Source organism: Brassica napus, chromosome C2 (genome assembly GCF_020379485.1).
Source record: "Brassica napus cultivar Da-Ae chromosome C2, Da-Ae, whole genome shotgun sequence".
Classification (NCBI taxonomy): domain Eukaryota; kingdom Viridiplantae; phylum Streptophyta; class Magnoliopsida; order Brassicales; family Brassicaceae; genus Brassica; species Brassica napus.
In genome coordinates, this window is record NC_063445.1 from 20,385,725 (window position 1) to 20,457,813 (window position 72,089).

The 72,089-nt window shown below is 33.0% G+C and overlaps 5 protein-coding genes and 2 non-coding genes across 7 annotated transcripts; 2 read left to right on the plus strand and 5 right to left on the minus strand.

The window, feature by feature from the left end:
• The first annotated feature begins 10,685 nt into the window (after positions 1-10,685).
• On the plus strand, positions 10,686-16,293 carry LOC106396464 (protein NRT1/ PTR FAMILY 2.13). Its single transcript, XM_013836861.3, has 4 exons — positions 10,686-11,028; positions 11,549-11,766; positions 14,005-14,570; positions 15,091-16,293. The coding sequence occupies exons 1-4, from the start codon at positions 10,920-10,922 to the stop codon at positions 15,980-15,982; spliced, it is 1,785 nt and encodes a 594-aa protein (XP_013692315.2). The 5' UTR covers positions 10,686-10,919; the 3' UTR covers positions 15,983-16,293.
• A 19,456-nt stretch (positions 16,294-35,749) lies between these two features.
• LOC111211919 lies at positions 35,750-37,308 on the minus strand. The gene is made up of 2 exons (XM_022713264.2): positions 36,544-37,308; positions 35,750-36,292 (listed from the first exon to the last, which is right to left on the minus strand). Exons 1-2 carry the CDS (start codon positions 37,087-37,089, stop codon positions 36,014-36,016), a joined length of 825 nt encoding a protein of 274 aa, XP_022568985.1. The 5' UTR covers positions 37,090-37,308; the 3' UTR covers positions 35,750-36,013.
• Positions 37,309-40,413: 3,105 nt separating this feature from the next.
• Positions 40,414-42,313, minus strand: LOC125581854. Its single transcript, XM_048747964.1, has 2 exons — positions 41,500-42,313; positions 40,414-41,095 (listed from the first exon to the last, which is right to left on the minus strand). The coding sequence occupies exons 1-2, from the start codon at positions 42,163-42,165 to the stop codon at positions 40,583-40,585; spliced, it is 1,179 nt and encodes a 392-aa protein (XP_048603921.1). The 5' UTR covers positions 42,166-42,313; the 3' UTR covers positions 40,414-40,582.
• A 5,743-nt stretch (positions 42,314-48,056) lies between these two features.
• Positions 48,057-49,081, minus strand: LOC106394933 (glutathione S-transferase U12-like). Its single transcript, XM_013835473.3, has 2 exons — positions 48,671-49,081; positions 48,057-48,589 (listed from the first exon to the last, which is right to left on the minus strand). Exons 1-2 carry the CDS (start codon positions 49,004-49,006, stop codon positions 48,236-48,238), a joined length of 690 nt encoding a protein of 229 aa, XP_013690927.1. The 5' UTR covers positions 49,007-49,081; the 3' UTR covers positions 48,057-48,235.
• Positions 49,082-54,843: 5,762 nt separating this feature from the next.
• LOC106394871 (glutathione S-transferase U11-like) lies at positions 54,844-56,333 on the minus strand. The gene is made up of 2 exons (XM_022714825.2): positions 55,872-56,333; positions 54,844-55,505 (listed from the first exon to the last, which is right to left on the minus strand). Exons 1-2 carry the CDS (start codon positions 56,196-56,198, stop codon positions 55,140-55,142), a joined length of 693 nt encoding a protein of 230 aa, XP_022570546.1. The 5' UTR covers positions 56,199-56,333; the 3' UTR covers positions 54,844-55,139.
• Positions 56,334-65,011: 8,678 nt separating this feature from the next.
• On the minus strand, positions 65,012-65,118 carry LOC125582673. The gene has a single exon (XR_007320129.1). It is a non-coding gene; the product is annotated as a small nucleolar RNA R71 (small nucleolar RNA).
• A 6,832-nt stretch (positions 65,119-71,950) lies between these two features.
• On the plus strand, positions 71,951-72,056 carry LOC125582684. Its single transcript, XR_007320140.1, has one exon. It is a non-coding gene; the product is annotated as a small nucleolar RNA R71 (small nucleolar RNA).
• The last annotated feature ends 33 nt before the right edge of the window (positions 72,057-72,089 follow it).

A 72,089-nucleotide genomic window follows, 5' to 3' on the forward strand; every position in this document is an offset into this window, starting at 1 on the left:
GATGGGAAGTGATGTTCATATGAACAATGGACTGGAGTGTTCACAAAAAAAAATTTGTAATGTTATGCATGTGTACACATACTTTTCTTTATCCATGTGTACAAAATAAAAGTATCTATTTGCACGTATAATTATTGATCCACATGTATACAAAGAAGCCATATAAGAATGATTAGGCATTCATATATACTTGTCGACATTGTTATTCAGATTTGCATACGTATAAGTATGATTATAAACATCCTCATTTATCAAGATTAAAAACATATATTTACAGGAGAAACACAAGTCAATCATTGAATATATGGATCATGAGAATTCCAGGCGGTGCAATACTCCATGGAATTTATAGGCAGTGCAATTATAAGCATAGGCGGTGTAATAGTAAACATAGACGGCTTCCGCCATGTCGGGAGTACCTAACCAAACTCTTATTATGTTTTGTGGGGATTTTATCTCAGCAACCAATTTATTTAATGTCTCTGCCTCACTCTTTTGTAAAGTTTTTTTATCCGTGATCCTCTCAGATGCTAACGAAGCAGCAAAAGATGCGGCTGGCGCAATCATTAAGTCGGAAGCTTTACGAGGAGGAAAACAGAGGCATGGAGCTTCCCTTTGTTGAAACATGAAAGTAAAAAAACACACCTTTAGCTTTCTTCTTCGCCCCTCACTTCTTTATCGACGTCATGGTATATTTCCTCGATCTCCACCGTCAAATCGTCCTTCGTAGGCAGGCTCCTCTGTCGTCTTCTCTTCCCGAGCCGTAGCTTTGCTTTTTTTATTGTTAAAAAATTACCAAAAGAAATCACCTTTACGGGCCCTAGGTAATATAATAAACCAAAATAAAATTTATTTCAAGTCCACCAAAAATTCCCTAACCAACCTAACCAGTAAAAATGTTGTTTTACCTAAATACCCATTTTTAGTTTCACTTTTGAAAAGAGAAATGAGTCTTCAACCCCTTGAAAGTGTGTTGGTAGCACTTTTTGTTCTAGGATGTAATAAAAACACATAAAGTGACCTATTGTGTTAATATCTCTATAAATGACTGAGTTAACGGGTTCGACCCTTGGATGCAAACACATTCCAGATTTGATCTTTCTGCTATAGAAACTAAGTCATATGATTCTGCTCACCAAGACTGCAGATACGTCCGTATGAATATCCGGGAGAGGGCCTATCATGGGTTGTACCTTCCATCCGGGAGTTAGGTCTGTGTTTTTAATAGATTCGAATTTAACCATTTTCTTTAACAAAAAAATAAAGGGAAATTTGTAAATATAAAAAAAAACAACTACATTGTCTCTATGCCATAAATTGAACTATTCATTGTCCATGCAGTATAATCTTTTGTGTTAATACAATTAAGCCCTCTTAATTTATAATCCAATAATTGATATTATATTATATAAAAATCAACAATTTATAAAATGAAACAAAGGTAAAAACTCGGAGGCGGCGACAACCCTAAGGCGATGGGCGAGATGTGCTTCTTGTACGGCGATATATGTCTTCTTCTTTGATCTGAATGCTCTTTGGCGTCAGATCGGGATAAAATGTGTTATCGACGGCTTTCATATAATCTTCCACGGATATCGAGATCAAGGCAATTTGACGGCGGCAATTTACATTCACGAGGGCAGAGAGCAAGATTCCTCTTTGAATGAAGAAGTGCGACCGAAACTTCTCTGATCGTGATGTCTCTTACATGATCTGACTGTCCTTTGGCCTTAGATCAGTTCAGATATTTAATCCCAGCAGTTTCACTTCAGAGTTTTGATTTGGTTGAGTGAAGATCAGTCACTACTTCTATCGTATATAGGTTGTAGTTTGATGTGTTTCAACGATCTCCACCACTGAACTAATCGTTTAAAGACGTTGTTGATTCAGATGTAAGCTGTTGGTTAAAATTTTCTTTGAGATTTTGTTTTGTTCCAATGATACCACTCTTCGGTGGAAGATTCGGTATGAATTATGAACATGAGAATGTTGGGTCTGGTTTTCAATAACAAATAAAGAGCGTAGTGACATAGGCAGATTTTGTTATTCAGTCTTGGTAGATATATTAGGAAATAGGAGTTCATAAAATCTACCATAGTTCAGATCTCAAGGAAAATTGCAGCCGGTTTATTCTGCGGTAGTAGAATGATTACCATTAGGTAGATTTTATGGTCTACGAGCTGCATATATCTACGTAGTTAACCGAAATTACAGTCTACATGCACTAGATTGTGTTTTCTGCTATTGCACTAGATTGTGTTTTCTGCTATTCGTAGATCAAAAAATGAATTTGTGTTCCACTAATATTTAGTCAACAAAAATATTTTTCATATGATTGTTTATTGTTTATGTACATTTTGTATAATTTTCCGTATTTTTCTGACTTTTAAAATAATTGACATGAATTTTTCTGACTTTTAAAATAATTGACATGAATTTTTAAAGTTGGCCAGAAATATCTGAGTCCAAAATAGACTAAAAAGAGATTTATGGCAAAGAGATAATATAGTTGATTTTCTGTTCCGTTTTGGCAATTTTTTCGAAAATAAATCACTGAGTTAACAAATAAATTGTGAGTATTGGAAAGTAACACTACTAACTACTAGGAAATAGTATTGGGAAGTAGGCCTGAGACTTTTATCCGAGATCCGGATTCGATCCGAGATTCGATCCGGATCCGATCCGAAAATCCGGATATCCGGAGGGGCCGAATCCGGATATCCGGAAGGGCCGAATCCGGATCCGGATAGTAAAATGTTGGATCCGTCAAAGCCGGATCCGGATCCGGATACCTTAATTTTTTAATCTGGATATTTGGATCCGTAAGTTTTATTAATAACTATTTCGAAATAGTAATATCTATATATAAAAATTAATTAATTTAATATATTTTTATTTTTATAATAGTATATATAAATTTTATGTAAATTTTGTAATATTATACATAGAAATAATTAAAAACATTATATATTTTTTATTTTAAAATTATTTTTAATGTTTTTTATATATTAATATTATTTTTTATTTATTTTAAAGATCCAAATCCGGATCCGGATATCCGCCAGATATTACAATTTTTAGAAGGATATCCGAGGAGAACCCCGGATCCGGATAAGGATAGTAAAATTATGGATCCGCTGGATAAAGATCCGGATCTGGATACCTTAAAATTGCCTGGATATCCGATCCGTCTCACGGTATGAGAGAGAAGTCAAATTATAATTTTCCCAAATGTCCACATGTTCTTGCCAGCTCTTTTGATATATATCAGCATGAAAAGACCCACTCTTATAATTAAGGCGTTTGAAATTACATAAAGAATTACAATTCAAAAACAGAGGAAAATGCCATTTTGAAATTAATGTGATGTGATCAGTTTATTTTATGTATAATTTGAAAATAATAAGAGTGCAAATGGGAATGCAGATACGGGGCTCCGCCGATCCTTGTCATGGTCTTGTACACACTTGAAAACAGAAGACAAGTCAATGAAGGTGTCTTCCTCATTGCTTACTCTTCCTTTTAGGGTTATATTAGACCATCTGCATTAGTGAATTCCCCGTGGAATTCACACCGTTTTCGAAAAAAAAAAATATTAAAATAAACAAAAGCAATGAACTTGCCTCTTGGAAGTTCATTGCACTGAACCCGGATCATCACTGTAGCGCGGACCTCACGACACGTGGCGATCCGCGATTGGTCCGATTAATAATTTTTTTTTTTTTTAAAACAAAAATCAAACAGAAAAAAAATAATAATAAAAAAATACTTTGTGAACCCCTTTGATGAGGTTCACTAATTACAGCTCTGCTTCCGAAATTTTTACAGAATATTCTCCCTTTCATAGAATCTTCAACTCTCAATATTTCATAATTTTGTTTATTCAAAAAAAAAAATATCTTAATTTTGTTTTCCTAACGTGTCCTAGGACTAAATTAATTATTAATAAACTTGAAAGATATATAGTCTTCTGATAAAACCCTATATGTAGATTTGCTTAGGACTCCGATCAAATCTTGAGGTCTGACTTCCAACTCGAACAAATATCTATTTGATTACAATAAAAACAAGTTATCTACATATTACCACCGAGTTATCCAAAAAGTTACTTTATCCCCAAGCACCAGCTAAATCTAATCGCATGCTTTCCAAGATTAATTAAGATGGCTTATCCATAAAAAGTAACACTTTCCAGATTAACAATAACAACTAGGTTAAGATCTGCATCTTGCTTGGAATGAACATTAAATATATAAATTATTTTATGTATTATATGTTTTTACATATTATGAAATGATAAAAATATATTGATTAATTTAAAGTCAGTAACTATTACATATATAATTAAATTGGTGCAAACATATAAATCAATTTTATTAATCCAAACAATAATTTTTTTTTCTATTTGATAGGATATGTAATTGAATTTATATGATATTAACATACATAGTATATTTTTAATATTAATGTCTATTAAATGATGCTTTCTACTCATATGTTTTTTTGATCATTTGTATTTTTTATAGCAAAAACTTTAAATTACTGATAACAAAATTTTTATTGTGGTATTAATAGTTTTAATAATTTTTAATTTTTAAAAAATTAAGTTGTCAATGTTCGTTCAAAGCCTTTATCAAAAAAAATGTTCAAATTAAATTTTGAAACTAAAATATTTATGTATTTTATATGGTTTATAGTTTAATTTAAAATGATATATATATATATATATATATATATATATTAATCTAGATAATTAATTAAATTATATTTTTTACTTATATGATTTTGTTATCATATATATTTTGTCATAATAAGAAAACTAATCCATGGATCACAAAATTTGAATGTGATACTTTTAACAGTTTTAGTAATTTATAGTCGTTTTAAAAATTTTAAATATAACATATACAGAAAAATCTAAATTTTTGTTATATGGTTATTGTGTTTGTTTAATTTATTTTAATAGTTTTAAATTAAACAAATATGATAGAAGATACACTAATTTTTATCAAATCTTTATTATTCAAAATCATTAATTACCATATATAATTTAGCTACATTAGGCAATTCCGTAAATTTTATTGAATGAAATAATGGGTGTGATTGGTAGTGGCTGTGAGTGCTCTCTATAGCCTCATTTCTTTCTAGAGCACTAAATCTACACCAATCTTGATTTCTATTTTTTTTAAGTTCACAGTTTTTTTTATAAAATCCACAGCACTTCTTTGAAATTATGTCTTTACAATTTCTCTGCAGAGACAAAAACCTACAGCTCATATTTAAAGACTTTTAAAAATAAAAAATCTAAAGCCAAAGCAATAAAAACCACAGTAATATTTCTACAGTCAAAAAATGAAATCACAGCAGTTACCAATCAACCCCAATAAAGAACATTAATAATGAATTTATGGTTAGTTTAATAAAAAACTTATTATATAATTAGATGGACCAACATATTTTTTCAATGATTCTAACAATTATTCTAGTAATAACACGTGACTACAAAAAGAAGTTGTAATGTTTCTCAATTAATATATAAGGGATATAATTTCTAAAGGTCAAAACTTTAAAAAAATTATCAACCATAACTCTCCTAAAAAGTAGAAGAATGAATCAAAGACACAAATGCTAGGTGATAACATTTGTTATTTTCTGAACATTTTTTAATTGATGACTTTTAAGAATGTAGCCAAATGTAACCATATATATCATATTTTTCTATTTTCTCTAAAATAGAGAATTTCTATAATAATTTAGTGCACCCCCTATTGTCACAGGTTCAAATCCCCTTTATTTCAATTATGAGTTTTTTGCATCCATTAAAAAATTACTCTACCTTTTTTTTAATCAACAAAAATTACTCTACCTTCGCCCCATGTCTATACCCAAATTGACCGGCCCGTTTCTTGACCTAGCATATATATATATTTCTAAGATAAATAAAACCCTATAAAGTATCAATCCAATAACCAGAAAATAAAATATGAATTAAGCTTAACAGCATCAGTACTATAAATGAAAATATATATTTGTAAGTACATATATTTTCCTATAATTTTCTCCATGTACTAGAAATGATAACAGTTGTGTTTCTCCCAAAAGGGTCTGAATTATATTCCCATATTTAACATGCTTTTTTCTTAATTATGGTTTACTCTACAAGAAAATATCATATCAAATATCTCTCCTTCTAACAAAATAAAATCGGTAAATGTGATCGTATCAAATACAGAATAGAAAAGCATGCTTTCGAGAAGTTGGAGTTATCTATCGAGCTCCATATACATTTTTAGTTATTCGATTGTGACTAGACATGTCAATTAGGGCCGAAGCCCGTAGCCCGAGCTCGCCCAGCCCTAAAAATTACCGGGCTTGGGCTTAGCTTTATAAGCCCAAAAAAAATTGGGCCTTTCGGGCTAAGTCCATTTGGGCTTTGGGTATTTTGGGCTTAAGTCCGTTTGGGCTAGGGCCGGCCCGAAAACCCGAAATTTATATTTTAGCGTAAATATTATCCTTCTTTCTTGTAATCGAAACTATTATTAGTATTGATATATTATTTTAATATTTTTATCTAAACTCTAATAAAGCAAATATAAAAGTTTTTAATGCACTTTATTGTTTCATCATTACAAGTGTTACATTTTAAATTTTACAAAAGTTCATTCTTCTTTCATGTACAACATGTTTTTATTTTCAAAATATAAAGTATAAAACGTTTGACCATGTTTATCATAAATTTTGTTCTCTTATATTTTTTGCTTTAATTGATATTTGATTATTTAAATCTTATTAAATTTGGTTTGTGTATAAAATGTTTTTAAAACATACGAAAAAATAAAAAATTTGTGATAGACAAGAAAATTTTAAACTCACTTTATACTTTTTTTATTTTTTTAAAATGAAATTCTTTTTTTAATGAAAATTCACATGTATTAAAACGATGGAAGTGACAATGACAAATTATTTTTCGAAAAGCCCACAAAAGCCCGAAAAGCCCTGTAGTCCTATAAGGGCCGGGCCGGGCTTTGAATTCTAGGCCCAAATTATTTTCGGGCCGGGCCGGGCCGGGCTCAAATATTTACGGGCTTAGCGGGTTTGGGCCGGACCGGGCCGGGCCAGCCCGAATTGACACCCCTAATTGTGACCCGCAACACACCGCTGGTCTTTGGATCATCTGGCCTATTGAGACAGATAATTAAAAGCGGTCCAAACCAGTGGCGGAGCCAATGTATTGGCAAGTGGGTCAACTGATCTAGGTGGATTTCTAAATTAATTTTTTTTTTACTTGTATAATTCTTTAAAATCTAGATAATAATTGTAAATTTTAGGTAAATGACCTCTATAATTTATGTTAACTTCAAAATTGACCCTCCTAAAACGTTTTTCTTGCTCTGCCACTGGTCCAAACGTTACGTGGTTAAATTCATATGACCATGTAGAACGGTGAAAATCGTAAGGTGTAGAATATCTAGCCATAAAATCGAACGGTGATAATGGTATGGACACACTTGGTCGAAAACAAAAAATTGATAAAGAAGAAACGACAAAACGGGTTTGCCTAGAAATCGTATGGCTCTCGCGTGCGACAGTGTTAGGCACTTGCATTTGCCTAAAAGGCAAAAAGTCAACCTCATCTTTTCGAACTACTCTATCAGTTTCTGTCTGGACTCACCGACTTATGTTTGTGTCCAATTTGAGTTTTACAAGTTTAGTCTAATTCTTGTATAGCTCTAAAATAAAGTTCACAGATCGAAATTATAACTTCCATAATATGTATATGTTTTATGTTTTTAATCGGTCAGATTTCTTCAAAAAAAAAATATGTTTTATAGTACTGATTTTTTTTTTCTTTAACAATGCAAACCCGTGAGGCCGTGAGTTAATATTTGAGATTTTGCATATATTGTCTAATGTTCAATAACTTGAATTTGGATGATCCGTTCTGAATTAAAGGAACTGAGTTTATTAATTTTTTTAGGTAGTGTTATGAAAAGTTAGTCATGGTAAGTGTTCCAATGTTTAAATCGGATATATCTTAGAGATTACGGAGAATAAAACTTTAAAGAAAATGTAGACGACTACTCTCCGAGAGAAGATAGATACTTCTCTTCCACTGGTTGTGGTATTGTGGCCTCAAAATGCCATATCGATGGATGGTTCTTAGAAACACAACGATGTGTTCACTGTATTGTTTGGATTTATTCCAGAATTGTGAGATGATATCTTTTGTGGAGGTTAAGGGTTTGCGAAATAGTTTTTTTTTTCATCTTTACTAGGAGGTGGAAGCTTTAGTTTGACTATGGCATGCATATAGCTAAACTTTTATGCTCTTTCAAAACATTGTAAAATTTTAGCGAATTTAGATTACCAGTATCCAATCAAATATTTATTGAAGGAAGTGAACAAAAAAGAACCTGTAATAATATTATCTACCACATTCATATTACTTTTAAGAAAAAAATATATTATCCGGTCGGCGAACGTAAAATGTAACGTAAAAAAGTTTCAGTAAAATAAAATTGTAACTTTATGAGTGTGATTGGAAACATTAATGGAGTAGAACAGAGTAAAGAGGAGGAAAAATTAAGTTTCTGACTGTTTAGTATCAATAGCAAAAATTTATTGGCGAGAAAAAGTTTCTACGCAGTTCAGCTTATATTTTATCAATCAGGTAAAAACAGTTTTAATCTTATTTTATTTATATCGCGCTCGTTACTGTACAACTAAAGGTATATTGTTTACTTTCTTCCTTCCTAGCTTTGGAAGAGGTACATACTGTTTTTCATTTTTTCTTATTTTTTATTATATACTACTCTATTTTTTTCCTTTTAATTACTCTATACTTTTTCTCCTATTTACTCTATCTAAATTCCTCTTAGTTACTATGAGCTAACCAATTACACGCTAAGTGCGAAGAATAAGTTATTTATTAGGTTACTGTAGTTTACTCCACGTATCTATAGAGTAACAAAAAGTTGAAAAAATAAAGTAAATGTCTTGTTTTCTAGCGTAACTGAGAGGAAAAACTATTTAATATTTTCTCTCCTGATTGGATGCAATTAGGTGGAACTCAGAGTAAAAAAGTTTTACTCCACTTTGTGTTACTCTATTAATACCATCCAATCATACTCTATATTGCACCGTAACAAATGTATGAAACATGAAAGGTTCGCAATACGTGGACAATATTATTACGTACTATGAAGAAAGAAAAATGAAAAATGATTAGCACTAAAATAACTTTCTTTTTTAGCTTCCAGCTTCTCACGTGGGGGCTACTAGTGGCGAACGTCATTCAAATTCACCCACACCCACCATATAATATCTAGTAATAATTTGCGTCTTGCGCAGAATGTGATTATTAGTTTCGATATTTTTTTAATAAAAAGATATTAATTTGGATATCGGTTCAGTTTTAGGTTGTTTTTTTGGTTTTTAATCTCCTAAAATATAACTATCATTTTAAATCAATATTTATTTGGTTTTTTCGGTTAAAATGTTTGATGTTTTTGTTTTTTTTTTTGTGATAATCAAAAATTACTATTATTTATTTGTTTTCATGTTATGAATCTTAGATAGTCGCGATGTCGAACCAATGGTTTCATATTATAGTTTCTAAATGGATAATAGTTAAAAAAAAAAGAAAAGAAAATTATTAAAAAAAATCATTTTACTACAATTTGGTCGATAGTGAAACAAACATTAAGAAAAAGAATATTTTAACTTCAAAAAAAAATAGATATTTCAGTTGTGGTAAATACATAGTTATAAGGTGCCCACGTCAATGTGCACATATATGTGTATGTAAAAGTATATAAAGATGGTTGATAAATATATAAAGATACTGTTATAATTAATATTAAATGACATTTTTTTCAAAATAATACATGAAAATAATATTCTTAAAATGCAATTATTTAAAAACAAAAATATTGTAAAATTTATATAAACTATAATATATAACTTATATATAATTCTTTAAATATATGTATATATATATATATGCATATAACGGATCAAATTGGATATTCTTTCTTTTTTTTTTTGTTCAAGGATATTCTTTCCTATAAATATTGATATTTGTGATTTTTTTTTTTTTACGGATATTGCATTTTAGTATTTGATTTGCTTCGTAGAGTAACGGATATCCGGATTTTTTGGTTCGAATAAAAACGGATAACGAATCGAATCAAAATTTATGAATAATTTGTCCAGCTCTATTCGTAAACAGTAAAAATAACGTAAAGAAGAACCATGCATGTGAGTTTTATATTAAAAAAATGTAAAGAACATAGTGTGAACATATTTATGTAGAATTTGGCTGAGAAACTCTCTATATGTGACTTGTGTCTATTTTAGTGTGATCGCATTTATTACAATGCTTTTACACGTGACATGTGTCCAGTTTAGTGTGAACGCATTTATTACAATGCTTCTCCTTTAATATATAAGGGATTCCCTTAGAGCATGTTTATTGGAGGGTTCTTAGGTTGAAGTTGTTATCTGAATATAAGAAACCGTCTCTTAACTTTTAACTAAAAAAATTAAGAACCGGTTCTTAAATAACTTTTTTAGTTAAAAGTTAAGAGACGGTTTCTTATATTCCGCTAAGAAACATAACCTAAGAACTCCAACCTAAGATAACCCTCCATAAACATGCTCTTATATATACATAGGCACAGACACTTCCCCATTACACCCTAAAAAGATTCTAACAGAGAGAAAGTGTACGCGTGACGTGCCCACTCGCTACATTTATCAATCATTCCATGTGTTTACCTTGATTTATCTATGTAAATTGCATAAAAGTAAGGATCCAATCTCACAACATCAATTGCCCTAAGTTCAAAGTGCGAAGAGAAGGACACTTCTTCTTCCCACCATCTAGTAATTTCTCCAAATCGCTACTGCCGGCGGAGATGGATGTTTCTGATTCTCACAGTCAGAAAAGTTCGCCGCATTCTATCTTGGATGCTGAGAAGGTTGAGAAAAAGCCTGGAGGATGGAGAGCCGTCACGTTCATTTTAGGTATGTGTTTTTCTTTGGTTCGTGAACGTAATTTATTTGTAGATAACCTATTCCTTGATCCTTCCTCAATTTACATGAAATTAGTTTCCATATTTGGACATAAAACTTCTAGAAACCACTGAATACATTATTACACTTATTATCCTTGACAGATGTTTCAAACCCACTTTTTGCCTAGATCTTTGAACGTAATAGACACTAGACAGAAAAGAAAGTGGCGTATGATCTTTTCAACCGGTCAAGAATAATTTAAATTTTAGTTTCAGGTTTTTTTCCGAAGGATCATATTTATAATATATTCTTGTAACCGTCGGTTCATCATGTTTGACACTCGTCCATCTGACTACTTATTTATAAGTATAACTAAAACAGAAAGAAAACTGTTAACATATTCGTTCGTTTATGTGTTGACATTTTTTGAATGGATGTAAAAATGTATTCACTCAAAAAAAAATTACAATGACTGCTTTTGTTTAAACCCGAGATAAAACTATCGGAAGCTTTGAAATTTGAAAAACAGGAAATGAGACGTTGGAGAGACTGGGAACAATTGGGTTGTTGTCAAACTTCATGGTGTATCTAACCAGAGTGTTCCACTTAGAACAAGTCGACGCTTCAAATGTCATCAACATTTGGTCTGGCTTCAGCAATCTCACTCCTCTAGTGGGTGCGTTTATCTCGGACGCTTACGTCGGCCGTTTCAAGACCATCGCTTTCGCCTCATTCGCCACCCTCCTCGTACGTATTAGTACTCTTCTCTTCCTTTTATTGAAATGCTAATCTTAATGTGTCACATATGCACACTTAATATATAGTAATACTAATTCATAACATACTAACGTCCGGTAGAAAGTTATATTGTTGCTCTATATATTGTGTGGAGATGATACATGGTACGTGCCACATAATTTCATCATGCAAGTGGACATGACGAGGTAAATACGTTATAGACAAACTTTATTCATATTCAACAAAAACTATAATACTAAAACTTTAAGTTATATTTTCTTACCTATTTATTGCGTTTGTATCGTATGAAAACGCATGAAATTATAGAGGGACCACGCTTTCTATAGGACGATAAGGTCGATCTATCATGTGAATCATTCGAACGAAAAGCATTCGGTAGACTCAAATTGTTGCCGGTGCTTAACTTGGGCTCACTTTAATTATACATCCCCGAAATTCTTTATCAGAGAACTATTTTCATCTCACAGAAAAAAAACAACTTTGATAAATTGCTAGTACATTTTCCATTAAAGAATTTCAGTAATCAAACAACACAGAGGGTCCGTAATCAAACGGATTATAACTTTCAAGATAAGAGAAGTGCGTAGAAAATAAAGAAAATACACAAGTGGTCTATAAAGATTATCGGTAACAAGTGCGTCCAATAATTGAAATTCCAGATTATATTGCCAACTGAAAGAGTTGTAGATTTGGTCAATCACAGTGACGTAACGTAACGTAACTTAACGTATGTGGATACAGTTTCGTTTCTAAATGTCTCTTTCATTCATTATTATAGCATTATTATAATCAAAGTGGGGTATTTATATTTGTCGCATCCCTCTAAATTCACGTGTTTACATCTCTTACATTTTTGCATTTTTCATAGTTATTAACTAGGGGTTTACTGAACAGAAATGCAACTTTTTAAAAATATTTTTATTTAAAATATTTTTTAAATTTATTAATATTTAAATTTGTGATTCATAAATTATAAAATAAAATATTTGTTTCCGTTTGACTTATGATATTTCTAACAAACAGATTTTCAATTTATTGTATCACAATTAAATTCAAATAACTTGATTAAATTCTATTTATGCTGATATGGATATAGTAATATTTTTGAATATTTACCACAATTTTGAATTCTAATTAAATTTATCTTAGTTTTTTATTTATTAAGGTACATGATTTACATTTAATGTGGTAAAATATAAATATTTATAAGAAATTAGCTAACTTTTTCAAATTTACCAACTTTTTATATTAGGTTAGTTTATAAAATTTCTTATACTTGTATTTATATTATTTTAAATTTTAACAATAACAATATTGATCACTTACATATATATATGGTATGTACCCAGTAGCGGCCCTGACTTTTACAGGACCAGAAGCTATTTGGCAAAAAAGGCTGCAATTACCGTAGGCATGGGTCGAACTTATGACCTTAGGAAATATAGCTTTAGTTTTTTACTAGTAGACTAAAGAGATATTCAAGAAATTGAGGCCGAAAATAAGCTATATTGTTTAAAGGCCGGAAGTCCATGCTTCCATAGCTTCCTATCAGAGCTGGGCCTGTATGTACCGAATGATTATTATGTTATTTAGGAATTTTCTCAGAAGACAAAAGTGTTATCATTAAGAATATACATGTCATAATAAGAGACTTTTTTACTAAACCATATCATATTGTTGTGAAAATAAATATGGTAATGACATATAAAACTTAAAAAAAAATTAATTTTCAAATAAGGGGATCGACCTAAATTGTTACCATAAACTACTCATTTTACTATATTAGGGTTACAACAACAAAATTAATATTCGGTACTACGTCATGATCAGTTTATACTAACTGGTATCTAATGAAGGTGATAACACATTTTAATCATATGAAGTCGTCAAACCTAATTATAAGACCAATGTTAACTTAATTAATTGTTGTCTGTAGTTGAGGTCATAACTTTAACCTCTCTTTTTTTGTCACTGAATCATAACTCCATTCTATCCCACAGTAATATATGCCTTTCCAAGTACCTAACTAAGTAATATCACCTTTTAATCACATGCAGTCCAAGATAACTAAATTAGTCCACTAGTCCACTTTATTGTTTGCCTTTCCAGTAGTAACTAACAACTATATCCAACTGAATTTCAAGGTAAGATCATCATAACTATTGTAGAATCGGTTTGAAAACGAATGATGGGGTAATATTTTACTAAATCAGCTAAAATCTGCAGGGACTAGTGACATTGACACTCACGGCATCGCTTCCTCAACTCCACCCAGAAACATGCAACAGCAAAGATCCCGTTAGTTGCGGCGGTCCGAACAAACTCCAGTTCGGGATTTTGCTATTAGGTCTAGGTTTCCTCTCCATAGGGAGTGGAGGAATACGACCATGTAGCATCCCTTTTGGTGTTGACCAATTCGACCAACGAACCGAGGAAGGGATTAAAGGAGTGGCAAGTTTCTTCAACTGGTATTACATGACTTTCACTGTGGTTCTGATTATTACACAGACCGTTGTTGTGTATATCCAAGACCAAGTCAGCTGGATCATCGGCTTTAGCGTACCCACTGGACTCATGGCTTGTGCCGTGGTTATGTTTTTCGCCGGAATGAAGCTTTACGTCTATGTTAAACCTGAAGGAAGTATATTCTCTGGTATCGCTCAAGTTGTCGTGGCAGCTCGCAAGAAGCGAAAGATGAAGCTCCCGGCGGAAGATGACGGCACTGTGACCTACTATGACCCGCCTGTTAAAGATAGCGTATTATCCAAATTACACCATAGTAACCAATACAGGTACTTTATATATTCATTTTTTTACGTATAACTGCATGGTGTTTAGTTGAATATATGCACTAGATAACTAAATTTACAAAAAGAAATACAGACAAATGGATGGTAAAATCGTTTATAAAGATGTTCAACTATTGCATGTCAAATTTTAATAAATATATAGTATCATATTTTACAATTTTGGTCAAATATTTTCTTGTCTAGCAAATTATAAGCATATTTTAACTTATACTATTTCCGTTCCAAAAATATAAAAATTTGAGTATTTCATAAATATTAAAAACACATTAATTTTTTACTATAAATGTATTTTCCTAGTAATTTTCAATAAAATTACATCAATATTAGTTAAAAAAAATCAATTAAGTTTCTTAAATTTTAAAATTTGCTATTATTCAATAATAAAAAAAAAATTAAAAAAAATTTAAAGCTAATTTTATTATACTCCATAATTTTTTTATAAAAACTTTGATAATTGTGAAGCTGAGGTAGTACATATTTTAACTGGAATGGCGTAAAATAGGTTTCTAGACAAAGCGGCGGTGATAATAGAAGGCGATCTAACATCCGAGGGAGTTCCGGCGAACAAGTGGCGATTATGCAGCATTCAAGAAGTGGAAGAAGTGAAGTGTTTGATTCGAATCGTTCCTGTTTGGTCGGCCGGAATAATATCACTCGCGGCGATGACACAACAAGGAACTTTCACTGTCTCTCAAGCTTTAAAAATGGACCGACATATAGGCCCCAACTTCGAGATTCCGGCCGGTTCTCTCTCAGTCATCTCTCTCCTCACCATCGGCGTTTTTCTTCCCTTATACGACCGCGTTTTAGTCCCATTCTTCCGTCGGATCACCAGCCATAAATCCGGTATCACACTCCTCCAACGTATCGGGACAGGGATCGTTTTCGCTATCCTCTCCATGATCGTTGCCGGGTTAGTGGAGCGCATGAGACGAATGCGCTCCATTAACGCAGGAGATCCGACCGGGATGACCCCCATGTCGGTGTTTTGGCTCTCGCCGCAGCTTATTCTGATGGGACTATGCGAAGCATTCAATATCATTGGACAGATTGAGTTCTTCAACAGTCAGTTTCCTGAACACATGAGAAGCATCGCTAACTCTCTCTTCTCTTTATCCTTCGCCGGTTCGAACTACCTTAGTAGTTTGATTGTGACGACGGTTCATAAATTCTCCGGTGGCCATGACCGTCCTGATTGGCTTAACAAGAATCTCAACGCGGGAAAATTGGATTACTTCTATTATCTGATAGCGGTTCTGGGTGTGTTCAATCTGGTTTACTTTTGGTACTGTGCTCAGGGATACCGGTACAAGGTTGGTTTACAGATGGGAGGTTTCGAGGAGGACAAGAGTTTCTCTGATGTTGAGATGAGTTCCAAAAAACAGCTGAAATGATTTAAAGCAACAAGAAGATGATCGATGTTGTTTTAATGATTACGATGACAATGTATCTAAGTATAATATATAATTCAGAACTATATCGTGTAATAAATATAGGAACTAGATCGTATTAGATATTTTACAGTCTACTTTAATTTTATGGCTTTGTATACGCTATAGCTGGTATTCTACAATAGAATTCTTACAAGTAAATCGCAGTTTAAGTCATGAATGTAATTTAATCGGTGGATTGCACTATAGCATAGTCATATACACTGTGCTATGATATGAATATATGTATATATATATGAATACTTTGGTGTTCCTATGTTTGGGGAATGGACTACTCACAGTAATGCTTTCCTCTAACTTAATTATAAGTCCTATAGAATTTTTGATTTTTTTGTTTTAATTGGACTTTATCATGGAACTCGAGCAATCGACCAAAGAAAGCTTTTACACCTTTTAAATTAGACATGGTTGACGAATTCTGCCGAAAAAAGCAATGAACATGTATATGGATTCGGTGACCATTTCTGGATTAGTTGTATGGTTCCTGACAAAATTGAACAAGTGTATGGATTCGGCTTGCTTATTCTATGAAGTATGAACATGATGGAAATACATCCTCACATGAATACATGATGAAAAAAGATTGTGATGAGAACTCCGTCACTCCTATATTTGTTTCGGTATCTACAAGTCCTGTGACACGATGCAGATTCTATAACGTTTAGTTTTGTATTATTGGAATCGACCAAACCATTTGCCTACAACCCCATTAATGAGTATGGATCTTGTAAAATCTACCTTTTCATGGGAAGGGGAGATTGTTAGTTTTTTGCATTGGTAATGATTAGGTAAACAAGTTTTTCAACAAGAATACTTTAGTAGGATAAGTTGGTGAGGACTTGCAAAATGCTTGGACAGTTCAGAATCTATCTATCTATTATTATAAAAAAGAGTTTGCTCACTCCTGAAGGCTACACGTCAGATTCCAAGTCAGAAAGTCGAAACTTCGGGTGTCGACACGTGTCCCGTCCGCACAAAACGCAGCATTTCATTTAATCTCATATCTGTTGGGCTTCTAACGTTAAGCTTGTATATTCAATGTTTTTGGGCTGATAAATTTGCTTTGGCCCAGTAAAAAGTGGCCTTTTAGTCGTCTTATCTTCTTCACGAGTAGCAGCCGTCCTTCTCTACGATTTATCGTACCCTTGAAGCTCTGTCTGATTAGTTCCGCCAATAATAGAGTTTCAGAATATCGAGTGGGGCAAATCGTCGTGAAGAAACTTTGTGTCATGCTTCGACTGCGTCGTTTCATCTTTAGTTCTTATCCTCGAAGCCGTTACGACATGTCTTCGTTCAATGATCATCATTAAAGCCACCTTCCCACTCCTTACATGATGTCTCATTCAATACCCTCTTTCTTTCTTCCATGGTATGAATCTACAATCTATAAATATGTGAGATTCTTGATGTGAATTTCATCAGTTCCTCTCCCTCAATCATTATAAACAATCTCTCTTTCAATGGTTTAGTTTCCCCTCTACTTTGCTAACGTGATTCATATTTTCCTCACTGATATTTCTCCATGGTTGAGGCTGATGATCTGAAAATTGCTGTGAAGAGCACTAAGAAACTTTTTTTGTATGTTTCTTCTGTTTGGATCATTGATTTGATGTTTTTGCATATGCGTGGTTATGCTTGATAACGTGGGATCTGAGTTGCAAGTTATCAAACAATTCTGAGAAAGCTATTACTCTTTAAGTTGCTAGACTTGTGGCTTTGACACTTAATCAAAGCCTCTTCTATAGTCTTTCCCATTATTTAGTGGTCTTTCCACTGTTCGTTTACTATGAGAATGAGATGATAGCATATGTCTAATTAATCGTTTAGTAATTTTCTTTGTTGATGTTTTCCACTCTTCATATTTGGTGTTTTCAGGTAGTGAAGAAAGGAGACGCTATCTTTGTTGGGCAATACCTATTCACTGGTACTGAAACAACTTCAGTTTGGCTTGAGGTAAAATAAGATAGAAGCTTATAAATGGTCTCTATGTTGAAGTCTCAGACAGTTCAATTTGTATTTTTTTTAAAACAAAAAAGAGTCGATAGGATTTTTCAAAGATGCTCTTCTTCCTCTGCTCTTCTTATTCTTCGCTAGGTTTGTTTTCTTGATTATAAATAAAATATTGGTTCTTCATTTTAATGGTCGAAGAAATTCCATGACCACAATCATGGAGATGGAGGATGAAGAAATTTCTTAGATCACAAATCTTAAGCTGCAACTTCTTCATCCTTTGAAAAAGGACCAGGGGTTGATGCGCTCTTCATATTTTGTTCAATGTTTAGATCATGATTCTGGAGGGTGATGAAGCTGCGGCTCAGGAGGATGAGATGGTTGGGAAGGAGCCTGAGGTAGAGAGGAAAAGAGAACCGTAGCCGGAGTTTGAAAAACAGAAGGGGAAGAATGAGGAGAATCAGAAAGATTTGAAGGAGAAATAGATGATTAATAGTGTTGCGTACAAGAAGAGAGAGATACAGAAACATGAAGAGGTGAAATGTTTAAATAGGGAGGCTGCTCGATTGAGAATAAGAAGAAGAGGCCCGAGATAGCGTAGTGTCAAGCTTCAGAAGAGAAGCTGCTCGATTGAGAATGAGCCAAGAGAGAGCACTTCCTCTTGGCGGAACTGAGAAAGGACCTGATGCTACACATGCTACAAGAGTCAGCCGAAGTTATTTGATTCTTTGTCGATGCCATATGAATTCTTTGATAAGTTCTTTGAATCAGCATAAAGATATATGCATTACATTTATATATAGATGAATTAGAAAACCTGTTTTACCAAATGTTTTCACTACAAGCAGATAGAGGAATTCATCCGTTTCGTTTTCTCATCCCGCCATGTCCATGCAGCATGCTTCTTCTTCATGACACTTGATTTACCAAGCTCTCATTCAAGTTTTTACGTTACTATAGTAAATTTGTTCTACCACAAATTGCATGCTTTGCTTTTAAAATTTTAACTTACAAGTTTCTTCACATATATCTTATTAAATAGTACACCTATTATAAGGATATTTAATTCGGTAAAACTGAACCAATTAAAACGGAATCGAACTGAAATAGAGAAAGTGGTTTGATTTGGTAAATATCAAATAAAACGAATGAATGTTGTTTTTAAGCAACAACGGTATATGAATATGGTTTAGTATACAAACCGATCAAACTGACTCTAACTGCATAAACCCATTTATTAAATATACTAGTATAACAATATGTAAATTATATAATATAAATTAATGATATATATAATTTTTTATATGATCTTCATATTTAAAATGTTGATTTACGTAATTTATATTTTGTTTTAGGTTCGAAATTCGTTTTTTGGCTTTTATCAAATTAAGTAAAACAATTCTTTTTTCTTTTTTTTTGTTGACAAATATTTGTGAAAATATTTATTTATTTAATAATATTATGAAATTATTAATTTTTAATTCATGAACTTTATTATTGATATTAACTTTATATGTTTACTAATTATTTTAATAAAACATGTTCTACTTAGAAGTTAGAATATAAAAATATCTTTATATATTTAGTAAAACTGATATTTAATTCATAAAATATTACAAAAGCTAAATATATTTATTATTTTTTGGTATTAAACTGAATAGACCGAATACCAACTGTATATAAACCAAACCAAATCAAAGTAGATATTGTTTAATTATGGTTGCTATTTTTTATAAACCAAAATACCTAAAAACTGAAATCCAGATTGAACATCCCTATACAACTACAAACATATGTAAGATTGTTAAAAAAAATCTCACAAATATGGTATTAGAAGTTAAAGACTGCTTGACTAACAAGTAAATCCTCACACCACCCGAACCAAAAAAATACAAATACATACAACAATCTTATTTTCCAGTATAGGAAGCCTCAAACACGATTCACAAACCCCCAGTTAATAACACCTTACAAAAAAAAGTTGAACCCAACGCTTTTAACAAACATAGTGAGATACATCCAATCACTCTAAGAACTTTACGTTCCAATTTTCATAAGGTCCAACCAAACGTACCCGCTTCAAAACACACCAATATTTAAAACATGCCATACACATTTCTTACAAATGAAAACCTAAAACACAAACTAAAAAAAATAATAATTTAGATAACAATTAAAGTATATCCCGTCCATAGGGCGGGTCGACCCTAGTCTTCTTTATATATAAAGTTAAGTTTGCTGAAGGCTCCACCTCAGATTCCAAGTCAGAAATTCAAATTCTCTGGGCGTGACACGTGTAAAAATTTTCAGACCCCCTTTTTATTCTTTCCGAAATGTTTTCTTGTTTTCCTATCCGGACTTTAAAAATAATCATTTGGTTTGGGCTTTTGATGTTTCTTCGAATGGCCTGTCGCTAGAAGACAGGATCCTAGCCCATCAATAACGGTTCATCTTCAACCTTTTTAGGGTTCTTGCCGTTCTTCAACCTCTGAATTTTTAAAACCGACCATGGAGTTTCCACTGAGTTCGGGTCGGTTCTTCTCGGGTCCGGGTCGGTTCGGGTCTATAATTAAAATACCCATAAAATATCCGTAATTTTTCGGGTCCATATCGAGTCCGGGTAGGGTTCGGGTATTTAGGATCTGAAAAAGACATGATGTACCCAATTTCATCAACTTTAGTTGAATATTTGTCATATATATCTAAAATTTTACAAAACAACTTAAATGAAACTATTAATAATTAAAATAAAACATTTTAAAACTCTAAATTTTACATTTCAAAGCTTTATATTACTTTAAAAAAGTTAAAAAATAATAACAAATGTTGTTAACAAAAGATATTTCAACTAAATCATAAAATAATATATATAAAATAAAACAAAAAAACATCATAGTTTTAGATATACATGTTTTTAAGTCGGGTACAAATCGGTTCTTATCGGGTCGGATCTATTCAGGTCGGTTCTTTTCGGGTCCGGGTCTATTCGGGTCGGTTCTTTTTCGGTTCCGGTTCTTTCGGGTAAAAAAATTTTAGACCCAAAAGGTACTTGTAAATTTTCGGTCCGGTTCTGGGTTGGGTATTTTTGGGTCGGTTCCGGTTCGGGTCTTCGGGTCCAGGTTAAAATGACCAGGCCTACGAAAGACGATTAATAACAGACAATCTTTGGTGGGATCCACCGTTCATGTCGATTCGGCTGGAGTTCTTCTCACAGGCAATGAAAAACCGAAACCGTTACGGATACATTCAAACGTGGTCATTAACGTTCTTCTTAACTCATTCTCCCCACTCATTCCATTATTTCTCATCTAATGCAACTCCTCTTCTTTAAGTCGGTGAATCTGCAGCTATAAATAGTTGAGTTTGTATCCGTGTAATTCATCATTATATGCTTTCCATACCGTTGTTAAATGTCTTCTTTGTTTTGGATTTGAGCTCTCTGGCTATGGAAACGAATTCATGGATGTGTTTCTGCGAGCAGGTTGGATTGCAAGCTCATGGGACGTCGAGGAGAATGGACGTCGAGGAGGTGGATGAAGAGGAGCAGATGAGCCTGGAGACGGAGAGAGAAGCCGCAAACTGCTGCTCTTTGTCTTCTTTGTAACCTGCTACCGGAAACGGAGAGACCACTTATTCTTTTAATGTCCATTCTACATTAATGTATGGTCAGTTTTATCTACAAAATTGGGCTTCTCTGCATCAAACGTCTCATGGAGTAAAGTCGTCTATCAGCTTTAGGCGATCAAGCTTATGATCTAAAACAGAATCACCGCCGCTAGAATTTATAATCCGATCCAAGCGACCACAGGAATGAGATTGTGACTCTCTCTCTCATGTGACTTCTTGAACACTATCATCTCTTTTTTGCTAAATAGCACTATCATCTCTTCATTTTCTTTCAGTTTCCCGTGTGTCGGCATACTTATGATATAATTATATACTTCCATCGGAGTTACCAATGAAACTCTCAGATTAAAGTGTGGGTTCTCAAGATTCTGAACTGTTCAAATTCACACAGTCACTTTGATAGGCTTCTTCATTTACTGGATGTTTCATTTCAAAGCCAAGAATTCATCTCACGTGGGTTCCTGGGTTAAGGATTCTAATCTTCCTAATTGGGCTCTTTCGATTTGGGGTTTTTAGGTTAGTACTTGATATGGATTTCAATTAAGGGTTAGTAAAATAACTATGGTTGGTCTTTGTAAGCTACTTTTGCCTGTTTGCTACATTAATTTTTTTAATCAAAAATGCCACATTCAAATATATGCAAGCAAAGTTTCAATAAAAATAAGATTGTGTTTAGGGGTTCAAATGAAGTTGACTTCCCGGATGAGTTGAGAAGGAAGATGGAACCTACAAGCCTCCGTAGTTACTGAGCCTGCTGTTAGTAAATTGTTGGGGAATTGTCCCGAGTGTATGCAATGCACTAATTTCATAATTTTGATCAAATATATATATATATATATATATGTTAGAATTTTATATGAACATGCTAATTAGCATGAAACTAATAAGAAAGTGACAAATATACTAAATTCAAGTGTAAATTCCGGTAGAAAACATACTATTTTATCTCCACCTAAGAAATAAAGTAATATTATATTGTGGATGGATGTTATGTAAATGTGTTTGGTTTACTTCCCAGGAAATAAAAAATAAACACTAACATTTCTGCAAAATAGTTCGATCTTTTGACATTTAAAAATATATTTTGCCAATGACCGGAAAAGAGAGAAAGTGCAAAATTGCTGTTGAATTTCAAAAATTTAAAGTTTTTAAATAGCATTTATTTTTATTTTTTTTTTGGTCAAAAAAATAGCATTTATTTAATTAAGTAAAAGAATCCAAAGAAAGAAAGAAAGTATGTTTTTCTCTCTAAATTTGACATTAATTTTTAATTTTGTTTATTACTAAGATCAAATCTACTAAGACATTTAGCCATCCTTTTCTCTAATTAGTAATTAATTTTCAATTCAAACAAATTTTTAATATTGTTTTCAGTCAGCAGATGATAATATAGTGAAATTACATAATTTCTGCATAATAGTTTGATATTTTTTTCATAACAATTAAAAAACATAGTTTGTCATGATTGTAAAAAAAGAAACTGCAAAATTGTTGTTGATTTCCTAAAATTGAATGTCTTTTAAACATTATTTACTAAATTAAGTAGAATAACCCAAAGATTTTTTTTCAAAAATATATATAACCCTAAGAGCATTCCAAAATGTTACGATTCTATTATGCTTTTATGAGATGAAAAAGTAAATTATCTTATTTTCTAATGATATTCAATTTAATTCATCATATACAAGTAAAATTTATGGTGTTTGTATATGGTGTTTGTATATAAGCAGGGAGTAACATCTGAAGCAACTTTACATGTTGTCAAGAAGCTGATTGGTTTGAGATATATGGTTTCAAATTATTCACATATGTAAGAAATAATTGTGTACATTAGTTGCATTACATGAGTTTTAATGTTATTTGTATAGTAGAAAATTTATTACACAATCTGAATAATTTATAGGATAAAACCCATTAGCAGATTTATGTTCGTCACAGATAATAATAACTCTTTGATAATAATTCTTCTATGTCCTTTTTCTTCAACATATATATTTTGTAATGTGCACATTTATACAATAAGTTATTAAACATAAGGATTTAGAGGATAAAACATATTAGCGTATTTATGTTCGTCATAGATAAAAAAAATCACTCTTTTATAAAAAAAATTTTATGTTCTTTTTCTGCAACATAAATATTTGGTAATATGCACATTTATACAGTACATTATTGACACAAAAAGTTAATTTACATATAGCAATCACATCACACTAATAGAATACAACTTCATCGAAACCGATAGCAAATACATGACATGTATTTCAAATTATACAACAATCCAACAAAAGAAAATAAAAACTGTCAACACACCACTAAATATTTATTAACGAATAATGAAGATTACTGTCATTTTAATTCAAACCAAAATATTTATTAAAAATAATGATATGATCTCATAACTCTTTTTATTATTTGTATGTTTATAATATTTTTTCAATCTATAATAATTAATATAATATAACTTTTGTTATACCTTTCCGCCTGTAAGGCGTACCGACCCTAGTATTATTAAACAAATCTTTTAATTATAACATCATTTTTTGATGGTGAATATTCCACGGGACCACATATAAATATGGTTAAACTTAAAATTATAGAATAAACAAAATAAAAGATTAAAGCACCCAAATCAAACAAGTAATAAAAGGGGAATAAGAGCATCAGGGAGGACGTCCACGTCATCTTGGAAAATCGTCCAATAGGGAGACTGCTTTTTGCCACGTCACATACGGATTTAGGTATTGTTGGACTTCTCTTTTTTTTACGAGCCCACATGTTAATCTGAATGGCCCAATCTATACTATATAAAAGTTGAGGCTATAAACCATTAAGAGCGTCCACATAGGATTTTAAACCACCAATCGTAGTATGACAAATCATTATTTAAGTTTACTATTTTTAAAAATATTAATATTACAAAAAAATGTTTATTTCAAACTAAAATATAATTCAATATCAAATAAGATACATTTACAAAAATATAAATACTATATTAAGTTAACATAATGTTTATTATTTTTTCGAAAAATTAAAAAATAAATAATGAAAAGAATAATTAATTTAAAAATACAAGATCAATAGGAATATGACAAATCATCATTTTAGTTTGCTATTTCTAAAAATGTAAATATTACTTAAAATCGTTCATTTCAAAATAAAATATAAATCAATTTAAATATGGTAAACTTACAAAAGGCAAAGAATCATATATGATTCAACTTAATATATAATATGTTTTCGAAAATTAAAATAAAATATCATAGAAAAATAATAATGAAATTTAAACAATTAAAACCATATAAATTTAAAACATGTGATTTTTGAAGTTTAGGATATATGTTATTAGAAATATTCAATAATATAACTTAAAACACATAGGATTTAAAACAAGTAATCATAAAATGACAAAATCATTATTTTAGTTCAATATTTTCAAAAATGTCAATATTTCCAAAAAATTGTTTATTTCAAAATAAAACAGAAATCAATATAAATAAGAAAAGCTAACAAAAGTCAAAAGATTATAAATATAAGTTAACCGAATATATATAAATTTTCAAAAATTTAAAATAAAAATAAAAATAAAAAATGTAAGGCTTTCAAACAGTTATATCTATAAAAAAAATAAAACAAGCAATATTAATTGTTTAATAAATTAACAAAAATTATAACCAATATCAAACAAAGTAATTTAATTTAGAAAATGCAAGAATTTCAAAACATAAATAAATTGTACTCATGATTTTCATATTTTCGGCTATATGCTAATGAAAATATTCACAAATAACATATAATATGTATAACTTGAAGGTATAAATAATTAAAAATATTCACATAATATTACTAAAACACCAAAAATATGCTAAACATCATTTTATTTACTATATAAAATTGAGGTTATAAGTCATTAAGAGTATACACATAAGATTATAAATAACCAATCAAAATATTAAAAATCATAATTACAAATTTACTATTTTTAAAATGTTAAAAATTACCAAAACTGATTATTTCGATACACAATAGAATTCAACATCAAATAAGAAAAACTTATAAATAAATCATTAAAATGGAAATGACTCATATATATAGTAAATATTTGGAAATTTAACAACAGAAAATTAACTAAAATAAAATAAAATATAAAGAATATATGATTTTTAACTTGCATGAACACAAAATAAAATATACTATTCAAAATAAAATTTAAAAAAGTGTATTTTCAAAATAAATTAAAAATCAATATCAAATGTAATTTCTTTAATAATATCCAAATCAAATAATCGCATAATCCCAATGGACAAGGAACACATAAAAATATAGGGTTTAAAGTGAATGAACAATAATAGTGAATGAAAACAAAAGAAACATCCGGGATAGAAAGTCAATCTTACAAGTCGAAGACAAAATCCGATAGACAAAAAATGCGTCACACCAGAAAATACTAGATATACTAGAGAATAGTTTCAAACCTTATAATCATTAGTCTGATTCACTTCATATACATATAAAATTTAAGAAGCTCTATGTTGAGTTATGTGGAAGAAAATATTTAGAGAATAATATTTATAAGATAGATGAAAAATTATAGATCCTACGAAAGCATGTCAAATAAGTTAGTTAAGATTTTTAAGAAAACTTATAACGAAGATCAACAATAAATTAGCATAAAAAATAACATAAGAGAATAATAGAAGGAACAATCAATATGAATTTATGAATATGAATATACTATCTAAGTATTATAATCAACCAACTAAAAACATACAAATTTACAAATTTTGGACATCTAGAAGAAAAAAGTCTCAAGATTACAATGAATATGCTATCTAAGACTTTTGGTATCTTATCGTTAGCATTTAGCAACTAGAATTTTTTTATCAACATTATGTAATTGTTTTTAGAGGATCTAAATCTTCATGTAAACTCCAAAACAAAAAAAATATTAACTATTATACCAAAAATAAATTATAATATATTGTAATACATTATACAATCATACAAGCTTAACGACAATACAAATAATTAATTGAATAAAGTAGAAGATAAATCATAGATTCTCAATATTATTAATCCAATAAATAAAAATATTACATAACATTAGTTAAATTCATTAATCACACATTAAATTGTAAAGTTTTTCTGATTACAAAGCAAAATTAGATATTATGCATATAGTTCAATCGTTTACGTTATTCAAATAAAATATATGTAAAATGTATGATAAAATATTATAATGTATTAACAGTTCACATGCATCAAGTAATTTATATAATATTTCAAAATACAATTTAATATTTTTCAAAAATTATGAATATGTTTATAAACATAAATATTACATTTATAAATAAAAATAACTAAATAGATGGTATAGTTATAAATAAACATATATAATAAAATCAACAAACGTATTTCAAATAAAAAATTACATAAATCAATTAAATAATAAGTTTAAAAATTATTATAAAATTAAACTAAATTATTAATACAGACTCGCGCGTAGCGCGAATATAAAATCTAGTCTATATTATAATAGGTGAGTTTTTTTCCCTCTAAAGCTGTCCATGTCCACGTTCAGTTGGTGGGTCCCACTTTTACTAAATTTTTTTCCATCTGTGAGTGGGCTTTGTTTCGGTGTTGGGTTTTTTTTTTGACATGTGAAGCCAGTTCATCCATATAACGTCGTAACTATCTTATTTTCATCTTCTTCAACAAAACTCTAACGTCAAATACCTATTACAATTCCCCGTTGCAGTTTTCTATTTCCATGAGGATAAAGTTTCCCCCCATTAAATTCACAACCAATTCTCTTCACCTCCCCAACCTTCACACTATTAATTTGACTCGCCTCTATTTCTAATCACAATAGAAACTGAAGAAGAGATCTGATCCGAACAGTTTCGTGTGAGAGCATCTATGCGACAAGCTACCTCATCAAAATCTAGAGACTCGGACGTCGGTGGAAAGATTAGGCTGCCACGACGATGCTTAGCCACTCATCCTTCTAATCCCCTCTCCGCTTGCGTTTACTAATTGTTCTCTCAGTGATCTCAGGTTTGGTCCCCTCTCCGCTTGCGTTTGCCAATTGTTCTCTCACTGATCTCAGGTTTGGTCCTCTCAGAGATTTTTTTTCTTTCCCGAAGCTTCAAAGGGATCGAATCTCGAGTTCACATTCTTGGCGTCACCAAAGTCCAGTGGATTATGGCCAGCCAATAGTATTGGATCTTCTTTGTTTCATCTATTTGTTCGTATGGACTACTTCCTCTATATTCCTCCGCTGGATCTATATATGTGTTTTTCAGTGGCTTACATGTGGCTCCATTACTAGAGTTATAGGTTTCTTCAGAGTATAAGCTCCAGGACAATAGATTTGCGTGGTTTTAGGTTTTCAATGCGTCTTCTGATTCTGTCTTCTGGGGTTTTTGTAGTTGTGATGCTGAAAGCTCAGATCCAAATTGACTATTTTTGGGCAGTAAGAGATGAGGATTGAAAAAATAATTGAAGTAAGTCATTGTAACACCTTAATTATAATATAGATTCCTCGCTTAGTTTTCTTGGAAAAAAGTTTAAATACATCAACACTATGACAATCTCTTTATGTTAGTCTTTATAAAAGAATGGCAGACTTGACTTTTTCTTAAAATTGTATCATTGCTTGCCTCAAGTTGAATTGTTTCATCTTCATGGCTTTTTAAAATATTTTTCAGACAAATAAAAGAATAAATTCAGTGAAAGTTAAGATTAAGAAGCTTTGGCGTATTTTTCAGAGCTTGAGGCTCTTGAATCTGACATGAAAACGAGACCGAAGAGGATGGGGAGTATCTTCTTATCTCCAACCCGGTAAGAAATTACGATGTTGAGCATATCTTGCCCTCAGAACCAATAAGGCAGACTGGAGCTCTTCCTGCGCGCTCGAGTTTAGGCTAATTGTTTAGACCCTTCTCTTTTTATTTAAATCTTTCTCGAACTTTTAATGCTTCAGCATAATTTGGCTCTTTATGGAAGTTTAATGGGAGGTTTAAAGATGTTATTAATTAACAGGTTAATTAATTAACAGGTTAATTAATTAACAGGTTAAGGATGAATTTGTATTACCAACGGTACCACAAGCTACCACCGGGGTGAAATTCTAGCGCTCTATTTGTGGGGCTGAGATATTAAGATTTTTTAGCCTTGGCACTTTAATCATTTTGTGGATAATGTTTTAGCAATATTTCTATGGAATGAGAATTTTTTGGTGCATTTTACGTAGCTGATTCTTTTAAGAAAAATTATGGTTTCTTTTTTTTACCAAAACTGGTTTACACATATGTCGAGACTATTAAGTTGGTGGTAGCTCAATATTGGCCGCAACGATTGCCTTAGAAGATGGACTCTATTGTACGCTGAAAGATTCCATTGAAGAATATTGCAAATTATGAATAATGTACCCGACCCCGTAGAGATGCTTCGTTGGCTTACACGAAAATTTGCATACACTGTCTATGGTAACTGGTAAGAGATTGAAGCATGTACAATGTTTCAATCTCTAAATCTTTGTTATATCAATCCTTTCCCTATCACTGTTGATGATTTGCATCTTTCTGAACAAGAATTTTTTTAACAGGTTTGTTAGATTCTCCGGTATGCTGAACATATCAGAAGGACGTCAATTTCAGTCCAAGTGCATAATATAAAGTTGCACAAACACAAAGATTATAAGAATTTCTCTTCTTATTAGATTTAGAAACTTTCTCAAAACTAAACATTTCAATGTGTTTCTCTTGATGGAACATCTCTCCATGAGAACTCTTTATATAGGAAGAAGCTATATCTTTTCCTAAGGGCGAAGCTACATCTTTTCCTAATAATAATATGGAAACATTCCTAAGCTCGATATGTTTTACTTTTTCCTTAACCCATCAAACTTCACTTTAATGAGTTAACTTGCTCTTAATTGGAATTATCCAACATTCTCCCCCCTTAATTCCAACTTGAATCTTAGGTATGTTGATCTTCTGAACTCCGATAAACTTGCGCATTGCTTCGAACTTGATCCTTGCCAATGGCTTAGTGAGTATGTCTGCCTTCTGCTCCACTCCAGGTACGTGCTTCACTTCGATAAAGTCGAACTCCACACATTCTAGAATGAAATGGTACTTCGAGAGTATGTGTTTGCTTCTACCGTGAAACACCGGGTTCTTGGTGAGGGATATCGCTGACTTGTTGTCAATCTTCAACACGACCTTCTTGTCTTCTTTGTTCATGATCTCGACCATCAACTCCTTTAACCACTTGTTTTGCAGCTTCCGTAGCTGCCATGAACTCCGCCTCACATGAAGAGAGTGCCACTGTGGGTTGCTTGCACGATGTCCACGTGATCGGCGATGTTCCTAGGTAGAACATAAACCCTGTAGTGCTTCTTCCATCATCAGCGTCTATGTTATGGCTGATGTCACTGTAACCTGTAATCTCCGTTGTTCCATCCCGTTTGAAGAAGAGACCATACTATGTAGTGCCCTTTATGTATCGTAGTAGATGCTTCACTGCTTCTCCATGACTCTCTCTTGGACTCTGCATATATCTGCTTAATACACCAACCAAAAATGCCAAGTCCGGTCGTGTATGAAGAAGATACCTTAAGCATCCTATGATGCTTCGATATGATGTTGCATCAATCTCAGGCTCCTCCTCTGCCTTTGATACTTTCAAACTCGTGTGCATCAGAACATGAGTATAGTTACATGACTCCATCTTTGTCTCGACAAGTATACCTTGAGCGTATCCTTCTTGTTTGATGTGAATGCCATCAGCTCCTTGCGTTACTTCTATACCAAGATAGTATGTAAGCTTCCCGAGGTCTGACATCTCAAATCTTCTTGACATATCATCTTTGAATTGCTTGATAACGTTGAGTGAAGTTCCTGTTACAAACAAGTCATCAACGTATATAGCTATGATCAGAAGCTCCCCCTTCTGTTTCTTTTGATATACCGCATGTTCCTTGGTGCACTTCGTGAACTCCATCTCCTTGAGAACACGGTCGAGTTTGATGTTCCAAGCTCTCGGAGCTTGACGCAAACCGTATAGTGCTTTGCTAAGTTTGTACACATGATCCTCCTTTCCTTTCTACACAAAGCCTTCTGGTTGAGTAACATATACATCCTCATTTAAGTCTCCATTCAGGAACGCAGTTTTCACATCTAAGTGATGGATCTCCCATCCATTAGTTGCTGCTAACGCCAAGAGTAGTCGTATGGTTTCTATCTGAGCAACTGGTGCAAATACTTCATCGAAGTCTATGCCTTGTTGTTGCACGTAACCTTTTGCAACTAGCCTTGCTTTGTATTTGATCACCGTTCCATCTGCATTCCTCTTGATCTAATAGATCCACTTCAAACCTATCGGTTTCACACCTGCCGGCTTCTTGACGAGCTTCCAGGTCTTGTTTTTGATGATAGATTCGATATCTGCCTTCATTGCATCGATCCAAGCTTGTATTACTGCAGCTTCGATGTAACTTTCTGGTTCACCATCGATGGTGAGCAAGAGTCTGCCACTTTCAACTTCAGCGAGTAGGATGTAATCATCGAACCGCTTTGGTTTTCTGATGTTACGACCATATCTTGATGTTACATGCGGGTCTTGGTTTGCATCGTTGTTCTCTACTACTTGCTCTTGTTCATCTGCGTCTACAGCTTCTTCTTCTTCATTATTGTTTTGCTCTTCGTGGTGTTGGTGATCCTGATGCTCATCACCAACTCCTTCTTCTGTAACATTAATATGAGGAAGCTTGAATGATCATGGTTCTTCGTCTACGTTTGTTGATAGTGTGGACCAATCCCAACTTTTCTTCTCGTCAAAGATTACATCTCTACTAACAACTATCTTCTTCGCGACCAGATCATAGAGTCTGTAAGCTTTTGAGCCGGGCTCTGTGCCTAGGTTGATCACCATCCTTAATCGATCATCCAGCTTCTTGAGATGAGGATTGTTGATTTTTGCAAAAGCTACACATCCAAAGACCCTTAGATGCTCAATGTTCGGTTTCTTAACATACAAGCCTTCGTATGGAGTCTTGTTTTCCAAAGCCTTTGTAGCAATGCGGTTTATAAGATACGTTGAATGACGTACTGCTTCTCCCCATAGTTGATTAGGTATCTTCATAGCTTTCATCAAACTTCTAGTCATCTCCATTAGTGTTCTATTTCTTCTCTCAACCACACCATTTTGTTGCGGTGTATACGGTGCGGTGAGATGTCTAGTTACACCATTTTCTTCACAAAAACGAATGAACTCAGAAGATGTGAACTCTCCGCCTCTATCGGTGCAAAAAGTCTTGAGTTGTAGCTTCGTTTGATTCTCCACGTACTCCTTGAACTTTTTGAACCGATCGAACGCTTCACTTTTCTCTCTTAGCAGCATCGTCCACATATATCTTGAGTAATCATCAGTTAAGACAAATACATATCTATTGTTTGCTGGTGTTGATGGTGATATCGGACCGCACAAGTCACCATGTACCAACTCCAATGCGTGTGATGCTCGATACTTTGCTTTAGGCGGGAAAGACTTCCGAGTTTGCTTCCCAACTAAGCAGGCGCTGCACACATCTTTCTCGTGTATCACCTGAGGCATCCCTACTGCCATCTCTTTGTCTACCATATTCTTCATGACTCCAAAGTTCACATGTCCTAGCCGTGCATGCCACGTCCATGTAACATCAGTTTCTTGTATTTGAAGACACTTCAGATATTCAACCTCCATTCGTCTTGTACAATCGGTTTGGTTGCCTTGCGACTTGTACTAATAGCCTTCCACGGGGATCTTTCAGCATCAGTAAGTCTTCTTTCATATTAACCTCACAACCCATCTCGGTTGCTTGTCCAAGACTTATGATATTGTGTTTAAGACTTGGGATGTAGTAGATATCTTTGAGTGCTCTTCTCTCCCCTGTTTTTCCGATGAACGTGATCGAACCTTTCCCAATAATCCGTTTGATCCATCACCGAATTTGACTTTGCCTTTGATGCTCTCATCTAGGTTTGAGAAGAACTCTCTCTTGCCTGTCATATGGTTACTTGCACCATTGTCAAGGTACCATATACTCGTATTTCCATCGCATTCATCAAACCTCTTAGGAAACACTCTCTCTTCGTTGAGGAATACTACTTCATGCATATATAATGCATCTGCTTCTTGTGTTTCCGTTAGGTTAGCTTCTTCTCTTAGTCGTGTAGGACAATGTGACACGAAGTGCCCCATCTTGTCGCATCGCCAACATCTAACCTTAGAGTAGTCCTTCTTGGTCTTGTTTGAAGCTTCTCCTCCTTTGTTATGACCATCAGAACCATTATACCTTCCTCGTCTTCTTCCTCTTCCACCATAACCTCCACCTCTGCCTATTCCTCGCGAGTTGCTATGGCTTCCACGACCTTGTGCATCATTCTTTACAAATATTAGCTTCGATTGATCTTCATCTTGAGTTTCTTCTTTGATGCGTTCTTCGAAAGCCTTCAATCTCCCAACAATGTCTTCGAATCCCGTTGAACTTAGATCCAACACTTGTTCTAACGAAGCTACGATGTGAATGAACTTCGTTCTTGGATGTCCCTTCAGAAACTTCTTTACCAGCTTTGATGCTTCCATTATCTCTCCTAACGCGGCTGCTCTCGATGCTAAGCCTGAAAGTTTTCCTGCGTAGTCATCCACTGTGTCTGTGTCTGCCGTCTTCAGTTTGTCGAACTCAGACATCAAAGTTTGTAACCTTGCTTCTCTCACGTGATCAGCACCTAGGTTTCAGGATTTGATAGCTTCCCAAATCTTCTTCGATGTATCATGTTCTCCGATCTGAAGTATTAGCGCTTCCGGGACTGATTGAAAGATTAGAGCAATCGCCATATTGTTCTTCTTTGCATCATCGCTCCCTGGATCAATCGTATCCCAAACTTCGTATAAACGAAGCATAACTTTCATTCGCATCGACCATACGGTGTAGTTGGTTGATGTTAACATCGGACATCGTATGTCCTTCTTCATCTCAAGACCTTTATCACGTGCTTGAGAATCGTCTCCCATGTTTTGATCGAAGTTACAACTCCTCTTGTAAACGAACTTCGAAACGTGGAGCTATGATACCAATTAAAGTTGCACAAACACAAAGATTATAAGAACTTCTCTTCTTATTAGATTTAGAAACTCTCTCAAAACTAAACCTTTCAATGTGTTTCTCTTGATGGAACATCTCTCCATGAGAACTCTTTATATAGGAAGAAGCTACATCTTTTCCTAAGGGCGAAGCTACATCTTTTCCTAATAATAATTTGGAAACATTCCTAATAATAATTTGGAAACATTCCTAAGCTCGGTATGTTTTTCTTTTTCCTTAACCCATCAAACTTCACTTTAATGAGTTAACTTGCTCTTAATTGGAATTATCCAACATAATATACTTTGCTTGTAACCACCACCAAGTCTAGGTTTTAGGATTTTTCATGTGTTACATCTAAAGAACGAAGATACTGATTTTTTTTACTGCTCAGTTTTTTTCTACTTTTGTGGCAGAGATTGAACAGTAAGCGAGGGCCTGTCTACCAGTTTCTCAAACCACAAGGCTTTGTCCTGACGACACTGCTCATCGGTACAGAGATTCAGAAGCGTACAAGGTCACTGTTTTTCTTTATTATGATAAAACTTTGGGTATGCTGTAAACAATATGCTAATAATAATATCATGTAACAAAAACATACTGTGTTCAAATTATTCAATATTTATAGAACATATTTTATTTAAACAGTGATTTTTTTTGGGGAAAATATGCAATTTAATTTTATTCAATAATTAGTATATGTTACTCATATTAAATGTGATTATAAAATATTATATCATAAGATTACATATACAAAAAAAAATTACATAATGTGTATTACATATGAAAAGTACAATTAAAACATAATTTATGTATATATAAATCCAAAAATAGAAAATGGTAGTTAATTAAAAGGTTACAATTTTAAAAACGATCTTCTATTTTGATAATTTTAAAATTATTATAAATATAAAACAAATTATTAATATAAACATGTGTAGCCTGGATAATAACTTAGAATGTGTATAACTAAAGTAAAATTTAATATTGAGTTTGTACAGAATACTATCAAAGCATCATAGACAAAGGTCATGGAACCTAAAAAAAAGGTCATGAAACACAAAAGAAGAAGTGAGGCAAATGCGAGAATAATAATAACGCAGTTCGTAGGTTTGCAACTCAGATTGTAAGGCAGGATCAAACCGTAGGAGTTAGAATTATTAAACCGTTTTTGTATATAAATTATTTTCAGAAACACACAAAACGTCTATGCAATGTGTTTAATCAGATTTGAGTTAAGAGTTCTTCAGAATTTTTGATTAAAAACCTAATTTCAGATCTCAGACAGTGATAATTTTTGTATATATCTACCATTTATAAGTGTCAGAAAGATTTTAAGTTGGGTTTGAATTCATTCAAGACCATGTTTTCGAGAGGTCATTCAAGACCATATTTGAGCAAGTATCTCAGCCTTGCATAAAGGGATGACCGAGCACACAAACACTACCCATCAAACAGAAAAAAGCTAGAACATCAAATAATAGTATTAATATTCAAAATTATTTCCAAAAAATCTGATTAATTAAATAATTAAAATAAGAAACTGTAAAATTAATATTACATCAACAACGGTAAGAAAGTAAACCTTCTATAAATTTACAACTAAAAATATTTCAAATCATGAAGGAAAATTTTCTTTCTATCACAAACAAACTTAAAAAAAACACAGAAATTAAATAGCAACAATAAATGTTAAATTTAAATTTTGGTTAAAAAGGTTGACAAAATTATTTTTGTTAAAACGATAAATTGAAGACAACAAATAAAGAACCGGTATACAAGTCGGTGGTACTTTCTTCTTTTAAAGACAAGTACAAAAATGAAACTTAATAATTTTAAAACCAATCAAAATTTATACAGTACTAATTATAAGCTTTACAATTGTTTTACATAAAAATAAATAACCAAGATAAAGAATATATATAGATCTTAACTTATAATTTAGTTAACTTTTTATTAATCTTACTAATATCCTACATAAAACTCCAATAAAACACAACAAATTATTTCAAATAGTTTAAAATTTGCATTTATGTTTATAATCTATAACAAGTTTCAGTGTATATCATATTTGTTCGTTTTTAAAATATAATATAAAAATTAAACTAATATTATAGGAAAAAATCCGGGCGTAGCCCGGAAAACCCCCTAGTATTACCTAATATTCTAAAATCAACACTCCCATAACCAATCGTGTGCCTTTTTATTAGAACTATCTCTTAATCTTTGAGCAAATTGCCTGACCAATAATGCAAATAGCATGACGTTTACGTAGTTGAGGGAACTAGAACGACGTGCATTGTCCCACTGTTTGGCGGAAGTTGCAAACGGAGAGGAAACAACTTGCCGTTCAAAGGATTGCGTGTACATACAACAACGTCATCCATTCTAGTCTCTTTCCTGAGGGCCTGCGTCAACTGTTCCACGCTATTTCCTTTGAAAGTCAAAGCGTATCCAACGGCTGACTCATCCTCCACGTGTCCGTCTTCGTCTGCAATATGGTAATATATGACCCTCCCTTCAGATTTTGGCAGCGACTCAGTCAACTAGTCAATAAAAAATCAAGAAAATGTTAAGACGATAATCTTGAAAATAATATCTCCAAAAATATATCGGAAAATTTAACTTCCCTAATCCTAATCCGATCTTGAAAGGAGCCAAGTGAAACATTAATCATAGACCCCCAAACTTTTTTAATTTATCCTAGCCAAAAAAATGTCTTTAATTTTTTTTTTTAACTTATAAGCCTTTACTAATTGTTTAGAAAAACTTCCAGTGTTCCGATCTTAATACTAACCTCTACCACGTATTTTTCTGAAGAGGTTCTAGACATAGGAGGACTTGACGGCTTCCTCTGTGGCGCGGGAGTTGTCGCCGGAGCTAGAGCCGGAGGCGCCGTTCCGACTAAGATTTCAATGAGATCAACATCCCACAAAAACGAGTCTGAACTGTGAGGTGAGTCATGCGTGACGGAGTTACGCCAAGGAGGAAGTCCACCATTGGCTCGAAGGAAGTTTCCGTATCTAGTCCTGAGCTTCACTTTCGATCCTTCTCTCACCGGCTCCCACTCTACGGACGAGCCAAGCCGATTAGGTTTCGACAATACTACTTTACGCCCCGTTGCACCGAGCAAGAAACGTTCGTTCGAGGCGGTGAGATAGTTACCGTAACAACTCCTTAAACGGATCACTTCAAAGGAACCACGAACCGGCTCGACGGTCCATCGAGCTCTCTTGTCGGAACCATTCCTGTCTTGAGTCACCGTCTCTTCGTCTTCATCCGCCATCAGATACTTCTCGTGGATACGCATCCTAATGGCTTTAGCGTTGTGGAAAAACTCCATTTGCTGATACTAGCTATGTTATTACTAATTGTGAATTACATGCAGTGTTTGGTATGTATTTATAAGTGGAGACTAAGTCCAAAGAGGCACGCAGTGACGTGAACCTTTTTCACGTGAGCCTTTTTCTATCGTTTATTTTTGAACTAGTTGAATAATGAATAGCCATGTGATGAAACGATTTTAGCCACCAGGCAGGGAAAAGTTATGCCTTTGTTTTTGAACAATGGGAAAAGTTGTGCTTAATTGACGTGTTTCACCATAGCTATGGTTTCCACGTCAGCATAGTTATATATCTATAATTTGGTGTTATCTTTTTACGTATGTTACCCTACCCCTCTTCCCCGTTACAACAGTAACCGATACAAAAGAATATAAATAAGTTAGGAGAGAATATAAATAAGTTATTCTATGGTGAAAATGAATCTGTTTTGTTTCTAACGTGTAAGTTGAATTTATATAGATAGATATATATGGTTCCAAAAATAATATATATATATATATATATAATTTATAACTCGATAACCAGGTCAGTCTCGGATAGCAGGGCATTCGGGTACCCGTTCGGATTCGGATCGGGTATTTCGGTATCGAGGTCTAGAACCCGTTCGGGTATTTCTACACTTCGGATCGGATTCAGATATTTTATGTTCGGGTTCAGTTATTTTGGGTCGGGTTCGGATATTTAGATTTTGAAAAAAAAAATTCATTATTTTTAAGTTATTGTGTAATTAAAATATACTTTTAACTTAACTGGTTTTCTAATTTTTAATAGATTAAACTATTAATAGGTTTGAAGTTAAAACTTAAAAAATAGAAATACGCTAATTTAGTTGTTGTTTTGAAATTTTGGATGCAACATTTGTTAATGAGATAAGTAATAGCTTGATATGTATTTTAAATAAGTAGAAAATTAATTTGTCCATAATTATATATATTATCTGATTTTGAGCAATGTGCAGCATTAATATAAATATTTTGAATAAAATGAGAGAGGTAAACTAGAAATAAGGGTTAAGTATACATATGCCTGAGACGGATCAGGTATTCGGGCAATTTTAATGTATTTGGATCCGAATAATTATTCGGCGGATCCATAATTTTACTATCCTTATCCGGATCCGGAGTTCTCGGATATCCGGATGTCGGATATCCTTCCAAAAATTGTAATATCCAGCGGATATTCGAATTTAGATCTTTAAAATAAATAAAAAATAATATTAATATATATAAAATATTAAAAATAATTAAAAAACAAAAATATATAATTTTTTTAATTATTTCTATGTATAATATTACAAAATTTACATAAAATTTATATATACTATTATAAAAATAAAAATATATTAAATAAAATTAATTTTTATATTTAGATATTACTATTTTTGAAATAGTTATTAATAAAACTTACGGATGCGGATATCCAGACTAAAAAATTGAGATATCTGGATCCGGCTTTAACGGATCCAACATTTTACTATCCGGATCCGGATTCGGCCCCTCCGGATATCCAGATTTTCGAATTGGATCCGGATCGAATCTCAGACTGAATCCGTGTCTCGGATGAAAATCCCAGCCCTAAGTATACATAAGTTCGGTTATCTTCGGATATCCATTCGGATTCGAATATTACCCTCCGAGTTCGGATATCCAATCTCTCCTGATTCAATACCCGTTCGGATATTTTGCTATTTCGGTTTGGATTTCAGTTCAGGTTTTTCGGATTGGATTTGGATACGGATTCTGATATCGGGTAAAATGTTCAGCCCTATAGCACACTATGTGAATCAAAATTCATTATACTATAAATTAAACAGGATTTGCAATCTATTCGTTTTTATTAATATCATTCATGTATACTATCAGAAGAATATAGGCCAACAAATTATCCAAAATGATATATATATATATATACGAAGCAGAAAATTGTCCAGTAATATATATATCATTCATCCAATTTATTGCCTGTAAGTAACAGCAAGTCAGCAAGAGATGAGATTGACGAGTGTGGGACTCTCCTTAACGCGTAACTCATAAGCCATGCCCCAATGACAAAGAGATCATAAGTCAACCTTTTACATTTGATCATGTATGTGATACGTTAAACTTCTTGTCATTTACGTATATGGTTGTCATCGTGATCATCTCCGGTAGTTAATTCTATTTTTTCTTTTAAAATAGAGTAACTCATTAATAAAACTGATTTATACTCAAACGATACTCTAGTTTAAAAGAGAAAATAAAATGATTAACAAAACAAAATAAACTACTCTACTATAGCGTGAAAAAAGAATATCATCAAGCATTTTCACATAAATTTTATTTTATATTGAGAATAGAATATCATTGGAAATGCCATGAACCATATAAGCTGGTTTAATGCCTAATGCGCTTTAAAATCATGAGATACTTTTGAGCCTTATATGTTTCCATTTGTTTTGTCTTGAATTTTAGATATCGATCTTAATTTTGGTCTTACTAATTAGGTCGGGGCATTTATCCAATTCCCAAAACCAAATCCCTATCGGGTAATATCTGATATCCAAATGGATATCCGAAATATCAGAAATGTATATATCAACTATAAATCCCTAACAATTTAGACTTATTCATTTCATCTTCATAGTTTATGCTAAACCAAACTTTGTTTCCTCTTGGACTTAGTTCTGTTTTTAATTTCTTCACACCTTTCAATTTTATTGGAGGATACATTCTTTTCTAAAGTTGCTTTGTTGAAGTATTGCTTTTCATCTTTGAGTATTTATTGCCCCACTCTTTGGTTAACAACCTATTTTCTTGTTCTTTGTATAATATTATATTGTTTAATCTTACAAACGTACACATTATTATTAGATTCATATTTTTTTGTTTTGATTCATGAGATATGATCATCCCGATCTTGTTTATTAAAGTTACACTCCGGCAGAATCACCCGAATCCAAACTACATATACCCGAATTCAACCTGAGTGTTAAAAATACACGAAAAGATTCTTTACTTTTATATCGAAATACCCGAAAACCTGAAATATCTAATCCGAACTTGAATGAGTATCCGAACGTTCACCCATATCGCTAATCAGGCATCGGTCCAAAATCAACCAAGAAAATAAAATCAAGTTAGATGTTTCAAAATTATTTGTCTACTTTTACGATTTTTTTAACTTTAATAGAAGTGATAATTCTTATGTAATCTGTGTAGATACAGAGAAAAATTAACATCCTATGCGAAATCATAAAGAACTTAAAATTAGTGAAACAAAAGATGCAGTTATATCTTTGATAAAAAATCCAGTTATATAGCTTTTAGCAAACATAAAAAGTTAACTTAAACAAAACATTTTCGGTATTTAATTCAAAAATTCAATCACACATTTTTCAAGTGGTTTATGGTTACTGTTATGGGCTGGGTAAGCGGATTCTGAGCCCAGTTCATTATTACAAAACTAATCTGCTTGCAGTCCAGAACCTTAGAGGAGTTAGAACCCAGTATATAATTAACCGGTTCCATGAGAACGCTCCATAATCTCTACCACATCAACATCCCAAACCACCCAACTCTGCGTAGCAGTCCGGTTCGGTGTATCATGCGTAACCGTATTCCTCCAAGGTGGCACTCCCCCATTGGCTCTCAAATAATTCCCGCCGTTTCTACTCCTGAGCTTCACCTTTGACCCTTCTTTAACCGGTTCCCACTCGCCCGCCGGTTCACCGGTTCGAATCCTCCTCGACTGAACCACCTTATGCCCCGTTGCTCCCAGCATCAACCGCTCGTTCGACGCCGTCAAATATCCACCGTGACAGCTCTTTAACCGGATGATCTTTTCGGAACCGGGTACCAACTCAACTCTCCAACGGGCCTCTTTCGACGACCCGTTTCGGCCCATTATCACACTCTCTTCATCATCATCTGCTACTAAATACTTCTCGTGTGCGCTGCTACGTAACCGCACCGATCTCGCATCGCGAAAGATCTCCATTGCTGATACATTTTTCTTCAAATCTTTCCTCTGTTTCAAAATCAATGTCTTAGCCATTGTTTGAATGCTTTTTGGTTTTTGTTTTTGGTTTTTAGAATTTTAAAAAAATTTAATTAAAATTTTTGTTTTGGTTTTAGATTTTTTGTCTTTGCTGTAGTTTTAGCTTTATAAAAAATGTGATTATTTATTTTAAAGTAATTCAACAAAAATACTAATAAATATATATAAGTTTATATTTTACTTTTTAAATGTAATAAATATTATGTTTTTGTTTTTTAAAAGAAAAGGTATATTAATTTGTTGTTCTTAAACTATTATACTTTTAACAGAAATTCTATTAAAAATATGTATGGATAAATAACTTTAAAAAAATATTTATAAAGAATCATACTTTTAAGTTAAAAAATATTTATAAAGAATCATACTTAACTAACCTCGGTCGGTTTTGGGGACAATGTCCCCGACATTGTCGGAGTAAACATAAGCTTCGGAGAAAAAACCGACCCAGGATCCGACCCGATGGAGTTGGAAGATCCACAATTAAATGATTTTTTAACCTTTGACTCGTTGTTTGACTCGTCGGAGACAGAAGAGTTAAAACTCGAAGCTGGCGACGAAAACCGATCCGCGAACGAAACCTTCTCGGGACTCTCAACGGTTTCTACAGACCACAAGATCCATTTCTTCGTTGCTGCCATGGTCGGCTCACGGTCGTGCGTGACGGAGTTTTTCCACGGCGGCGATCCACCGTTCCCGCGCAAATATTTACCGTTCCACGACATGAGTTTCACCGGCAAGTCGTCTCTGATTGGCTCCCAGTTGCTCTCGTGCTCAGCCTGACGAAACGGCGGCGTTTGGATGACTCTCTGGCCGGTCATGCCAAGAAGAAACGACGAGTCACTCGCCGTTAAGTACTTGCCGTAACAGCTTTTGAGACGGATGAAGTTAGGCTTACGTGGCACCATCTCCACCGTCCACACTGATTGCCGTGAGGCTCCGTCTGAGCTTTGACGGACGGTTTTTTCGTCGTCAGCGGCGAAGAGGTACTTTTCGTGACAGCTCCGTAATCTAACGGCGGGACTTTTCGTGAATAGCTCCATTTTTTTTTGTAGACACGGCGAAAGTTTTTGTTATGGTCGTATCGTTTGTCGCTTTATATTGTCCAAGTATAACCATGTCATAATGTTTAACGCGTAGATATGTTAGGAGATCACGATCGAGTTTTCTTAGTTACATACATCACTTTCATTAAATTATTATTCTAATATATGATGAAATTGCCAAATGAATTTCCAGGCTGTTGATCATAAGTCTTCGCGACCAGGTCAAGATGTTACGCTGGAAGGTACATTTTGTTCCCTTCTAAATGATAGTAGTGGTAATTTGTGATACTTTTATATCTTCCAAAGCTCTTTCTAATTTAGTTTGTACGAACGGTTTGATACCTGATTAAATAACAATAAAAGATTTAGTTATACTTCAAGTTGTTGTAGATCTTGGTATCACTATATCTAGATATGTCCAATATGGTAAAACCGAACCGTACCAAACCGAACTAACCGAAATAGACAATATGGTGTGGTTTTGGTATATATACCACATAAACCGAATGAATATGATTTTATAAAAATCGTAGGATTTGGATATGGTTTGATTTATAACCGATTAAACCGAATAAACCGAACAAAACCGATCAAAAATAGAAACATGTAAATATGTACATATTTTATAACTCTATTTGTTATATAAGTTATTATTTTGTTAGTAATTATTACCATATTTTTATAGTAATAAAAAATACTAATTTGAAAAACACTTAAAATATAATTAAATAAAAATTTATCGCAACTGAGGTTTCTTATTTTTTTAATCTTCTTCTTTTAATCATTTTACTTTCTTTTAGCATTGATTAAATTGAAGTGAAAGTTATAAATTTGATGGATAATAACTAAAAAAAAAAATTCACAATCTTTTTCTTATTTATAAACAAACAGAGTTTCACTCGAAGAAGCATGACTTTGATGAACACTAAATATGGAAGAGTGGAAAAACTTTTCTTTCATACTTCTCTTTTGTTTTTTATTTTTATTTTCAAAATTTCGAGCTTTGATTTAATTCTAGATTTGATTATTTCATCTGAAGTTATAAGCGTATTTTTTTTTGTTCTTTTATTTGAAAATATAATATTATTTTAATAAATGACCGGATGACAATATGACTCTAAAATTTATATAATATGATCCCAAACTAAATAATTATGTTTTGGTATAAAACCGAATAAACCGAAAATCGACGGTATATAAACCGAAGTAAATATGAATTTAGAATGGTAGTTATATTTTACTAACCGAAATACCGAAAAACCGAAAAAACCAAACCGATATCCGGATTGAACACCTCTCTATATTTATCTTATGAATTTTAAATTTGAAAAATAACTGCATGCTTTCCACTTATAGCTTGGGCCATTATATGTGCTGTGCTATGTGTGTTTTGAGGTTGAACATCTCAAACAGCCCATTTGAATGGATCCGACCAAAACAATTATAGCTTGGCAAGTATTGGTCGGAGTACAAGCCTATAGTACAAACGGTAAAATTTGAAGTTTAGAAGGGTTCATGATCGAATTGGAGATATGTAATCACACAAACATTATTACATGACTCCTCGAGATAGATGGCCTCGGTATGCAGATTCTGTTGTACCGGACTAGGCGGATCAAGCTAACTGATGAATATTCGTGGATTCTGCAGAAAGGATCAAGTGAAACAGATTTGAAAACCTAGTTTGAATGTGTTCTATTAGTATATTTGGAATAAAGCATGTATTTAACAATATAGATTAGCTAATTTAAAGTAATGATATCTGGTTTGAATATTAACAATTTTTAATTTGTGTTATCACTTCTGTTGTTATCCTGTTCCAATCTGAATTGGATAAGCATGTAGCTTATCTTTGTGATTTCAGTGATTTTAGAATATTTTGCCATCTGTGTAAATGTTTTGTAATGCTCTAAAATTAAATCATGATATGTTCTTTATTTTTAATTTGATAGCAGAAAAATTGGACCAAACATATATTTTCTAAAAGATATGTGAAAAAAACAAAAACTACACTGGTATGAAATGTACGGGTAGAAAAGAAAATAAATATAATCTCCACCATGAAACTTGAAAATAAATATATATGTAACTACACTATAACTATGAAATTGAAATTAGAATAAATCTAATGTGTTTTTCTTTTATAGTAACTACTAGATTCTGACCCGTCCTTCTTTTTAGAAATTTAATTTTCATATTTTTTGTTTTTTTTTATAATTATATTTTTGTTTTTATTTGTAATCATATCTGTGTATAAATCTTAATCAAAATCTATTTTATAAAATAATAGTCATTTAAAAGTTGACGGCATACGCTCAGTTCTTTGTAATCATATTACCCGTATGCTCGTTTCTTTGTAATCATATTTGTCGGTTCTAGATCTTGACCCGCATGTATAATGTTGGTTTGTAATTTTTTGTTTTTTTAATGTAAATAAGTAACATTTTTGTAATTTTCTTATTTGTTAAAGAAATTTAATTTATATGTTTGTGTATAATATTTTTTAAATTATTAGTAAGAAATTTTGGATAATTGTATTGAATTTGTGATGTTACATAACTATACAATTGTGTCATGGTCATTTCACACATTAATTTTGTACTTTATATTTAAAGAATGATTAATTTTTTAAAAAATAACAAAGTTATAGTTACAATTGTGTGTTTGGAATGTCAATATATATTGGAATATGTGTTTGGAATGTCAATATAAATTGGCATAAATTTAATTAAAACAAAGTTGATTTTTCTAATGTTTTTGTTTCTTTGGTATCTAGACTTATAGTCACTTACTATTAAAAATATATATATTGGCATAAATGTTTCTTTGGTAACTGACGTGATATATTAATTGATTCTTGTATGAATAACTGCATTAATATATTTTTTAATCAAACTGGTCATGGTGGTTAATGTGGCGGTTAACCGATTATTAGGCATGTATATGTGGTGGTTAGATTCAGAAATTAAATTTAATTGCAGTTATATTTAAAGGGTATGTTTTGCTGAAATAATAGTTGGACACAACCTTTTATCAATATGTCATGCTGCTGTTTTAATAGAATATATATTTGTTTGTGCAGTATGGATTATGTTACATCTCTTCAAGATTTTGATGTCTTTATATATGCACTTAATTTCCTCATTTGAATGACTAATCATTCTACAGAATTCTAAGCAGCACGTATTTTGTTCTTGAATCATGTCAAGTATCACAACGATCTTATTGCTCATGAAGGGATTAGTTTCCCCAACCTTAGGGGTTGAACAGCGAAGCCGTACTGCTGCGGTATTTAAGGTTTGGTTTCGTCTCACTGCAAGAGACTCAAAATCAATTACCTTGTAAAATAGATTTTAAAGCAATGTGATCTATCTAGTTAAATATACATAGATGTCATTTATGGAGGTAAGTGTTGATGAGTCTAGACAAACAACTGATCCCTAGTATATATGAATTAAATTGTTATTTTCTGATACTAATGTTAAGAAATTGTTTTTCGTTCATAACTTTATCATCAATAAATAGAAAAACTCACAGCAACAAACATGATTAGTCATTAATCCCACAAATAAAAACAAAGTATAGTTAGCATAATATTTATTGTATAATTTGTATTCATATTATGAAATATTATATATACTAGGATAAGACCCGCGCCTTGCGCGGAATTAAATTATTATTTTTATTATATTTTGGAGAATGAAACAATAGTTTGGCTTCATTTGGATTAGGGGTGTTCAATCCAGATATCAGATTGGTTTCGGTTCGGTTCGGTTTTTTTCGGTATTTTGGTTAGTAAAATATAACTACTATTCTAAATCCATATTTACTTTGACTTTAATCTTTCACATACTTTTGAAAGATTTCAACTGGACAACTAAATTGATCAGCCAATCTTGTTGCTTTAAATCATTAGTATTTATATATATATATATATATATATATATATATTATTTAGTTTGAATATTTATTAAATAAAAAATCATATGCGTTATATTTTATGATCATTTGTAACTTATTATAACAAAAAAATAATCTATTGATCACAAAATTTTCAGAGTGAGAATCTTCAAATTTCTAATAATATATAGACGTTTTGAAAAATTCAAAATATAACATATAAGAAAAAATATAAATGTTTTTATTATATATTTAATGTGATTTTTTAATATCTTTTAATAATATAAAATTTAAAAAAAGAACTAAGATACCAAAATTGTTATCAAATATTTATTATTCATAATAATTAATTTTCATATATACGTTAATCATATTAGGTAATTTCGTAGCTTCTAATTAAGGAAAGTGCAAAAAAAATTTGGTAGATTATTTATCAATTCGAATATTCGATAGTTAGTTTAATAAAAAATATAATGTAAGTTAAGATGGACCAACCTATTTTTTTAAGAATAGTATATTTTATATAGTCATTTATTAAATGAGAATTTATAATCATACAATTCTATGATCATTCATATCGTTTTATAACTGAATATTTAAATCAACGATAACAAAATTTTCAATGTGAAATCTTTAATAAGTTTATAATTTATAAATGTTTTTGAAAATTCATTGAAAGTTTTAATATTAAAATATTTATGTAATCTTATGGTATATAGTTTAATCTATATATATATATATATGTTTTATTATTAAATGATATTTTTTACTCATATGGTTTTAAATCATGTGTATCTTCTTATAATATTAAATAAAAGTTCATATTAATACAATTTTATGATCATTTGTAACTTATTATGACAAAAAAAATAATCTATTGATCACAAAATTTTAAGAGTGGGGATCTTCAAATTTCTAATAATTTATAGACGTTTTGAAAAATTCAAAATATAACATATAAAAAAATAGAATTTTTTTTTATTATATATTTAATGTGATTTTTAATATCTTTTAATAATATAAAATTTTTAAAAAGAACTAAGATACAAAAATTGTTATCAAATATTTATTATTCATAATAATTAATTTTCACATATATGTTAATCATATTAGGTAATTTCGTAGCTTTTATTTAAGGAAAGTGCACAACATTTTTTGGTACATTATTTATCAATTCGATAGTTAGTTTAATAAAAAGTGTAATATAAGTTAAGAAGGACCAACCTATTTTTCTAAGAATAGTATATTTTATATAGTTATTTATTAAATAAGAATTTATAATCATACGATTCTATGATCATTCATATCATTTTATAACAAAATATTTTAATCATCGATAACAAAATTTTCAATCTGAAATCTTTAATAAGTTTATAATTTATAAATGTTCTTGAAAATTCATTGAAAGTTTTAATATTAAAATATTTATGTAATCTTATGGTATATAGTGTTTAATATATATATATATATATATTTATTTTATTATTAAATGATATTTTTTACTCATATGGTTTTAAAATCATGTGTATCTTCTTATAATAAAAATGTTAAACCATTGATCATTAATTTTTAACATAATAATTTTAATAGTTTTAGTCATTTATCGTCGTTTTTAAAAATTCAAAATATAACATATACGAAAAAATCTAAATTTTACTTTTATAGCTAATTTGATTGTTTAATTTATTTTAATAATATAAAATTAAACAAAAAATGATGGAGGAGATATAAATTGTTATCAAATCTTTATTATTAAAATCATTAATTGTCATATATATATTAGTCATTTATGGTAATTCCGTAGGTTTTATTTAAGGAAAGAAAATAACATATCATATCATTATATCATATAGTTTGACCAACTTATGTATCTAACAACATATAAAAATCGAATGTGGACCTACTTATTTTTCAATTGAATGTAATTGACTACCTAATTGAGTGTCACCTATGCATTGGGGCCTATTTTAATTAATACAAAATTGAGGTTACATCTTTTCAAATGTTTCTCAATTAATATATAGGGGATTACATGTCTCGAAAATAGTAACTTACAAACAACATATTTTTTAAACAGTCTCGGAGAACATAAATCAGAAACACACATTCGCCTCCACTGCATATATAAATGCACACAAAAGATTTTCATTTTCAGAACATCTTCTCACTAGACATTGAACTTCTGTTTGGCGAACCCGATGAACTCGGCAACGGTTGGCATGTAAGGTTTCACAGCTTCATGTGCTCTGAATATCTCAGCCCACTGGACCAGGCCCGGTGTTGTCTCTGGACTCAAAAACTTCATACCGGAAAACGCCTCGATGACAGATAGTGGACCCAATATGGCGCCACATGCAATGTCGATGTACCCAATGTTTTGGCCTCCGAAGAAGTCTCCGCCTTTGTTGCTCTTCTGAAAACCCTCCTCCAACGCCGCTAGACATTCTATCAAACTTCCCGCTGCCATCATCCTCCCGGCTTCATCTTTCGCTCCAGCCGCCGCATCAATCGATTCAAAGCACTGCACCATGTTCACAACATTATACACATATTCCACAACAGTTATATATAAAGAAACAAAGGTATTGGTGAAACTTGATACATTTCCGTCAACGAAGTGAGCCCAAAAACGAGCAGCGGCACGATCTTTAGGATCAGAAGGGAGGATGGAACGCTTGGAGGGCCATGATTCATCGACGTACTGAACAATGTTGAGAGACTCGCAGATTGAGACGTCACCATGGATAAGGACAGGGACTTTCTTGTGGATTGGGTTGGATTTGAGAAGAAGATCGCTCTTCGAGTTCAGAACATCGGCTTCTTCTATGTACTCGTACTCAACGGACTTGAGGTGTAAAGCGACTCGACCCCTCAAGGCGAATGGGCTTGACCATGTTCCAAGCAGCTTCACAGTACTGTTCGAACCATTCTGAGCCATCTTAGTTTTGTGTTTTTTTTTCTTAATGAGCTATGTATCGAGAGACGAAGTTGTCTGTTTTCTTGTTTTTAACATTTGAGTTTTGGGTGAGTATTTATAAAGGAATAATATATGTTTTTCATATTTTTCTTAATTCAAAGGTCGTTCTAGTTTTCCTTTTGTCAAAAGGTTAAGATTTAATTTTTGACTTGAGACAAGAAAATAGCACTAACAAATTTGATTTTAAATCCTAATTAAAGATTAGTCATGGGAAAATAAGGTGGTTTCAATTTGACCGGCACTGGACGACGAAAGTGTCAGGATTGATTGTTGACTAGTTAGGTTTTTTATTCGAATACGATCATCCTTCAAGATTATTATGACGGCTTCAAATTCTCCTAGGTTTAATCCAACACCTTAGGGTACCGGTTTCTCCGCTACCACCCACAAAAGCACTTTTTGCGGTTAGTACTGGTTATTGGCGTTTTATAACAATCACTTAAACTGTTTTAAACAATTTCAAACCATTATAAATCTCATAAATTCAAAAGTTAGTTCCAGTTAACGTTTGCGGTTACGGATGGTTGCGTGTAAAAAACAATATAAATACAAAAATAAAAATATTCAATAAAAAAATTAAATTGGAATTATAAAATACTAAAATATATCTATTATATTTTAATTAATATTATAAATTTTTAAAATAAAAGTATTATCTATAATTTTTAAAAATTTTAAACTAAAACTTTCTAAATATAATTATTATATTTATTATAATATTATGATTTTTGATATTTTTATAATTATATAAAATGTAAATATTTTAATTTACTATTTAGCCAATGCTGCATTTGGTAGTTAACCAGTCATAAGTATCCCGCAAATGCACCAATTTCTAACCGTAGAACCAGTCGTACAAATTTCTTAAAACCGCTAGAAACCACAACCACCCGCATCCGCAACCACTGCGTTTCAACCAGCCAGACCCTTAATTGATTCGATCACTAAAATTATTTTCAAATAACTACGTTTGTTTCAGATTTTAATAGAGCAATATAAATTTTTACCCGCGTTTTAAAACGCGGAACTAATTTTTGATTTATAAAAAAAATTACTTCATGAAAATTAAAAGTTTTAACATAATTTATGCATTTTTAATCTTGCATATAAGTTATGTTTAAATTTATGTACATCATCTATTCCAATTCTCAATCGGATTAATATTTTGGATTTTATATGAGTTTTTTATTTATATATTTAAAAGTTAGATGAAAATAATATATTCAAAATTTATTTTGAAGTTTATTTTTATATCTTTATGTTATATTTTCTAATAAAATTGAATAGAATTTAAAATATATTAGTGTGTTATGTAATACGAGAAATAATTTGTTATACTTACAAAGAGACAATCAGTTTAACTCCCATCATACTGGTAACTGAAATAAGAAAATCTGATCTTTACCTTGTTTTGTAGTATTACTCTAAATATTTTATATATTTGAAGAAAAAATCTGCATTCTTGTAAAACCAATTGTAACCCAAACCACCACATAATCAAATACTACAAATTTTCTTGTTTGTTTTTGTTAAAAATATTGATCTTGTTTTAAATTTTCATTTTATAAGTTAATTTTTGATTAATATCAATTTTAATATTTTCTACTATTATATTAACTTTAAGAAACTAGTTTTATTTGAAAAAATGTATGTGGTTTTATTTATACATGTACTTAAATTTAGTTTGAAGTATAAAATAATTAGTGCAATAATTTATTTATTTATTATTTAGTTAATATTATAATTATACTTATAGAAAATGTGAAGATATTAGTTGATTTTAGTTTTACGTTTTATAATTAAAATTTAATAGGATACTAATTTAGGATAATATTTTAACATTGTTACAAATTTCTTTTTAATAAGAGTCTGTTACAAATAAAATGAAAAATATATTTATAATTAAAGTCAAAAGAGATTATAAATTATTTGATTTTTAGATTAATTACTTAAATGCCATTTGAAAATATTTTCATTAATGAAAATATAAAAATCTAATATTTAAATGACATTTTTCGTAATATAGCACATAAATAATGCAATATTGAATATATAGGTACTCCTCTTTCATAACCGATTTTTCTTTTTTACACAAACAATTATTTTGGTAATAAACATAATATTTTAACCTCTCACATTATAATTAGGTTATTAATGAGTGAGAAACTACCAATTGGTAATGTCTTCATTCTTCATTGCTACACTTTTAATTCTATACATTATTTTGTTTTGCATAATTGTATTTTATAAGCCAGACGCATCAAAATTTTAAACCGAATGTAACTGCTATACTTACGAAAAATTACGGTCATATATCAAACAAAATTAGTTTGTATCAATTTGATTGAATCCCATATTTATAAAATGGTCATAAGCCTAGATTGACACCAATATATTGTTGAATAGTTAATAGAACTTATAAATTATTTACTGATGGCATCTTCATCAAGAGTTAGTGTATTTTGGATTGTGCATTCTGGATATATTCGCCACCAGCCGGGGGAATGAACGTCTAATTGCCGTTTTTGTAAGTATCTAGTCGCCACTTTTGAACAGAAATCAATATATGATTCAATCTGCGACTAACTAGAAGTCGCACAATAAAGATAAAAAACAATGTAAAGATAAAACTAATTTTATGACTTTTCTAGCTTGTTTGCTACTTTCTTTTGATCATTTAGCATTTTGGCAGGATGCTTCACGGAAAAATATTTACAACATACACGGGTAAGATGATTTTAATTCCGCAAAAAAGTGATAATATTAGATTCATGTAATGGTTTCACTATGTCAAATATATATCATAGACATACGTAAGAAATAAAAACAAAACAAGGTGGAAATGATTAGTCCATAACATTTTCCTCTAATAGTTTTAAAACTTCTCAGTCCATTGATATTTTATCTTTTATTTCTTCTCTTTTATAATATACACTACAAGAAAAACGCGTTTTTATAGCGGACGAATAACGCTATCTAACGATAGGATAGCGGTTTGTTAAGCGCTGTATCATCGCTCGTCATAATAGGTCTAACACTTTAGATAGCGGTTTTCGCACTGCTATCGTTTTATGATATACCATAGCAGTTTTATGCATGCTATTAAATATTTTTTTTTAATAGCGTATTTTATGCGTTATTGTTTCTCTTGTAAAAAATTAAAAAAAAAAATTGAAAATAATAAAATTATTTATAGAAATTGTAATTTATAAATTTAAATTGATTTATAAATTAAAATTGTATTACAAAAATCTAAATCTAAATAAAATAAAAAATCCTAAACCCTAATTAAAAAAAACCTAGATCTAATCTTTTCAGCCACCATTGTTATCTTCTCCGTTCCAGATTCAACTTCTCATGACACTTGCGGTCGTAACACTAAATAGAAGAGGACAAGATACTTTGGGGTTATCCTCCTGCAAATAGAAGTAACGAGCATTCAGAGAGTTCAAAAACCAATGCAATGGAGACTACATAGAATCAAAAGAACCTTGTTTTCATAGGATAGCTTCGAACCGTCTCCACCTTCACATTTTTTTCCTCTTCCTCTTCTTCTCACGACATCCTCCTCTTTCTTATTCCTCGTCGTCTTACGTCGCTTGTCAGATCTCGGGAGGTCTTCGTAGGGAACCTCCTCTTTACCACCGAAGTACCATACTTTCAATCCGATCTCCTCGGCTCCAGCCCACAGTTGTCTACCAGTGTTCGTCATCGTCCTCGGTTGGATCGTTCAGACGATTGGCTTGTTGATGTCATCTACGGAAGGGTTCGATTCATCGCCACAGGAAGAGGAGGACTGAGAGCATCAGTTGAAAAACAGGGAGGGAGTAACCATAGCGGAGGAGAAGTCGATCAAAATCAATGGGAGTGGTGAAGAAGGAGAAAACATCGTAGAAAAAAAAAGGATATGGAAAGACTTTATTTTCTTTTTGTTAGATCTGGAGTGAGTTGATATGTTTCGTTAATGAGAGGATAGATAAATGAAAAAGAGAGAGAACAAATTGTGGCCTTTAGATTATATTTCATCAATGGCCATAGATCTTTGAGGTGAAAAAATTAACCAATAAGAATGAAGGTTGAAGATTGATAAAGGATAATTTTAACCCTTAGATTAGAATTAATCAATGGCCATAGAAAAAAGCAACTACAATTCTTATAAATTCTTTAATTTGCCTAATTTTAAAGATAATATATTATAAAAATTTAAGAGTTATGTTTATGATTTTGAATTTATTATTTTGTTTTATGCTTTAGAGTTTAGATGTTTCTGATTTTGAATTTGGTGATTTTTTAAATGTTTGAAATTTAAGGGTTATGTTTATGATTTAGGGGTTTGGAGTTTTGAGAGTATAAGGGTTAGATTTTTTATAAGTGTTATCTTTTAGTTTTTCTTTTATTTTATTAAAACTTGAAAATATGAGATTTGAGATTTTGAGGTAAGCTTTAGTGTTTATGTTATTAGGTTTAGATATAGGATAAAGGGTTTAAGGTTTGAAAATATGTTAAAGATTTAGGGTTTGAAATTTAAAGTGAAACTAGATTTTGAAAATATAAAATTTTAAATTTAAACTTAACATTTAAAATCAGAATATGAAATATTTGAGATTCAGGATTTGTTTTTATAGTTTAGTGTTTAAAAATATGTTTAGAATTTAAAATTTTGTTTAGGGTTTACGGATTCAAACAGGTAAACATAACGTTTTGAGTTATGTGCTATTAAAAATATGTTATCATAGCGTTTCTCACCTGAAGTGCTATGTAAAGTATGTAACAAATTTTTTTAAAAAATCGGTCCAGCTAAAGATAGCGTTTGCATTTCGGAAACGCTACCTAAAATTAAATGATATATCAACCATAGCATAAACGAAAAAAACGCTATCCTATTCCGCTATAAAAACCTCTTTTTCTTGTAGTGATAAGTAGTTTAATAAATATTTTTATTTCAAAATATAATTTGTTTTCACATTTCAGCACAACTTTTTACTTATTAAATTTTGTAGACCAATTAAATTATAAAAAGTGGTTTTCACAGTAAAAAGTGTGAAACTGATCTCAATTTTTTTTTTGTTTCAACCCGCTAACTACATTTACACCCTTACTCATTGAGTTTTTTTTTTTTGCTAAAAAAATAATGGACATGCCCTTACTCTTTGAGTTGATAAGTTTAATCTGTATGGCTAGGACCTATTTATCATTTCTACTATTTTCCATCTCGTATTTGGCTTAATTTGAGGGAACGGTATAAATATTCTTCGCCATCTTCTTACCCTTTTTGATGTTTCAGATAAGGAGATACTACGACTATGGTTAATGGTAATTTAATGGCCAGTCTTAAGCACATGCAGAAAAACATTTGCTTGTGGCTCCAGATTTTATAAACCTACTTAAAATATAGAAACACTTGGATCGAATTCATGCATGTCCTACGATAATTGGGGTTATTACGTGATATACAAAGATGTTATGAATTAGAAAAAGCTCAGTATATTTAGTACGTTTGACTAGTTTAGTTGGCCCATAGGAAATTATCAACAATGTCAGTGGAATTCCATTGTCTTACATTCATCATGTCATCACTAGCTAAGTGTATTTATTAGGTTGAATCATGGATTTTTCCCTCCAAATGATGAAATGTGGCAAAGCTTTACTGCTCAATGAATTTTACATGATATTTCAATCATAAATCTCTACATTTACTAATAGTATATTGTCAAAAAGTGAAAAAAAAAACTGTTTTCTTGAATATTGATTGATTTTACTAGCTCACCGCATAATGAAATCTAATAGTACCTCGGATACATTCAATGAAAATTTAATTTAATTACCAATTAAGAACGTACTCGTTTTTTTTTCTGACAAAGAAGAACGTACTCGTTTTTACGGGACACAACTGATTATCTCTGCAATCCATGTAAAATGTAACAGATAAAAACTTTTCTCAAAAAGAGAAAAAATACAAGAGAATATTTTGTCCGTGCCTTTAAATTAGCCGAGTCTATATTTTATTCAGCGATCTCGATTATTAGAAGCATATGATAATATACCCGTCGTCTAGATTTCGGTACATAAATATAATTTATATAATCTTTGGTCTTCATTTAAAGATTGAAGTATTGAACTTAAGCCTAGCAAACTCGACCAGCTTTTCGATATCGGGCATGACAGGCTTGACTGCTTCATGGGAGTAGAATCTGTCTGCCCAATGGAAAAGACCTGGTGTCGTTTCTGGATGTATGAACTTGACGCCGGTAAATTTCTCAAGAACCTTGAGAGGACCCAACATCGATCCGAAACCAATATCGATGAATCCGATGTTGTCTCCTCCAAAGAAGCCTCTTCCTTTGCTGCATTCTTGAAACGTTTCTTCCAATAGAGCCATACACATTTCTAGTTTTTCTATCGCAGCCTTTCTTTCCTCCTCGTCTTTTGCTACCGCCACTCCATTGATTGATGTGAAACACTATATCAAAGGTCAATACGATTGTTTAATTTGATTATTTATTCAAGTTACTACAAAATTCTAAACAAAACAATACTCCTAGTAACAGTGATTTATGTCCTCTCGACCACCAACTCGCCAGTTACCAATGTGGAATTTTTAATATGTCCACTCGAAATAATTATTTTTTATAGTCCATTCTCGTTCTGAATCTTAATCATAATCTCAATGTATATATACCACAATTCTTTTAAAAAAGGTAAGAGAATGTGGGATTGTAAGCTTGGCTATAAAATATTTAAGGTCTTCTAAATCTCAGATTCAGTTCTGGTAGTAAAACAAACATGTCATAAAAATAAGATTGCTCATGGATTCATCATGACTTACGTGTTCGTCGATGTAGACGTCCCAAAAGCGAGCTACGGCACGATCAAATGGGTCTGAGGGAAGGATGGGAGGACCAGAGAGCCAAGTTTCATCGACGTACATGACGATGTTGAGAGATTCACGGATTGGTTTATTGCCATGGATGAGTATAGGGATCTGTTTGTGGACGGGGTTGTAGTTTAACACGCTCTCCGAATTTAAACTATCTTCTTCTTCAAGATACTCGTACGGTACACGCTTTAGGTTAAGTGCGATCCGAGTCCTCAGCACGAAAGGGCTAGGCCATGCTCCTAATAGCCTTACGTACTCTTCACTGATTAGACCCATTACACTTTTGGCTGGTTTATACCTAAGAAGTTTTATAAGTTGGTTTCTGAAAACAAGAGAGATGATCAAACTTGCAGCTGTTTTTTTGTGTTGGATAAGTATTAAACAGCTGTGGCTTGATGAGGTTTGGTCTCTGCGTTTGGCCTCAATATATATATGCACGAGCTCGTATTTTATTTTCTTAGATTTCGGTACGCATGTCAGTCAAATAAAGCTTCGCTATATGCATGTGCCTCATAATAATAAAAGTACATAAATTAATTGGTCAAAAAGAAACAATACAGAATTGATATGTTTGGGTAGGTAGGAGATTCAAAGAGGCGAGAGAGTTAAAGAAAGTGTGATGAGTCCCGTTTAGTTGCCTGATTTGTACCGTTATTAAACAGTAGGGCCTAGTAGTTGCAATTCGGTGTATATCTTTCATTTTCTTGCTAATTAGTTGGAATCTTGTGCATACTTGAAAATGCGACGTTAAGGGAAAAAAAAGTAGTTGGAAAAATGGGTTTTATCTTTTTACACATTTGGTACTTGTTTTCGGCTTATATTAATTTTTTAAATAATATTTCTTTGTAATAACATATGGTGAGCTGAATAAACGTTTTTTGAACTGAATAAAATTTTTTGAGAATTAAATTAAAAGAATTGAATAAACTTTTTTGAGAATTAAATTAAATTTACTGAATAAACTTTTTTGAGAATTAAATTAAATTTACTGAATAAACTCTGTTTTCACTTTTGACTGGTGATTCAAGATAAGCAAAGTCAACATATCATATTCTCATCTTTTCCAAAAGGAAGGATACGAAGCGAGGATTTTTACAGAACTGCAAATTCTTATGGAGAAACAAACCTCTGCTGCTTAAGTCAAAGAAAAAAAACTTCTGCTGCGGAAAATGATTAACGTCATGAATGACGAGTATGTTCCTTCTTGCTTGCGATGTAGCATACATTTATGATAATTTTGTACTGTATTGTTTATGTTTTAGTTATTTTGATAATTGTCCATTTTTGATATCCATTTGACGAATTTAACTACGTATTTTACCCAAAAAAAATTAACCAAAAAAATTTAACTACGTAGAAAATGGTAGTATTTGGTGTTCACAGAGAATTAACGAATTCTTTACGTTGTCATTTTTCCTACAGATCACCCCATTTTGTAGATAATTGGACTAAACACACGAATATTTCCAACAAAGAAACTAAAACATATTTGCTGGAAACCAAACTGAAAAACCAAACCATATCAAATCAAAAATTTCTAGTTTGAAACCGAATTAGTTAAGAGAAACACACGAATAGATTCTAGTTTAATAATTGTGAATATTTGGATTGAACCAATACGAATCAGAAAACATATAGTTATATCGTACATGTACAGGGGTGTCCCTGAGATGTTGGAACCCAAAAACAATTTAATGAGAGTTTTTAAAATTTTTTTTTTTATAAATTAGGAACATTTTTCTATGTAAATTTTTTAAAAAAATTTGGGGGTCCTAAACTGATGTTTCAATTCGCTATGCTCAGGACATCCTGTACGTGTATTAACAAAAAGGAAACTAGTTGTGCTTTTGTATACACACAGACTCACTTTTTTCCCGGTTCGTATTCACAGTAACCACGACTGGGTCAAAAGGATATACAATGTGCACGTTTTGGTAGAACGTTTGACAGCATTGATGACATATACTCATAAACTATTACTTTTCAATGGTAAATATTGACTACCAAATTAAATGTATTGTATGGATCTTTCTTCATTTTTCTCTCTCTCTTATATTTCCAAAACCAATATGTCTCTTGACTATTTTCAGCACCAAATTTCAGCCTATGGTTTTATCCTAGTGTAAAATTAGATAGAAAGTTTATGTCCTCCTTTTCAGTGTCTATAGTCAAGGGTAAACACTTACACAATTATACAGACTGTTCTTGAATGGTAACGTCAGAGTATCTCTAAAAAGACACTCTGTAACTTCAAATATGAAGTTTTTTACTCTCCGTAAAGAAACTTCAAAACTTCAAATTTGAAGTTTCATATTTTTATTTGCATTTTGGTCTCTACAATCACACATCACATTTATGATTGATAAATATTTTTTTGTTTATTGTTTTAATCCTTATAAAAATTATATCTCATAAATATTTTTAAGTTTTGTTTACAAAATTTAATTTTATACATAAAATTAAATAAAACTTTAAAATAAGATTTAAAATATTTAAAACTAGATATAGATAACAAAATATACAAAAGAAACTTAAAAAAAAACTTTTAAAAAATTACATGAAGACATAACTATTACACAAATGTAAGTATTACAACAACACTAATAGTCAGGTAAGCTTGAACGGGAACCTTCAAAATTTCTAAATATTGTCCAATTTTTTTGTGTAACTGACGATGGTTGTTGTTGTTGATGGTGTCTTTTCGTACAATTCTTTCTTGTTTATATTGAATATATTCACGAGTATTAATATCATCGATAAAAGTTAGTCTTTTAGCAATATTTTTATGTTTCTCTTTTACTTTATTGTTCTTATCTAATGTATTTACAAGTATTAGTATCACCCGATTTCAACAATTTTTTATCTCTAATCTACAAATTAAAAATGAGGATAGCCATTTTTACTTCAAAATGCACTAGTAGATCATATATGCATTACGAAAATTATTTTATGGAATAATACGGTATTTTGATTGAAGTTTAATATTAATTAAGTTATTTTGTTTGAAATTTTATATTTTAATATAATATTTTATTAATTAATATTGTTGTAGTATGTTTATATATGTGCTAGTTATTTACAAAACTCTTATGAATTTAAATTACTTCTCATAAATATAAGGACCATATTATAAAATACAAATAGTTTTAAAGTTGAGTTTGAAGTTTTGATTTTGGAGAAAAACACATTTAAACTTCAAATATAGAATTTTGGAAACTTCAAAACAGAGTTCATTTTTGGAGATGCTCTTAGTAACTGCGGTTTTCAAGAAACGTTATTGCAGTCTAATTTCACTAATCAACTTTTTTTGCAATTGACGTCTTTGGGAAAAAAATAGAAATATGAGTGCGTTTTTCAAGACATGAATTAGTAAACAAAAACACACTTGTTTGCTGAACTTCCAATCATTTTGTAACGGTTTACTTCAAAATTCAAATCCGCTTTCAGAGTAAAACATACTTCCTCTGTTTCATATTAAGTATCGTTGTAGAGAAATTTTTTCGTTACAAAAAAGTATTGCTTTCGACTTTCAATGCAAAATTTATTAATTTTATTCAGAAAATTATTTTTCTATTGGTTGAAATATGGTATAGATAATTGTGTTTTTATATAGAAAATATACAAAATTAATTATTTCTTTAGTCTGTGTGCATAAACTCAAAACGACACTTAAAATGAAACGGAGGGAGTAATTTTTTTTATCTTTTACTATCTTTTATAAATATATAATATTTTAATAGTATCGTATATTTTAGTAATAGTTATATAGTGAGTAAATAAGTTACTTTAAAAGTGTTATTTATACAATTTTTCACATTATTATTTTTTCTCAGATTTAAAATAAATTGTTGTAACAAAAATTTATTTATAAGAAAATTTATAAAAACATTTATAAAAAAAAAGTTATTTTTCAAATAATATAAAACCGACCGTGGTTTAGTTAAAGTTACGTAGCATAATCTTAACAGACGTTAAATGTATATTACAGTTGACTATTGCTAAGTTAATGACTGGGTCAACATAAAAACAAGATTAAAATAACCAATATTTAAAGTTGAAGATTTAAAATTACTCATATACAAGTTCAAGTTTTTTTTTGGGCTTCTTTTTGAAGTTTGAGGTTATTTTGGTGGTTTTCTCATCATGTTTAATCTCCTTCATAATTATATATTACTTGTAATATAGCTTATTTCCTTATGTATAAGTTTTTTATGTCGATAGTATTAAGATTTATGGTTGTATTTATTTAGATATTGAGGTCTATAATCTAAAACACAAGAATGCATATTGATTATATAGCTTCTTAGATGGCTGGATAATTAGACACAAAATTGATTCATGGGTTAGACCTTTGATGTATTGAATTTTATTCCCATTAAAAAAGTTATGCTGTTCGTGATCCCCCGGTGTTAAAAAGAGGGTTGACTTCATGTGTAAATTAATGGGCTCAAATGAGCCAACTTGTCCAATAGTTGTATGTAATGATTGGGCTACACTTATTCAAATTGTCCAAAAGATTTGCTCAGTAGCCCAATGGCTTCGGCTGCACAATTTTCACATATGGACATCTCGTGTCTTTTTACAAAATCAGGATAAAGTCATGACTCATGAGGACACGCTATTCCATTTGCCATTGCAAACATTTTCATCATTAGATGTGTAAGAACTGTATTAAGAATATACCAAAATTAAAAAGTAACTGTATTAAGATATATAAGAGGCAGAGCCGTGCTTACAGTATTAGTAAAAAAGGCATTGGCCTCAGGCCTCACATAATTTATCAAAATTTGGGACCCAAATCTCCAAAATTTCTCTTGGTTTTATAGTTCAAAAATAAATGTATTTATGTTTCTTATCTGATTTCAAAACCAAATATCAACAAGAAATATGATTTCTTTCCTTCGTTTTAATATGTTTAATTTTGTCTATTCAAGTTAAAGACCACAACTATCCTTTTTTTATCAAATTTGTTTCCGCACAATCTTCTTACACTCACATTTTATAATTATTTTGTCATATTTAGTGGTGTGAATATTGGTTAACATGATGTAGTTTCATTTTATAAGATATATGAAATATATATTTTTTAGTATTTTTATTAAATGAGTTTTTTTTTTTAATTTGTTAAAGGAGTTTGAAATATATATATATATATATATATATGATTCTGCACAAAACTCACAAATCAAAATTCTTTAAACACTATCATTTTTATTTTAAACATTTTATAATTTTATATCATTTAAAAATATCTACTATTAATAAAATATATAATTATATATATATATATAAATATAGCTAAATTAAAATTTGCCTTAGACCCCTAAAAAGGCTGGCACGACACTGATAAGAGGTTTGACCATATAAACACTAAGGTGATACCAAAACTGAGGAAGTAATATAACTGATATATTTGAAGTGTTATATAATCATGTGCGAATCTAAATATACTCCTATATTTGACCAAAGAGCTTTAACTATTGACGAATTAAATAGGATGGAGCAAAATAAAATATCAAGGTGTTTCAAAGAAACATATACCAAGCATTGGCATGAAAGAAATGGTTGTAACACAATAATGCTCCTCTATCTTTTGCTAAGATTATTCCAAAAATGGATAAAACAGTGCGATAAGATAATGTACAATTGTGGATTCGGGTACTAGGTTTTCGAGATCTCCATGACTTCAATATAGCGCTTCTTACAAAACAATTGTGGAGACTAATTCATTATCCGAACTCTTTATTGGCACGTGCTTTAAAAGGAAGGTACTACAATCACACCTCTCCCTTGGAAGATCGGCGAAAATACTCACCATCATATGGATGGCGTAGTATCATGGCAACAAAACCTCTACTCATATCGGACTTACGGAAAACAATTGGTACGGGTCGAGATACGAGAGTCTGGAGTGAGTCTTGGGTTCCAGACTTAGTGGCTCGACCACCTAGACATTGTTTACAGATTACCCAAACTTCTTGTTCAGTCCTTTATTAGGAATGATACCAAGGAGTGGAATATATAGATTTTACGGGAATTCTTTCACCCAAATGATATTCTTTTGATACTTGGGCTAAAACCTTCTTGCTCTCTTGCTCCAGATGGATATGTTTGGAACCACACAAAATCAGGAGTGTATTCAGTTAAAACCGGTTATGACCTACTCCGATCGACCAAGCTGAATCTTACACAGGAAAGAGTTCTAGAACCAAGTATCACGGGCCTTCAGAGCCATGTGTGGAAGATAAAAGCCCCCAGTAAGATGAAGCATTTCTTGTGGAAGACTATCTCGGTATGTGTGGCGACGACAGAGAAGCTCACTTATAGACACATGGGCACCGATAGGAGGAGTTGTCCTAGATGTGCTGGCCCAGTGGAGTCGATTAATCATCTTCCTTTTTAATGCCCTCAGCCCTACATGTTTGGACTTTATCGAACTATCCGTCCCTTCCGGGTACTTCCCGAGTACATCTATATACCAAAACATGAACTTTCTGTTTTGGAAGAGAAAAGAGGTGGTTCCACTGAGACCACAATTTGATACATTCCCCTAGATCTGTTGGTACATTTGGAAGGCAAGAAATGACAAACTCTTTAATGGGAAAGTCGTATCCCCGATTGACACTCTCCAACACGAGTCTCTTGAGGCAGAATGTTGGAGGAAGGCTAACGAAAAGGAGGAAGCAAACGAGGATCATGACGACCCTTCTACTACAGAGGTGGAGACAGTGTCCCCTTGGATATTCCGAATCCCTACCTGTTAAATTGATGCGTCATGGATCAAAAATGACAGTGTCAGTGGCATAGGGTGGAGTCTTAAGGATCAAATGGGTTATGTATATTATGGATTACGGGCGTGCAGTAGGAGCCTCTCAGCTTTGCATGCTGAGATGGAAGGTTTACTTTGGACAGCATCATGTATGAGAGACATAAGGATAACCTCGGTACGGTTTGAGTCAGACTACTCGGACCTAGTGGACATGACTATCAACCCGGTAGATTGGCCAATGATGTCTTGCATATTTCCATTGTCTTATCCATTCATCCATGTGCATTTTGATCATATAGACTAGGATTTAGCCACGTTTAGGTTGCATTTTGCTTACATGAGTCTTTATCAGGTGTTGGAGTACCACATGGAGTTCTTGGAGGTATTTGGGTGCATTTTGACATCACGGAGCGACGCCATGAGGTCGTTCCAAACTACCTCTCAGAGCGACCTCGCTGGAGCGACCCCGAGAAGTCGCTCGCCATCTCATCCCCGGTGGAAGCCGAGAACTGACCCGGAGCGACCATTCAGAGCGACCACTCCAGGTCGCTCCTGACCCAGAGTGACACCCCGAGGTCGCTCGCATGTCTATCGCGTGACGACAACACAATGGAGCCGGAGCGACCCACTGAGGTCGCTCCCGAAGCCCGGAGCGACTTATCGGAGCGACGTGCCGAGGTCGCTCCGCGTCTATTTGTTTGGCCGAATTCATGTTTTCTAAGGGCCTTTTGGTCATTTCATTATGCACGTTTTTACTTTTGAAAACCTATGTTTTAAGTACCTTTAGCAGCCACCAGACAGATTATCTTTTGTTCTAAGAAAAACCTTTGGAAAGTTCATCTCTTGAATCATCTTTGTTCATCTAGTTATTGCAATTCCGTGTTTTCTAGTTCGTTGTTGTATCCCTCTGTATGATTAATCTGAAATCCAAAATGGGTTTAAGAGGAATCATGAAGAGTAGTGAGTAATCACCTTTTGAATTCATGGGTTAGGAAGATTAAGGGTGATTAGGCTAGAGCTAGGATGGTTTAGAGTAGATCATTCCAAAACCTTGCTAGTAGAGTAATCATAATGCATCTTCTGAGTTAGCTTCTCAAAAGTTGATCTTTAGGCATTTCCCACCCAAAAGGTGTTCGATGAAATGCCTGAAACAACTCTTCTAAGCTTTTAGCATATTTTGCCAAAGACATTTGTTGTTAGAAGTGCTAAGATAGCCTTAGACCTATTAGTAATGATTGCTTCCATATTATTCAACCAAAGACATTTGTTGTTTGAAATGTGTTAGTAAATGAACATTCATCTAGAAATAAAGCTTGTTTAGGATCGTGTCTAAGCTTAAGGTTGATAGTTTGATTGTTCGTTTGCCATCCTTAGTTCGAAACTTGATCACCCAAAGTCTAATTCTTATGCCCATGAGTTCTCATTTTCCTTAGTTAAGAAACTCAACTCATTTACCGTTTTTATTATTCTGAAATTGCATTAGTAATAATCATTAGTTTAGAAAACCCTTAAATCATCGGTTGCACTTAGATTAAGTAAGTACTTGCATTCTAAGTGCTTGAAATCCCTTAGAATTGGTTCGACAATCATTTATACTACAACATTTTTCTTAGGAGCCTTGAAAACTCCTAATATCAAATTGGCGCCGTTGCCAAATGCTAAGTAGATTTGAATATTTGATTTAGTCATTTGCTTGAGACTAAGTCATTTTTATTTTATTTAGTTACTGATTCTCCTTCTTCACCTCCCTTTAATTTACAGGTGTATGAACTTGAAGAGCAGGGGTCCATCAAACCTAGTTCCAAGAGCCGCAGACATCAGAGCTTTAGAGAGAGTGTGTGCTAGAAAGAGAAGAGAAGAAGAGCAACAGTCTCACTTGCAGAGATTGGATACTTATATGGGAGACATACCTCAAATTGATGCCAACAACGTTCCACAAAACCAACAGCGAGCGGCTCGACCCATTGGCACTTATGACCGCCCCAACATTCATGGTCATAGATTGGGAATCCGAACACCAGCTGTAGCAGCCAACAACTTTGAGATCAAATCAGGACTTCTCAACGTCATCGAGAACAACAAGTATCATGGCTTGGCTCTAGAGGACCCTTTTGATCACTTGGACAGGTTCGTCAGCTACTGTGGGTTGTCAAAAACCAATGGTGTGTCTGAGGATGCCTTAAAGCTGAAGTTATTCCCTTTCTCTCTGGGGGATAAGGCACGACAGTGGGAGAAGTCTCTACCAAGTGACTCAATCGCCACTTGGGATGACTGCAAGAAAGCTTTCTTGGAGAAGTTCTTCTCTACTTCAAGAACTGCTAAGCTGAGAAATGAAATCTCCAATTTTCAACAGAAAGGCTTGGAACGCTTCAGTGAAGTCTGGGAGACATTCAAGGGCTACCAAGCTCAATGCCCACACCATGGTTTCTCTAAGGAAAGCTTGCTGAGCACATTCTACCGTGGTGCTCTTCCTAAGTACAGGGCCAGACTGGATACAACTAGCAATGGGTTCTTCTTGGGGAGAACTGAGGAAGATGCAGAAGAGCTGGTTGACAACATGGTAAAGAGTGATGCAGTCTACAGTGGAGACCACGACAGAGGCAGTCGAACATATGACAAGAAGACGAGGAGGGAGTTAAAGGCCGTCCAGGATAAGATTGATATTCTCATTGCTGATAAGGCCACCCAGGAGCAGCTGCACTTTGTTGGTAACCCAAACAAAGAAGCCACACCTGTTGTTCAGGAAGTTGATGGTTTGGAAGGGCAAGAAGAATTGTGCTTCATCAACAACAATGGTAGCTGGTACAAGAAAGAGCCAAACTTTCAGTACAACAACTACCAACAGAGATCTTACCCCAACAACCAACAGAGTGGTTATCAGCCTCGGAACAACCAGCAAGGCAGCTATCAGCCTCAACAAAACCCTCCTCCCAGTTTCAACAACAAAGGACAACAACCTGCCCAACAACAACCTACTACTTCTACCTCTACTCCTCCAGTCAGCAGCACTGATGCCCTACTAAAACAAATCTTGGAGTCTCAGACAAGAAGTGAGAAGCATGTTGGCTATAAGTTGAAAAACCTTCACGCAAAGATTGATGGAAGCTACAATGAGCTCAACAACAAGTTCAGAACCTTGGAGAACCAGTTTGCTGCCATGAACACTCAACAAAATCGCCAACAAGGTTCTTTACCTGGAAAATCTGATCAAAACCCCAAGGAGACCATGAAAGCTATCACCCTCAGGAGTGGTAAGGAGTTACCTCAGAAATCTCTCACCAAGGATGCTGAGAAACAAGGTGAGGGGGTTGCCATCAACATAGATGATGAAGTGGTGATTGTTGATGAGAAAACCAATGATGAAATCTTGGAGAAGATTGTGGAAGCGAAAGGTAAAGGAAAGGTTGGGGAAGAGAAGAAAACAGTGAAAGATGGTGAAGTTGTTGCTCCAGCAAGTGAAAATTCTTTTGTTCTTCCTCCCTATGAACCTAAACTACCATTCCCTGGTAGATTCAAGAGGCAGCTGCTAGAGAAGTACAAAGCTCTATTTGAGAAGCAAATGAGTGAAGTTCAAGTCACAATGCCCATCATTGATGCTTTCATGCTAATTCCTCAATATAGCAAGTTCTTGAAAGATGTTGTAGCTGCAAAGAAGAAGGACATGGAGGGCATGATGATTCTCACTCATGAGTGCAGTGCCATCATCCAGAGGCTTGTTGTTCCAAAGAAGCTAGAAGATTCAGGATGCTTCACATTACCTTGTGCTCTTGGACCTATGGTATTTGATAGATGTCTCTGCGATTTGGGAGCTAGTGTCAGCTTGATGCCTTTATTTGTTGCTAAGAAGCTTGGTTTCACTCAGTACAAGAAGTGTAGACTGTCTCTGGTATTGGCTGATCGTTCAGTGAAGTACCCGGTGGGTATCTTGGAGGACCTCCCCGTTATGGTTGGAAAATATGAGATCCCTACAGACTTTGTGGTGCTTAAGATGGGTGAGGAAGCTGCAGATCCTTTAATCCTTGGAAGGCATTTCTTAGCTACAACAGGAGCAATTGTTAATGTGAAAGAGGGCAAGATTGATCTCCACTTGGGTAAAGGGCATGTTCTTCACTTTGACATCAAGGAGGTAATGAAGAAACCAACAGTTCAAGGGCAAGTTTTTTACATTGAAGAGATGGATGCCCTTGCTGATGAGCTCCTTGAAGAATTGTCAATAGAAGACCCTCTACGGCATGCTTTGACGATAGAGAGGCCAGCTGAAGTGATTCAGAACCTGGGGAGTGCTGCCTATGGGATATGTTGGATTCACAAAGAAGGTTAAATTCTAACCTGAAGGATGTTGTAAAGAAAGAGATTCTTAAACTCTTAGATGCTGGTGTTGTCTACCCTATCTCAGATTCTAAATGGGTATCTCATATGCATGTTGTGCCAAAAAAGGGTGGTATAACTGTGATTAATGATGTTAGGAGTTTTCAAGGCTCCTAAGACAAATGTTGTAGTATAGTGATTGTCGAACCAGTTCTGAGGGATATCAAAGCACTGAGAATGCAAGTACTCACTTAATCTAAGTGCAACCAATGATTTAGATGAGTTTTAAGCTATGACTAAAACTAGAAAGCAATAACAGAATGATACTTCTTGACTAAGGGAAAAGAGAACTCATGGGCATAGGGATTAGACCTTGGGTGATCAAGTATCGAAATAAGGATGGCAAATGATCAATCAAACTATCAACCTTAAGCCTAGACACAATTCTAAGCAAGCTCTATGTCTAGATGAATGCTCATTTGCTAACATATCTCAAACATCAAATGTCTTTGGTTGAATAATATGAAAGCAATCATTACGAACAAGTCTATTAGCTATCTTAGCATCTTTAACAACAAATGTCTTTGGCAAAGTATACTAAAAGCCTAGGAGAGTTGTCTCAGGCATTTCATCAAACACCTTTTGGGTGGGAAATGCCTATTGATCAACTTTTGAGTGGCCAACTCAGAAGATGCATTATGAATACTCTACTAGCAAGGAACAAGAATGATCTACACTAAAACATCCTAGAACTAACCTAATCACCCTTGATCTCCCTAACCCATGAATTCAAAAGGTGATTACTCACTAATCTCCATGATTCCTCTTAAACCCATATTGGATTTCAGATTAATCATGTAGAGAAATAGATAAGAAATCAACAATAACACAAGAACATAACAATCAAAATCCAAGAGATGAACTTCTCAAGAGAGTTTTTGTGTATTTCTTAATAGATCCAAAGATAATCTGCCTGGTGGTGGCTTCCAGAGTAAAAAACATAGGTTTAGAAAATAAAAACGTGCATAATGAAATGACCAAAAAGGCCCTTGAGAAAACATGAATTCGGCCAAACAAATAGACGTGGAGCGACCTCGGCACGTCGCTGCGAGAGGTCGCTCCCGGGTCGTTTCCTCGCGAGCGACCTGGCTGTGTCGCTCCGAAGACGTCGCTCCCGGCTTGCTCAGAAACCATAGACGCGAGCGACCTTAGGGTGTCGCTCTAGGAGGTCGCTCCCGGCTTGTTCGTCGCTCTCAAATCGACACAACCCGAGCGACCTCTGGGTGTCGCTGCGGTGAGGTCGCTCTAGGAGCTGGAGCGACTTCGCCTTGTCGCTCTAGGAGGTCGCTCCGAAGCGTAGATGGCGAGCGAGTTCATGGCGTCGCTCCGGTAGGTCGCTCCCATGCATTGCTCGTCCAATGATCACTCTAATCACCTCTAATCACCTCCCTTGAGCTCCAAATGTACCCAAATGTCTCCAGGAACTCCATGTGGTACTCCAATACCTAATGGAGACATATGTATGCAAAATGCAACCTAGACATGGCTTAATCCTAATCTATATGATGAAAATGCACATGAATAAATGGATAAAACAATGTGAATATGCAAGATATCAACTCCCCCAAACTTATTCTTTTACTTGTCCTCAAGTGAACTTTCTAGAACTCATAGGGAGAGAGGTTTGAAGGTGGGAGCTCATAGCCAAAAGAAACACACAAAGCACTCAAATCAACATTTAAATTCAGCATTAGTACACCCTCTCTTATTATACTCTAGCTTCTCTAGGCCTATCTGAACTCTTTCCATCCCTACACTCATCATCATGCATTCACACATGCAAATCAGCCAACTCTCAAGTTCATTAAGCATAGCATCAAGTGAATTTTTGCAAATGGTCAATTGGTCCAAGTCATTTGGTTGGGTAAGGGAAGGCTTTTATTCAAGTGAGTCAAGAGGTTCAAAATATATGATTTTAAAGGTGGTTCACTCTCAAAACAAGTAGCCTTGACATTGCACATAATATATCTAAGAAAGGGATCAACTCATGCATACAATGCTCAATCTCCATTGTTCTACCCTTTTCCCAAACATACAATTACACAATCATTCCCAAATGTCAAATCCAACTCACATCTCTCACCAAAAGATCCTAAGAACATTAACTCATTCTCTTTGAAATCTACAAGGGATTTTTCACAACCTCAAAACATTACTTAGCTCCTAACAACTTTGCTAGCCCCCTTTTTCTTTCTTTTTCTTTTCTTTTCATTTTTTTTTTTTTTTTTTTTTTTTTTAGATGGGGGCCAAGACTTTTCATAACTTGAGCTAGAGGTTTTTCTACTTATCCCAATAAGACAATTCACTTAAACACAAAGAGTCATTTATTTTCCTTTTTCATTGCTCCCAAATCATAATCACAACTCTCACCCCCCACCTATAGCTAGACAATAGAGTGCCCAATCTAGCAAGAATGAAGATCAAGCATTGTCGTTCCCGATACTCTCAACATTATGCACATGTAAGACTTTCCGAAGAAGGCCTCACTCATCAAACAATGAAAGCTTAAAAGGAGGGAAAGGTTTTGGGAGTGGTCTACCACTAGAGTTTGTCAGAATAAGATTGGCATAAAGGATGTGACAACTCAGGTGTGTATAGCCATGACTCAGTACACAAGGGACCATGAGCAAGAAGCATTAAGTTCGTTTAGTTCAAATAAGGTTGTAGTTGGCTTCAAAGACTGAGTTTCAGCAATCAACAAGTTTCAGGAAGAGTTTTCAAGGCTCGAAACATACAAGTCTTTTTGAGAGGTGCAAAAGCTACTCAGGTGCAACGTAGTGTTCTTTACAAGGCATTTAAAATCATTGCTCCCAATGCAAGTAAATGCAACCTATATGCTCTAGACTCTCCTAGAAATGCCAAAGATGCAAACTAAATGAATTTTTTTTTTTTTTTTTTTGCAAATATATATGTATAATGCAATGCATGAGACTCAAATCATCAAAGCAAACGTGATCAAATACTTGGTACCTCCCCCAAACTTAAATAACACAGTCTCTGTGTTGTCAAGGAGAGAGAGATACCCAAAAAGAGAAAACTAATATGCAAAAACGAAATGGTATATACAAGGGAAAGTAGTGGGTTACCTTCTATGGAGAATGAGTAGAGGGAGATGCTCCCTCCTCGTCGTCCTCAGGTGGTAACTCTTCAAGGTGCTCATCAGTAAGAGTGCCCATCTCTTCAATGTAGAAGGCTTGCCCGAACACAGTTGGTTTCTTCATTTTCTCCTTGATGTCAAAGTGGAGAACATGCCCTTTACCCAAATGGAGATCAATCGTGCCCGCTTTCACCTTAACAATTGCTCCTGCTGTAGCTAAGAATGGCCTTCCAAGAATCAATGGGTCCTGAGCCTCCTCACCCATCTCAAGCACCACAAAATCTGTAGGTATCTCATACCTTCCAATCTTCACAGGTAGGTCTTCTAAGATGCCCACAGGGTACTTCACTGAACGATCAGCTAACACCAGAGAGAGTCTACACTTCTTGTACTGAGTGAATCCCAGCTTCTTTGCAACAGACAAAGGCATCACGCTGACACTAGCTCCCAAATCGCAGAGACATTTGTCAAATACCATAGGTCCAAGAGCACAAGGTAGTAAAGCATCCTGGATCCTCTAACTTCTCTGGAACATCAAGCCTTTGGATGATGGAACTGCACTCACGGGTAAGAATCATCATGCTTTCCATTTCCTTCTTCTTTGCAGCTACAACATCTTTCAGGAACTTGTTGTATTGAGGAATCAACATGAAAGCATCGATGATGGGCATTGCAACCTGAGCTTCACTCATTTGCTTGTCAAACAAAGCCTTGTACTTCTCTAGCAGCTGCCTCTTGAATCTACCAGGGAATGGTAGTTTGGGTTCATAGGGAGGAGGAACAAAAGAGTTCTCACTTGCTGGAGCAAGAACTTCACCATCTTTCACTGTTTTCTTCGCTTCCCCAACCTTTCCTTTACCCTTGGCTTCCACAATCTTCTCCAAGATTTCATCATTGATTTTCTCATCAACAATCACCACTTCATCATCTAAGTTGATGGCCACCTCTTCACCTAGTTTCTCAGCATCACTGGTGAGGGTTGTAGGAGGTAACTGCTTACCACTCCTAAGGGTGATAGCTTTGGCCTCCTTGGGGTTTTGGTCAGATTTTCCAGGTAGAGATCCTTGCTGGCGAGTCTGGTGAGTGTTCATGGAAGCAAACTGATTCTCTAAATTCTTGACTGTAGAAGCAAGATGTGAGAACTTGTTGTTGAGCTCATTGTAGCTTCCATCAATCTTGGAATGAAGGTTTTTCAACTCATATCCAACATGCTTCTCACTTCTAGTCTGAGACTCCAAGATTTGTTTCAGCAGGGTGTCAGTGCTGCTCTCTTGAGGAGCAGAGGAGCCAGATGAGGGGTTTTGATGAGGTTGATAGCTGCCTTGCTGGTTGTTTCGAGGCGGATAACCACTCTGTTGGTTGTTGGGGTAGGATTTCTGTTGGTAGTTGTTGTACTGAAAGTTGGGCTTTTTTTTGTACCAGCTACCATTGTTGTTGATGAAACACAGGTCTTCCTGACCTTCCAAGCCCTCAACCTCATGGACAACAGGTGGTGTATCTTGGCTTGGGTTACCAACAAAGTGCAGCTGCTCTTGTGTGGCTTTATCAGCAAGGAGGATGTCTATCTTATCCTGTAGAGCTTTCAACTCCTTCCTCGTCTGCTTATCATCTGTTCGACTGCTTCTGTCGTGGTCTCCACTGTAGACTGCATCACTCTTTACCATGTTGTCAACCAGCTCCTCTGCATCTTCCTCAGTTCTCCCCAAGAAGAACCCATTGCTAGCTGTATCCAGTCTGGCCCTGTACTTAGGAAGAGCACCACGGTAGAATGTGCTCAGCAAGCTCTCCTTAGAGAAACCATGGTGTGGCATTGAGCTTGGTAGCCCTTGAATCTCTCCCAGGCTTCACTGAATCCTTCCAAGTTCTTCTGTTGGAAACTGGAGATCTCATTTCTCAGCTTAGCAGTTCTTGAGGATGAGAAGAATTTCTCCAA

What these genes read in the sequence shown, in the direction of transcription:
- LOC106396464 (XM_013836861.3), top strand. Translation starts at nt 10,920, where the DNA reads ATGGATGTTTCTGATTCTCACAGTCAGAAAAGTTCGCCGCATTCTATC. An exon ending in AGCCGTCACGTTCATTTTAG is followed by an intron (nt 11,029 to 11,548) that starts GTATGTGTTTTT and finishes TTTGAAAAACAG; the next exon opens with GAAATGAGACGTTGGAGAGA. An exon ending in CACCATAGTAACCAATACAG is followed by an intron (nt 14,571 to 15,090) that starts GTACTTTATATA and finishes GGCGTAAAATAG; the next exon opens with GTTTCTAGACAAAGCGGCGG.
- LOC111211919 (XM_022713264.2), bottom strand. Translation starts at nt 37,089, where the DNA reads ATGGAGTTTTTCCACAACGCTAAAGCCATTAGGATGCGTATCCACGAG. An exon ending in CAGAAAAATACGTGGTAGAG is followed by an intron (nt 36,293 to 36,543) that starts GTTAGTATTAAG and finishes TTTATTGACTAG; the next exon opens with TTGACTGAGTCGCTGCCAAA.
- LOC125581854 (XM_048747964.1), bottom strand. Translation starts at nt 42,165, where the DNA reads ATGGAGCTATTCACGAAAAGTCCCGCCGTTAGATTACGGAGCTGTCAC. An exon ending in TGTCCCCAAAACCGACCGAG is followed by an intron (nt 41,096 to 41,499) that starts GTTAGTTAAGTA and finishes ATTTTGAAACAG; the next exon opens with AGGAAAGATTTGAAGAAAAA.
- LOC106394933 (XM_013835473.3), bottom strand. Translation starts at nt 49,006, where the DNA reads ATGGCTCAGAATGGTTCGAACAGTACTGTGAAGCTGCTTGGAACATGG. An exon ending in CTCACTTCGTTGACGGAAAT is followed by an intron (nt 48,590 to 48,670) that starts GTATCAAGTTTC and finishes AACATGGTGCAG; the next exon opens with TGCTTTGAATCGATTGATGC.
- LOC106394871 (XM_022714825.2), bottom strand. Translation starts at nt 56,198, where the DNA reads ATGGGTCTAATCAGTGAAGAGTACGTAAGGCTATTAGGAGCATGGCCT. An exon ending in ACGTCTACATCGACGAACAC is followed by an intron (nt 55,506 to 55,871) that starts GTAAGTCATGAT and finishes CCTTTGATATAG; the next exon opens with TGTTTCACATCAATCAATGG.